The sequence below is a fragment of the Perognathus longimembris genome, chromosome 17 (assembly GCF_023159225.1).
Source record: "Perognathus longimembris pacificus isolate PPM17 chromosome 17, ASM2315922v1, whole genome shotgun sequence".
In the NCBI taxonomy this organism is placed as follows: Eukaryota; Metazoa; Chordata; class Mammalia; order Rodentia; family Heteromyidae; genus Perognathus; species Perognathus longimembris.
The window spans coordinates 15,504,473-15,574,134 of NC_063177.1; the positions used below are offsets into that span (position 1 = coordinate 15,504,473).

Consider the following 69,662-nt stretch of genomic DNA (forward strand, 5'->3'; position numbering starts at 1 on the left):
AAATAGCAAAGCAAGAACTAGGAGCCTTGAATTTAAGCTCAAGTGTCAGAACACACACACACACACACACACACACACACACACAGACAAAATGTAAGTGTACTGCTCAGTGATTATCAGAGCCTTAATAATAATAAAACTAAGAAGTAAGATAAATATTTGACTTTAGAGATCGGATTTAAGAGCTTGCAAACTAAACACATTCATAGATACAGAAAGCATACTGTGGCTTTTTGGAGCTGGGCCTTCTGTATATATGGCATGAAATGGGGAATGATCACCAATGGGAAGAGGTTTCTTTTTGGAATTATTAAAATATTCTAAAATTTGGTTGTGGTGATGGCTAAAAAGACAGAGGAATTAGCACTTCTGCTTTCTGCCCCAAACGCAAGGAATGCATCCCAGATACTTTGGCATGCATCAGAATCACCTAGGATGCTCTTTTAACCAAAACATGGCAAGTTCTGGTGGCTCACACCTGTAATCTGAGCTACTTGGGCTTCTGAGAGCTGATCCTGGTTTGAAGTCAGCCTGGGCAGACAAAGCTATGAGATTCTATCTCCAGTTAGCCAGCAGAAAGCTAGAAATGGAGCTGTGGCTCAAGTGTACAGCACTAGCATTGAGCAAAACAATTTAAAGATAAATTAAATAAAATAATAAAGAAAAAAACAATAAAATAGGATGCTCAAGCCCTCTTCCTTGTGATGTAGTTAACAGCTGACTTCTCAAAATCCAAGCACCTGGAGCTTCAGATGCTATGCTGAGTCTGTAACATCTGCATGGTCAGAAAGCCTGCAAGATGCAAACCCCTCAGCTGTGGGGTCCACAGAGAACAAAGAAAATGTGGGGATGATATGGAAAAGTGCTGTGGGCTAAGGGCTAAGGGGCTTTGTAGAAAGAGGAAATTTGATCAGGGGACATTGTGCACACATATGGAAATAGCACAATGAAACTTTTGAGCAAATAATATACACATAAGAAAAGAATCAAACTGGGATTTGTACCTCTCCAATGCTGCCTGATTATTCAAACTTGAGGGGAGGACAGAGGACACACTCCCCCTGGAATGTCTTACAGTGTTCCATGGTGCTTTCTCTTTTCAATATTTTATTAGCATATATTAATTGTACCCAGGGGGTTCTTTATGGTATTTTCTTGGATCAAATTCACTCCATTACTCTTTCTTATTCCCACTCTCCCAATTTTTAAAATAACACAAACAGGCTTCATTATTCTAGTTTCATAAATATATCTGAAGTGCTTCAATCTTATTGCACCTTCTCCATTATGTGCTCCTTTCACTCACCCCCGCAGCCGGTTCCCACCCCACATAGTCCCCATGTCACACTGCTATCAGTCATGTTTTTTAAAGGTAACCCTATATATAGCAGAGAGAACAAGTGATGTTTGTCTTTCTTTTCTTTTTAAATTTTATTGTCAAGGTGATCTACAGAGGGGTTAAAGCTACATAAGGGAGTGAGTGCATTTCTTGTCATATTTGTTATACATGCTCCCTCATTTTTCTTTCCCTTTCCTAGTCCAGATAAACATATGTACAATACCCAGTATACCCAAATCAGATACAGTGACTACAGGGAGTACACCATAGGAAATTTACCTGGTACATTAAACATAATGACAACAATAAAATCCTCCTGTCTCCATCCCTTGGAGTTCATTTTGCTTAGCCTCACCTTATATAATCATATGTATATAGTTGTTAAGCTATTGTGATCCTCTGCTAGGACTATCCTAGATATTTTTATGTTTATTAGTAATTGTTTGGTTTTAGAGACATGATGTAAAGTCACTGACCAAAGCATGTAGAAATACCATTTGAAAAGAAGTTTGTTATTTTACAGACATGATCTCTGCTTTCTCCCCACCCCTGCCTAACATCTACATATCAGAGAGACTATGTGCCTTTGTTCTCTGTATTCTAGGCTTGTTTCTCTCAACATTATTTGTTCAGTTTCTGACCATTTCCCTGCGAATACCAATATTTTATCATTTCTAATCACTATGTAGTAGTCCATTGTGTACAGGTACCACATTTTTTGGATCCATTCATCTGTAGTGGGGCATCTGGGTTGTTTCCATCTTTTGGCTATTGTGAATTGTGCATGAATGTTCAGGTGTCTTTGTGGTATCCTGGTTCCTGTTGTTCTGGATGGATGCCTAGTAGTGATATGGCTGGGTCATAGGGTATGTCTATGCTGAGTTTTTTGAGGAACCTCCATACTGTTCTCCAGAGTAGGTGTACTAGTTTACACTTCCACCAGCAGTGAAGAAGGGTTCCTCTTTCTCCGCATCCCCTCCAGCATTTGTTGTTGCCTGAGTTCAGAGTATAGGCCATTCTAACTGGAGTGAGGGGGTATCTCAGTGTTGTTTTTATTTGCATTTCCTTTACTGCCAGGGATATTGAACACTTCCTCATATGTTTCTTTGCCATTTTTATTTCTTCTCCTGTGAAGTCTCTCTTTAGTTCTCTTGCCCATTTAATAATTGGTCTACTGGATTTGGAAGGGATTAGTTTCTTGAGTTCTCTGTAGATGATGGATATTAGGCCTTTGTTGCTTTGCTGGTGAAATCTTTTCCCATATGGTTGGCTGTCTTTCTAGTTTAGTGGCTATGTCTTCAGCTGTGCAGAAACTTCTTATTTTGCAGTAATCCCATTTGTCGAGTCTCTCCCCTATCTGTTGTGCCCCTGGGACTCTATTCAGGAAATTCCTGCCTATGCCTATAAGTTCTAGTGTCTTTCCTACTCTGTCCTTCAGTAGTTTCAGGGTTTCAGGTCTGATGTTGAGGTCTTTAATCCATTTTGAGTGTGATGTTTGTCTTTCTTACAAGCTGGAGAATCACAAGCAACAAGGCAAGTACTTTGAAAATGAGGATTAAAATGGTGGGAAGGATTATTATGTTATCTTTAAATGCTAAGTCAGGTTATAAGGGTTTTCAAAGTGTGTATCTATGAGAGAAATGATAGCGACAAGAGAAGATAAGAAAAGGAAGAGAGAGAAAGGGCATAGCCTGGGACATCCAGATCTTGCCCAAGTCTCTGTGCTGTTCTCAGAGTCCCCTGCTTCTGCCACACCCACCTTCCTCTTTTATCCCTTGCAGATTCACAGACCTGACAGAGAAGGCCCAGATCCAGACTGTATAGGGCTTAGGACTCAGCAGATAGGGCAAAGATGGAAAACAGGGGATTGGTATTCAGCTCTTTGATCTCTGTAAAAGAGTGGGCACTGCAGCAAGGTTCAGGAACTTGAAAGCTGATTGATTCCTGAGCCTTCTTTTGGAAAGAAAGGGGCTGAGCCAGAACTGTGCCAGTCCTATTTATCAGCTTGAGGGAGGCCTCAGGGAAGCAATCCCAAGATGGTATCTTCAGAGGGACATGAATAATTGCACCAAGGTTAGTATCTATGAGCAGGGGCCTTAGGAGATGAGCCCTGTTTACAGGAGTACTCCAGACTCTCTCTCCTTCCCACACCTAGTCTCCTCCTGGTCTTCTCTCCTCTCCCCTCCATTCCCCCATGTCTGTGAGTGGATCTTCCAAACCATAGATCTCTCAGCAAACATGCTCACTGCCCAAATTCTTAGCACCACCATGTCAGAGCTAAAAGGCTTTAGATTCAAAGCACCCAACTCCACATGCTGTAAAGTACATCCCTGTCCAGGTAGCAGGATGTCTAGATGGCAACTCAACTTGTGTTTGCATGGAACTGCTGTGGTGGGGAATTCCCTGCATTCACACAGCCTCCAGTTTCATGCTTCACAGATGTCAAGCACCCTGTTTGAAGACCTCACATGGGCCAGACAGCACATGAAGGAGAGCTGGCATGGTTTCAGGTGTGTTCTATTGCTGTATTAGTTATAGTTGTTGTTTTAGTTTGCCCCCACTTTTCAAATCAAAAAGCAACAAACTTTTCTCTTGCTGAGTTATGAGGTAGAAACCCTTCACTTAGGGTTCTTGACTTTGATGGTAGAATAAGAATTTCTGGACAAGTAACAATGGTAAGAAAACTTGGCAGAGCTTTATTGAGTAAGTAAACAATCAGGCAAGCAGACAGACAAGAAGAAGGGCAAGGACACACTAACAGAATTTGGGTGCTCTCACCAGGTGATAGAGAGAGACACACATAGCTCCTTGGCCGTTGGGATATTTATGTGGTAAGGCAGAGGGTCTGGCTCAAAGTTATGCAAAGATGTTTTGTCTTTGCTTTAATCACACCTGGTGTTACTTTCTGAGTTTCCAAGTAAGAATGCATCCTACCATAAAACAGATCCTATACCTGAGATTAGGGGATGACTTGCTATCTGCATTTGGGGGCAGGAGGTAGCTTAAGCATTTTTCTCAGGAAGGTATTCATCCTGTCAGACAAGTGTTAATTCTTGGGGTGAGGAATGCATCCCTCAGGAAAGAATGCACTGTGTTGTCTCTCTTTAAGGCAAAGATGGCCCTTCTATGTTTCTAAATACTCTTATTCCCAAGTTGCCTTCACTAGGCCTCAGCTTCCTTAAGTTATCCTACTTCATTTTCCCCTAAATGACTTTGGTCCCTTAATCTTAAGGGAAGCACATGAAGAAATATCTCCTGTATTTTCTGTAAACAGACTGTACCTCACTTCCCCTTTGTCTATCTTGCTTCAGGCAGAGTTCTATTGGTACCACTAATGGAGTCATTGTACACAGTAGCCCCCCATTATCCAGGGTGGATGCATTCTAAGAGCCCCAATGGATGTCTAACATCACAATCCCCATAGAGACTAAGACTTTTTTCCCTACCCATACATACCTGTGACAAAATCTGTAAGTCAAGCACAATAAAAGATGAACAATAACAGTATGATAGAATAAGTGTGAGGATTATTGGAATAAAACTTACTTAAAACTTCTATTTCTGGTGTTTTCCATGTTTTGTATCACAGTTGACTGTGGGTGGGCAATGGAAGGTGAAAGGGAAGGTGAAAACATGGGTCAGGTAGACTGCTGTCCTTGCCTCCCTGGCTACTAAGACTAGCATTTGGCCTTCCCCACCAGCACTCTTTCCTGAGAGAAGCCCAGATTGCCCACACCTGTCACTAAGGCAACCCCTTCCTGCCCGAGAATGTTTTCTTGCCCTCAGTCCTCATCTTGCATTAGCATCATTCTTGCATTGATTTTTTTGTCAATGGCAGTCATTGGGCTGGGCACTGGGTACACCATCCTGATCAAGGTGGCCATAGCCACTTGCCTTCACAGAGCTTCAAACCCAAGCAGAAGAGGCCTACTAAACACATAAAGAAGTGAAATAATTACAAGCCGACAAGGGCCCCAAGAAAACGAATCTAAAAGTAGAGAATGGAAGAGAGGAAAGGAGCAAGCCCCTTATTAGACTGGGTGGGCAGGAAGAGCTCCAAGAGAGGACCAGCATGCTGCTTAGTGATAGAACTCAGCATAAGAAAGCCCTGGGCTCCAGCTCCAGTAGCAAAACGACCACCACCAGCAACAACCATAGATCTCTGAGAAAGAGACATTTAAGCTGAGAGAAGACTGAGATGGGAAGGCACCTACTCGAATAAAGCATCAGGAAAGACAAAAGTGAGGAATGACCTTTGAACATTCTAGGGCTGAGTGGAAGCAGATGCTGGTGCTTTCTAAACTAGGTTGTGAATAGCAGGGCATGAGACTGGAAGGTAGGGACAGAGAAAGCTGGAAAGCTACTTTTTTTGGCGGGGGTGGGGTGGGGTGGAGTGGGCGTGGGGTTCATCATGGGGCTTGAACTCTGGGCCTGGGCACTGTCCCTGAGCTCTTCAGTTCAAGGCTAGCACTCTACCACTTTAGCCACAACACTACTTCCAGTTTTCTGGTGGAGATGAAGAGTCTCACAGACTTTCCTGCCCAGGGTGGCTTTGAACTGCAATCTTCAGATCTCAGCCTCTTGAGTTGCTAGAATTGCAGGCGTGAGCCACCAGCACTCACTCTGAAATGTACTTTAGATAAAGCCAAGACCTAGCACTTTGGGCAGGAATCTAGAGAACAGTGGAGATTTTTTTTTTTTTTTTTTTTTTTGGCCAGTCCTTGGGCTTGGACTCAGGGCCTGAACACTGTCCCTGGCTTCTTTTTGCTCAAGGCTAGCACTCTGCCACTTGAGCCACAGCGCCACTTCTGGCCATTTTCTGTATATGTGGTGCTGGGGAATTGAACCCATGGCCTCATGTATACAAGGCAAGCACTCTTGCCACTAGGCCATATCCCCAGCCCAACAGTGGAGATTTTTATCTGCACAGTATCAAAGCTCTTCTGCTGGTTGTGTTTTTATTTTGTTTTGGCATTTCACATCCCTTGATTTCTTTGACCTTTCCTAATTTTGTATACAACTTGGTAACGCTACTATTTTTATCATCTTTCTTTTGACAAATGAAAATGGAAGATGGAATTAGAATATCACCACTTTGCCACCCTAGTGAATGACTGCAGCTTCACAATAAGCATCAGCTGTGTAAACATCACAAAGAGAACTGATCATGTCATTCGTCTTATGACGGAACAAAGCACATCCCCACCTACAGCCTTGAGCAGAAAGAAGCCAAGGACAGTGCTCAGGCACTGAGTTCAAGCCCCAGGACTGGCAAAAATAAAAACGAAGATATTATGAAATATCATTATGCACATATTTGTCTCTATAACTATACTCCTAAAGAGACATGTCCTAATAAGTCATCAGAAATGTGGAATTTTCACAAAGATATCCAACACAGCAATCATTATCACTTTAAAAGATAAAAGTAGGCTGGGGATATGGCCTAGTGGCAAGAGTGCTTGCCTCGTATACATGAGGCCCTGGGTTCAATTCCCCAGCACCACATATACAGAAAATGGCCAGAAGTGGCGCTGTGGCTCAAGTGGCAGAGTGCTAGCCTTGAGCGGGAAGAAGCCAGGGACAGTGCTCAGGCCCTGAGTTCAAGCCCAGGACTGGCCAAAAAAAAAAAAAAAAAAAAAAGTAAAATGAGGGCATGCCTGAGGTTATTGGTGGTGTTCATAAAGGGTGAAAACATGCATAGGATATTTCTTATTAGTTAATGACGAGAACTATTCTTGTCATTTCCTCCCCACCCACAAAAAAAATATTAGAAGTGCACCTAGAAAGATGCTGTATGCACTGACCTAGAGTGGGATAGTCGATGTGGTTGTTGTCTATGTCTGTTCTCCACTGAGCCAAGATCTAGGGCTTCTCCTGAGCAAGATTCAATGACGTCTGCCAGTGTCCGCAGGTCTTCAAGGCAAGTGTTTGCCTACCAAAGATTCCACTTCTCTATGTTGTTTGGCTCATGTGAGAAGCACAGGGAAATTATAACCCAAGGAAATTTGCTCAGTAAAGTAAGTTTGGGTTTCTAGAGAGTCTGTGAAATGACCCTGGAGCCTGTCAGAGCACTGTGTTTTCACCTCAAGATCACATCCTTTCTTCCCCTCTCACTCTCAAGAATTGATCGATGTACCAAAAAGTTGCTCGCATACCCATGTATGTTGCAGTTCTGCTCGCAACAGCCATTGCAGATTCAGCCAAGGTATCCAATGACTGATGAATGGATAAAGGAAACCGATTGCTTATACCCCAGAATATTACTCAGCCCTAAAGAAAAATGAAATTAAGTCATTTGCAGGAAAATAGGTAGAACTGGAGATTATCACATAGAGCAAGATGAGCCAAGGTCAAAAAATCAAATATTCTATGTTCTCACTTATTTGTGAAACCTAGACCAGAAAACAGGAGGAGGAGGAGGAGGAGGAGGAGGAGGAGGAGGAGGAGGAAGGGGGGGAGGAGGAGGAGGAAGAGGAGGAGGAGGAGGAGGAGGAGGAGGAGGAGGAGGAGGAGGAGGAGGAGGAGGAGGAGGAGGAGGAGGAGACGACATAACTGTAAAAACAGGACCATGTAGGGAGCATGGGTAGGATGGGGGAGAGAAATCATGCTGAAAGGTAGAAAGAATCAAAATAAGTACTTTGCCCATCTGCTTATAAATAAATGATAGATAGATAGACAGACAGACTATAGAAAGTGGGAGAAAAAAGGGGGTGAGATTGTTAAAAGTGCACATCTATACACACAGAAGTATCTCAGTGAAAATCTCTCATGTTATTAATGTATTCCAACTCAAAATAAAAAGTTAAAAAGACTAGACAAACGAGCAAGCCACCCCAAACTCTGAACATCCATGGCAAATACATTTTCAATTTGCCATATGTTCCTGCAGACATTTAAAGGAAAAAGTTAGAAAATTTCAGTTCTTGACCTTAATCAAACAACTGATTCCAAGCAATTGATTTCTAACTATAGACTGTGTGTGTGTGTGTGTGTGTGTGTGTGTGTGTGTGTGTGTGTGTGTAGGAGAGAGGGAGAGTATATGTATGTGTGACAGTACTAGCACTTAAACTCAGGGCCTGCATGTTGTCCCTTTGCTTTTTGGCTCAAAGCTGGGTACTGTACTACTTGAACCACAGCTCCATTTCTGGCTATTTGATGCTTAATTGCAGATACAAATATGACATATTTTCCTGCCCAAGCAGGCTTCAGAGAATGATCTTCAGTTCTCAAGCCCCCTCAGCCATGAGGCTTACAGGCATAAGCCATCAGGGCCCAACGTCACCCATAGACTTTTACTGAAATGGGATGAAAATCTGTTCCCGCACACAGCCCTGGGGCATAGATCTCTGTCAGACATAATAAGAACTCAATTTCCCATCTAGTGGGACCAGGCTATAAACATGCACAAAGAGGACATACTAAGATCTCTCAGGCTGAATTTTCTTGGAGCCAGAGACAGGATCTGATTCCATAGAACTACCCAGGGAAATAGGTACTCGTGCTGAGAAGTTGTACTAGGACCATCCTACAGCTGTATGGCTTGTCTGTTTTCCCACTAATGAGACTCCAGGGAGGCTCTGCTTCCTCCACTCCTAGGCTCCTTAACTCAGATGCTGAATTAATCCCTAGAGAAAGTCTTGGCAACCCAGTTGTGCCCATTTACTAAATAAAGCTTTGGATTATTATTCTAATTATTTTAAGTTTGTTGGTAGAAACTATTTTAAATTTGATGGTAGAAACTATTTTAAATTTGATGGTAGATTCGATCTTGAATTATGTTAGGTAAACCCTGGGAGGGGGATCAAAAATGTTTGTTCTGCTATTATTGAAGAAAGCCATCTACAAATGTCAACCCCTTTGAGTTGCTGCTGTTGAAACATTCTATATCCTTACTGATTTCCCATCAAGTGGTTCCATCAATTGTTGAAGGAGGGGTTTTGAATTCTCCTGTGATAAGTATGGTTTTGTCTGTGACCTTTCTTTTTTACCAGTTTTTCCTCACATGTTTTTTTCATATCAATTTTGTGACAGACACAACTAAGGATGACAATATTTGTTTGGTAGACTGACCCCTTGATCAATACACAGTGATATATCTTCAATATTGCTCTCTGCCTCCAGTAATTTTCTTTGCTCTGAAACCTACTTTATATGAAATTAATGTACCCACATCTCTTTATTCTTATTCACATCTTCGTATTTTCCCATCATTTTACTTTCAAATGGTTTGATTATTTGAAGAGGGCTTCTTGTGGAGATCATACAGTTGGATAATGTTTATTTTTAACTCACTCAGCTAGTCCTATCTTTTACTTAGTTTATTTAGACTATTTATATTTAGTTACTAAGTTGTTTTAATGGAATGGTAAGTGAGGAAGGGGGTGAGTTTGGCATGAGTACATTGTATGCATGTATGGAAATATCACAATGAAACCCCCTTACAGAAATAATATATGCTAATTAAAAATGCAAAAATAAGAAATTCATTGAAATAGAAACTATAATTTACCCTGTGACTATTTTTTACTCCTTATACAATAGATTAACAAGGAAAGATCGGGGCTGGGGATATAGCCTAGTGGCAAAAGTGCCTGCCTCGGATACACGAGGCCCTAGGTTCGATTCCCCAGCACCACTTATACAGAAAATGGCCAGAAGCGGCACTGTGGCTCAAGTGGCAGAGTGCTAGCCTTGAGCAAAAAGAAGCCAGGGACAGTGCTCAGGCCCTGAGTCCAAGCCCCAGGACTGGCCAAAAAAAAAAAAAAAAAAAAAAAAAAAAAAAAAAAAAAAACAAGGAAAGATCGGCAGTCTTTCCTAACTCAGATGACGGATTACCATTGCTGCTACATAATTGAAAAGGAAACCCTATGTCTTTTACCTGCAGCTTTCATGTAGCTATCTCCTAGCACTTCCTTCAGAGACGCAATAACTGTTAATGAGCAAAATGAATCCTTACAACACACACACAAAAAATGAAATAGCTATAAACACAGGTGCAGCATAGGTGAAGGAAGAAGTCATTCTCCCAGAACTGCCCAAGTGATCACCTCAGTGAACAAAATCTAGATAGATGATAGCCTTCAGTTACATCCAAAATATGCTTGCATCTTTTCTCAACATACGTATACTTAAATCTTTCTACCTTTTTTTTTTTGCCAGTCCGGGGGGGCGGGGTGTGCTTTTTTTCTGTTTATGTGGTGCTGGGTAATCGAACCCAGGGCTTCATTCATGTGAGGCAAGCACTCTACCACCTGGCCATATTCCTAGCCCCCAATCTTTCCATCTTGTAACAGGCCACAAACTCAAAGGAAAATCTTAATTATGAGATATATTTCCACTCTACTCAGAAAGGAGTGGGGCCAGGTACACTTGAGTAGCAATAACAAATAGAACTCCCATGTTATAGAATGGGATCTGGGTAAAATGGGAAGCTACCAATGGTTTTGAGTGACAGAAGGCACTGATTATCAAACACCAGCCCTAGGCAGCTCTTCATTCTCTCTTCACTGTCTTCTTTCTGGAAAAAAGCAACTTTTCCAAGTCCATGGCACTGATACTGACTCCCTCGTTATTACTATAGGAAGCAAAAGTGTGTGCCTGCAGCAAACTCTCCACTGTGGCTGGAAACCCACCTGAAGCTCAGAGGGCATGGACTGTTGGCAGCATGCCCCCGACAATCACAACACACTGTGACTTGCACAGACAAGGAAGAAGGTAAGAGAATAGCTTCACACTAGTTCCCACAATGTTTAACTGAAATTTATCGGATCTTCTCATTAGAAGTTGCACATTCATCTTTTTTTTTATTTTTATTTTGTCAAATTGATGTACAGAGAGGTTACAGTTTCATATGTTAGGCCTTGGGTAAGTACCTAGATCATGCCTATTGTCAAGAGGTTTTTTTAAGTTGGTGAAAATATTTTGATGGTTCATAACCTTCAGGCATATTTTGCATGATTACTTATTTTCACAGGAAAAATATGGCTGTTCCTTTAATGTTGTAAATACTTAAACATGCAATATTGACCATACTCATTCATGATCAATTACATTTTGATTTGCATATACTTATCATACAAAGTAATGGATTTCATATATTTTCATGCATGCATTTAATGTACATTGACAACATTCCTCCATTTATCACTCTTATCCCCCTCTCCTTTTTCCCCTTCCATATACTGAATTGTTACCTTTTTACTTTCATGCCCTTTTCCCACTTTATATTCCACATGTGAGAAAAATAAAGCAACAAGTGATAGTTGTCTTTATAAGACTGTCTTCTTTTACTTAACATGATCATCTCTACATCTATCCATTTTCCTCAAATAAAAAAATCTTCTTCCTGGCTGAGCAAAAGTCCACTACTTATGCTTAACATACTTTCTTTATCCATTTGTCAGTTGATGGTCCCTTAGGCTTATTACATAACTGGTTTGCATTTCCTTTATGGCTTAAAATTTTTGAAGGTTGATGCATTTATTATTTGTACTTCTTTCAAGAGCTACATGTTCCTTTGTTCATTATTTTCTTCAGTAATTAATTTTTGATTACTGTATATATTCTGCATATTATTTATGATGAATAGCTTGCAAAGATTTTCTCCCATTCTGTAGATTGTTTGTTCAACTTGGAAATTGTTTCTCTTGATGTACAAAATCATTTTAATCTGATTCAGTCGTATTTTTCAGTTGTTGCTCTGATTTCCTGAGAAGATGAAGTCCTAGTCAGAAAGTTGTGTCTATGCATATATCTTTACAGGTCTCCCCTGTATATTCCTGTAGTGATTTCAAAGTTTCAGGTAAAGTCTTTCATCTATATCAGAATGATTTTTTTAAAGGATGAAAGATATTATCTAGTTTCAGTCTTCTATATATGGATATTCAATTTTCCCAGCACTATTTGTTAAACAGCTACTTTTTTCTCTGAAGTATGTTTTTGTAGCTTTGTCAAAGACAAATTGGCTTTTGGGTGAACTGCTAATCCATTCTATCACTCAATGGACAAAAAGTAAGCATCAGATCAGACAGCTAAATGTCGTTTAAATGGTTGAAAATGATAGCAAAACTGCAAAAGTGATAAAAAATGAATGAGCTAGAATATGTATCATCGATTAGAAATTTTAAAATTCAAAAGTGAAAGTATTAATAAGCAATGCAAACAAGGAAATGGGCAAATGAATAAAGAGAAAAGATATAAAATAAGAAAGAGACAATATACATTGAAGGTATAAGAAATAATAGTGCTGGGCACCAATAACTCACACTTGTAAGCCTGGCTACTCTGGAGCCTAAGAGCTGGAAGACCATGGTTTGGCACCATTGTAGGTTAAGAAAAAAGTATTAGGTCCCATCTCCAATATAACCAGCGAAAATGCAGAGTTGGAGATGTGGCTCAAGCAGTAGAGTACCGGCCTAGCAAGTGTGAGATTTTGAGTTCAAATTCCAGTACTACCAGAAAGAGAGAGAGAGAGAGAGAGAGAGAGAGAGAGAGAGAGAGAGAGAGAGAGAGAGAGAGAGAGAATAATAAGGACAAACACCAAAATAAGCCAAAAAAATCAAAACAAACATTTGACCTCTTTCCTGAAAAGACAGAGGACAGAGATGATTTGCTTTGGTTTGCTTTTTAGACTAGGCTTGATTTGTCATTCTGAAGTGTACTTGTACTGCTGAGCCCCTCTGCCAGTATTGAGCCATGTTCTTTCTGAAAATCAGCAAGGTTAGACCCCCTAAAAGGTTGTTTGCACCTTTCTTGCAAGGTGGTGGTGTCCTGACTAGGGGACTCTCCTCCCCAGCACTAGTCCCTGGTGCCAGTGCCCTCTGACACTTCACTTGGTATTCACACATATGCTCCATTTCCCAGAGGTCAAGCCACACTGCCCAGTAGTGAGGACCTCAATTTCCCTCAGCAATGAGTCTCACACACCCCACCTAGTGTACCAGTGACTGTGCATCTGTTCAAGTAACAACCAGTTTCAAGGGCCCATTCTGATGCTCAGGTTAGTCACTCTCTTTGCCAGTGATGGAGATTTGGAGCTATGACGCTTGGAGTTACCAAAATGGTAGAGTTCTGTTTTGCCAAGTTGAAAGGTTTGACTAAGATCTCTCAAGATGATTCCCAGACAGGGACTGGTGGCTTGTAATCCCTAGATACTCAGAAGGCTAAGATCTGAGGATCAGTTCAAATCCAGCTCAGGCAGGAAAGTCCATGAGACTCTCACCTCCAATTAAACACCAAAAAAGTCAGAAGTGATGCTGTTGCTCAAGTGACAGAGCACTATCTCTGAGAAGAAAAAAAAAACACCAAGAAACAAAAAACAACTCATGGACAGAGCTCAGGCCCTGAGTTCAAGTCCTGGGACCAGTGCACACACAAAAAAAATCTCCAATCTCTCCAGATCTCCCTCATTAAACTCTATCTTTGCAGAGTGCAAGAATGTGCACCTATGGATCTTGACAAGGATTTTCTTTTCTGTTTTGCTCAAAGCCCCAGTTGAATGGGGGACTCTCCTCTTTCCCCACTGTGAAGCCTGGCACCCAATATTTGGGTTCATCATATCTTTTAAAAATCTGAAGTTTGATATTTCTGGATTTTACATGCTGTGCCCAACTCCTTATGTGTACTACACATTTATGCCTTCCTTGCTGCCTGAGCTGGATTTGAACTGATCCTCAGATCTTAGCCTTCTGAGTATCTAGGGATTACAAGCCACCAGTCCCTGTCTGGGAATCATCTTGAGAGATCTTAGTCAAACCTTGCTGCCTCTGAGCTTTTTTGCTCAAAGCTAGTGCTCTACCACGTGAGCCACAGCTTCACTTTGGGTTTTTTTGGTGACTTTCCTGCCCAGGCTGGATTTGCACCATGATCTTCCGGCCTCAGCCTCCTGAGTAGCTAGGAATGCAGGTATGATCCACCTGTGCCTGGCTGATGAGTCTCTTCTATCTCCTTCATTCAGGTTCTTTGGAGATAGATCAGACCTTATTTACATCCCCCCTCCCCGGATTTTGGATGTACTAGTTTTGAAGTGATGAACAGGAGCCCTCTATGGTTGCGTCCCACCCCCATGGCGACACTTACCATGCTAGCCACATCCATCTCAGCCACCATCACAATGACCCGTGCCACTGGCTCACTGGAACTTGGTGTGGAAAGGCTGCCTGTGTACTCTGAGCTTGTCCCTTTCAGGTACAGTCTGGTAACAAGCTCATGGCTTCCTCCTCTGGTGGCCCAGGGCTGTTCCACAGGCTGTCTGCAGCACGGCCGGGTTCTGTTCATTAACATCGGGAACTCTGTAACAGCCCCAGGGTCCCAGGCCTGGGCTCTAAGAAGAGTCACCTTTAGACTTTATTTCCCACATAGTAGCAGTGTGAGCTTCCACGTGTCCTGTGGGAGGCTGGAGCTCAATAATTGTCCTAAGCCCTACACATTCCCACAGGAGCAATTTCTTGGGAGGAAGAAGGATATAGTCCAGTGATATTGGCCTACCTCCAGGAAACATTACTAATTGACTCTTTCTTAGACTGAGCTATCCACCAAAAAGCACCCCTCCTTTTCTCCTAGACATCTGGAATATCACCCTTTAATTTAATTATGGTAGGCCACTGCTAAAGCTATTCATTGGGTGGACTTCTTATGTAAAGAGAATAACTCCTTAAGACAGGCATGTATGAAGTCCTTGTCATTTTCATTGCAGCATAATTTTTCTTATAGTCTTCAATCATGGAAACATGTCAAACGACAGAGAAACCAACTTTAAAGGTCCTTATTGGCCACCTGTGAGACATTAGCATAACAAAATTATGATAGTAAAGAATTATTACTCCAAGGCTGGTGCTGGTGGCTTATGCCTGTAATCCTAGCTACTCAGGATGCTGAAATCTGAGGATTACATTTTGAAGCCAGTCCAGGCAGGAAAAAATCTGTGAGGCTCCCATCTCTAATTAATCACCAAAAGCCAGAAGTGGAGCTGAGCCTTAAGTGATAGAGCACCAGCCTTAAGTAAAAATGCCAAGTGAAAGTGGGAGGTCCTGAGTTCAAGCTCCAGTACTGGTACACACGCATAAAACCTAACTCCAAGAAGAAAATAAAAATAAATACATCATGCTGATATAAATGAAAGGCATGATAGAATTTTAAAAAAATACTGCATTTGTTTAGACTCAAAGATGACAGATTGAAACTGCTCACATTTCTAGACCTCCATGAACTAGATGCAAAACCTCATCTATGTGCTACAAGGAGAGTCAGGCAAGTTAGTAAGCCAGGGGAGATCACTAGCAAAAGAACAATTAGTGCTAGAGAAAACAAATTAAAATGTTGATCTTTAGATCTATAAAACAGAGAAAAGTTTGCTGCAGTGGAGCCGAGTGGCTCTGTGGAAACAAGACCTGATCTGCGTCATGCCTAGACTCACTGCATGTTGTGGTAAGAGCCACCCCCGTGCCACCTTGCAAACCAAACACCAGCCTGGGGCACAAAGCGCAAGCCAGCAAGCCTTCTCTTGGCCTGATGGCTGGCAGCCAGTGACGGTATGATGGATGGCAGCCCAGGGCACAAGAGTCCTTTCAAACTGTGGTCCTTATGCAGGGAAAACATTGGTAAACATTTGCTGGTTAAATATTTTTTCTCACATTAAAAAAATTAGTATCCATTAGCTGAACATGAGAGTTGTGTCTCTATGTGTACAATGTACCTTGATCAGATTCACCTCTCCAGTCCCCTGCCACCCCCCACGCCTCTGCCCCTGCCCCACTCTCTACTTCCCAAACCAGCCTTCCACCAGTCCCCACATCAGAACCTGCTTATATGCCTGTCTTTCATCTGTAAGTGTATGCTAATTGTTCAAAGGGTTTTTGCCATGCTATTTCACCCACACATGTAAGATATTTTAATCAGGTTGTCTCATTCATTCATAGTAGCCCCTTTATCACTGTACAATTCCTCTGTCTCATGGTGCACTCAATAAATACAACATAGAATTCAATAGATTCTGAGGTGGACACATAGATTCTTATATGCATACTTAGGGGACTTCATTAAATCCATGTCCTGAGCAGAGACATTATCTGGACATAGACAATTCATAACAGAACCATCAGGATGATGTGATCTGAGACTTATCTAGAGGAGAATATACTTCAGCAAACATTTAACCATCTACTGTAGACAGAGATTGGTGGATATGGAGAGGTGCTGCATGACTTGTAGTGAGACAGGAAGTGGATAGGCAGTCGGGAAGAGGTGCAGAGACAGTCAACAGGAGCAAAACAAATGACAACAGTTACTAAGTGCGAAGCTCATGCAGGTATTGTTGAATAATTTCTCAGCTGGAATTCACTCAGCTCCCAACTTTGTGAGGCTGTTGTTGCTGCCATAGCCACTATCATGCTTATTTCAGTGAGTTTCATAATGGCCCAAGGTCAATTACAGTCAGGAAGTGAGGTGCCTGCCAGGGCTCACCATACAGGTGACACATGCATAAAGAGGGATAAGGAGCACCTAGGTGCTCTAAATCACTAGAAAATTGGGGAGCCTACTACTATCAGCCTGTAGGATTAAAGCAAGAGTGCTCATGCATGAATTTTCCCAAAGTCAAATGCTAGGGAAAAGATGGCAGGTAATGTTTTAATTTACCCCACTAAACAGAAAAAACCCTCAAGCATGGGCTGGTAAAATGGCCAAGAGCTCAACCATACTGTTAACCTATGCAGGTTCCTGGAGGGGAACCCAGGTAATGCTGAAGAGCAGAGGAGAACAGCAACGCCTGAACAAAGTGATGGGCAAGGTCAGCCCTGAGCTTGGGCCCTGGAGACACAAGTGCCAGGAAACCCTGGGTTACTCTTGGGACATATTGTGTCCCCCTAGGAAACAGCCACATGAGTTTCTAGGACTCTCAGCAATTACTCTGACTTTGACCTGAGTGAAGATCTGGGAGCCACAGGTTCAGAAGACTTTATAACCTTAGGTTGCTCCATGATGTATGTCTGGGCTGCATCCATCACTGATGAGTGGAGAGTGACTCTCTGCTCAGACTTGCCCAGCCCCCTTAAGGAGATGCTAGCCTCCATCCAGACAACTCCTTCCATCCCTTCTTCCCATGGGGAAGAAACCAGGCACTCCTCTTTCCAGTCCATCCCACTGTGTCTTCTCCACCTCAGCCTCATGGCGGTGAAATGCCACCATTTGAAATACCCATAGCCCTAATGTAATGTGTGCACTTCCAGCCTGGCTGCCTTCACTTCCCTCGTGAGGTAGATGTGAAGGCCACAGGGCCAGGAGCCTTTATGACAAGGTCTGTGCTGACTCCTCAGGTGTTTGTGGGTGGATGCTGGAGAGATTATGACATCAGCACGAAGTAACTGAGCACCAGGACCTGCACCCAGCCAGCTGCTCCCTTGACCACTCAAGTCCCAACAAGGTGAGTAGAATTATTGTATTATTTCATTGGATATTTCTTATCAAGTGAAGTAGACTGACAGAAGTCCCACAGAGAGATATCAGTAAAACTTGGATACAGTTGTCTGTCTGAGTCCAGCACCCAAGTCCTTAAGATGCAATGGACAGATGGCAAAGTGAGAGAATCTCATCCTGACCAGGTTCCCTAGGGGTTCCTGTCTGAGAGCACTGTCCTAAACAGGTTGTTGTGACTGGGTTCCTTCCTCCTAAGCTCTACCATCATCCTGGAACTCCACTGTGTGTCATGTGCTGTGAATGCTCACACCCGCGGGCAAAGCATGGTCTTAGAGAGAGCTCCACTCTCACACTCCATGGAGCCTGGCCCTGGGCCCTTCCCAGAGGTATGGTATCTCACCAGAGCGCCAAGTTCTCACTTATCAGAGAAGTCTGAAAACCCTCCTAAGATGCATTTTTACCTTATCTGTTTCCCCTCAGATGACAAGGAGAAAAACCTGCAAAATTGTCCACAGCATCATCATACTCATGTCACTGATATCTCGGAACATAGACTCTTTCTAGGGAGGTGGATATTAGTGGTAAGTCTGACCTGATTGCTATAAGCTAAGGACTTTGTTCTTGTACTTTGAGGATCCTCTCCCTGAGCTATGAGTCTTTTGCTTCTTCCCTGGCTTGCCAAATTGATGATCTCTCCCTATGGCAATGATCTAATGTTGAACATTGTGTCTCCATCCTGGAGTCCTTGTGCTCAGAAACCTTTCTGCTCAGGTTCTTTGGTTCTTTTGGTCCTACATTTGGGCATACTTAATTTTTTTTCTTTAAAATTGTGATTTGAGCACAAGGCTTTGTACTGGACCAGTTGAGCCATGACTAATCCGGCATTTTTCTGGTTAATTGGAGATTTGGTCTCACTGACTCTTGTGCCTTGATCCTCCATGTCTCAACCTCCTTAGGAGCTGGGATTAGATATGAGCCACTGTTGCCTATCTCCTTTATTCTTGAGCTCTATTATTTAAATGACTGTAGTTATCCTTATAAACTAACCTTAGTGAAAATATGGCACCATGCATTGGTCACACAGTGAAGAGGCTGAAATGTCTGTATTCACACTAAATAAAAGACGAATACCTCTATTGCCACAAGGAGTTAGTGGAACTCACATTACTAATCATTACTAAAGACCTTGCCTTGGATCAAAATCTTCTACAATAGAAAACCCAAACTTCTTTTTCAGGTAGATTTTTTTCTTTTTCCTTGTCCTAACCAATATTCTCTGCTCTGATAATGATGTATCACAACACATTTTTGCCTGAATATTCTCTTTACTGTTTCAGTGACTTATCCTTGAGGTTCTGTCATGGTATGTGACTTGGACTTCATCTATAATTAATGGGGAGAAAGTGAATGATTTTCAAGAAGCAGACACATTGACAACCACATGTTAAAGTATGTTCTCAGGGTGGTAAACAGACATCTCTACAAACAAGCCAGCTTCAGAAAAAGAACACAGAGATTAAAAAAATGGTTGTTAGACAGAATGAAAGGGTTGGAAGTTTAGTTGAATGACTAAGAAGTGCTGGTATGGTCTGGGGATATGGCCTAGTGGCAAGAGAGCTTGCCTCGTATACATGAGGCCCTGGGTTCAATTCCCCAGCACCACTTATACAGAAAACAGCCAGAAGTGGCACTGTGGCTCAAGTGGCAGAGTGCTAGCCTTGAGCAAAAAGGAAGCCAGGGACAGTGCTCAGGCCCTGAGTCCAAGGCCCAGGACTGGCCAAAAGAAAAAAAGAAGTGCTGGTATTAAGGCACAAATTTAAAAGAACATACAACTGAAGAACCTGATAGGGCAAAATGTCTGAGAAAAACAATGAGAGTAGACTTGACAGATGTTTGTTGTTTTTTTTCTAGGTCTTGGAAGGATGGCGATAAGGTTGGGGGTGAATGCATGGACATAGCATCCTCTGGACTACAGTGAGGAAACACTCCCTCACACGTTGAATTGTACCAGAGATGAGAAAAGTGACCCCCAGGCTTCTGGAAAAGTGCTCAGATAGGTGCCATGGGGAAGGGGAGGAGGGTCACAAAGGTTTGTATGACCTGCATTTATAATTGAAGGGTGCCAAGTGTCCAGATGGATTTGAGATTCATGAATTCTAGTCCCAGACTTCCGTGGTTTGTCTACTCTTCCTGAAGATGCTGCACGAGCTGGGTGGAAGAATGAACAAATGGTTTGGGGTTGCATATTGGCAGGATTATCCAGGTTTGGGGAAAGTGGGTTGAAAAGGGCCGTGTTACCCACACTATAACAGAGAGGGTGGCTCTCTGAGGAGAGCTCATCATGAGTGAAAGAAGAGATTACACAAAATGAATAGTCTGAGAGATAAAGAACACTGGGTGATTAAATAGCGTAATTACAGAATAGTAAAAAACATCCTTGATCACATACAATTTTATTTCCTCTAACCTGTATCCTCCTTGTAGGGAACTTGTCTTATGTGATTCTTTCCATTATGGAGCACCCACACACCTCCCCCCTCTCCCAGCTCCTCTGGGCTCTTGAATTGCACTGAGCTGGGTCCATGAAACAATTACTAGTTTGTAGATGAGTCCTTCCATTGACAAAAGAAGGACTTGAAAAGGCCTTACACTTTGTCAAAGTCTCCCAAAAATAATATCTTTGCCTAATGTCTAATAACATAAGCATATGGTTCTTCTCCATTAAATTGTAATGCTCTTGGGAAGAAAGAAATATGTTCTAGATCTTGAATGAACAGATAATAACTGTATTTCTCCTATGCTTCTGCTTTCTCTGTTAGCAGGCCTAAGAATAAGAATGTAAATTAGGAAATGGTTAGGTGCTGGTAGGGCATGTGAATCACCTCTGATTGGTAGATTGCTCATTCTAAATAGCAATGTCCAGAGGTAAAAATGTTAATTCCCAAGGAGAACAAGGAGTTCTCTCCAAATGGTGAAGAACTCTTAGATTTCATAAAATCTCAGATAGAGACAGTTAACTTCTTCAGTAAAGTATATTAGCTTTGGAACACAGCACCCAATAATTGCACTAATAATTCTGAATTCCTTTCCCCTTTCATGCTGAAGAAGCCATGAGGTAAGAAAACCAACCTTCTGGCACAGATTTTATCCTCCTAGGAATGACAAGGAAACAGGAACAGGAAGACAGCTTCTTCATCCTCTTCCTCTTCATTTACCCCACCACACGGTTGGAAACGTGCTCATCATCCTGGCCATTGTCTCTGATGTTCATCTCCACAACCCCATGTACTTCTTCCTAGCCAATTTCTCTCTTGTTGACATCTTTTTTGTTTGTTTGTTTGTTTGTTTTGGCCAATCCTGGGGCTTGGACTCATGGCCTGAGCACTGTCCCTGGCTTCTTTTTGCTCAAGGCTAGCACTCTGCCACTTGAGCCACAGCGCCACTCCTGGCCGTTTTCTGTCTATATGGTGCTGGGGAATTGAACCCAGGGCTTCATGTATAGGAGGCAAGCACCCTTGCCACTAGGCCATATCCCCAGTCCCTCTTGTTGACATCTTCTTCTCATCTGTCACCATTCCCAAGATGTTGGCCAACCATCTCTTGGGTAGCAGAGCCATTTCCTTTGCTGGGTGTCTGACACAGATGGGTTTCATGATTTTCTTGCCTGAAACAGACAGCTATATCTTGGTTGTGATGGCAATAGATCGAGCTGTGGCTATCAACCGTCCTCTTCATTATACAACAATTATGAGACCCTGTTCTTATATCCCACTAGTTGTTGGGTCTTGGATGGTTGGAAGCATCAATTCCATTATTTACACTATACTCACAGCTAGTTTGAATATCTGTGGCAACAAGAAAGTGACCAACTTCTACTGTGACATTACCTCTTTGCTCAAGCTGTCCTGCTCTGACATCCACTTTACTGTGAACATGATGTACCTTGGGGTTGGCCTTTTCTCCTTGCCATTTCTGTGTCATTGTTTCCTATACTCATGTTTTTGCCACTGTCTTGCAGGTTCCATCCACTAAGGGCATACTCAAAGCCTTCTCCACCTGTGGCTCCCACCTCACTGTGGTTTCTTTGTATTATAGGACAGTCATGGGCATGTATTTCCAACCTCTGACCAGTTACAGCCTGAAGGATGCAGTGCTTACTGTGATGTACACAGCAATGACCCCAATGTTAAATCCATTCATCTACAGTCTGAGAAACTGGGACATGAAGGCGCCTCTGGGGACTCTTCCTCCGCAGAAGTTCTTCATAGCCACTGTGAGGTCACGCACTTGGTGCTGGGATCCACATTGGGGAAGGACTTAGAGATCCAGGTCCAATGACATCTGCTACAAAGAGTGGCTTCTCGTCTTTCCACAATTCAACAACTTGTCTCATAAGATTTTCAAGAGAAGGAAGTTGTTGAATTGTTAATGTTCAACTCATGTTTATTCCCTTTGTCAGAGTGGCAGCACAGTTGGTTCTTGTACCATCTATGCTGATGCCTAGCAGAGAGTAAAGTTGGGGAAGCCTCAGCCTCAGCTTCTATTTCCATATTAGGAATGACCAGATTTTCCCTGATTGTACTGCAAAATATAACTGCAGTAGCTCATGCTTTGAAGAACATCAATCAGTCTTTACCTGTCAAATTTGACTATCATATTTAATCCCTCTGACTAAACCTTCAATCCTCAGAAGCCAAGGTCTATGCTAACACATGTTTATATATACCATCCTGACCATGTAAAGAGTCTCCCAAATATATTAATCAAGGTGAAATTAACAAATAAAAATGCTAGTCTCTAAAATTTAACCTAAAAATGATTACAAATAACTCAACTGTATAATATTTACCTACATTAAAATCTCTGAGAATTTGATTTCTTATTCTTACTGAATTATAGTGTCCTTAATGGTCATAAGCAACCCATTCCTAAAGTCTTACTGAAATGACATTTGTCAGATTTATTTTCATTTAAATAATATTCAGTTCTAATTAATATAATAAAGTTCTAGTTTAACTAACTACAACATTAAATAAAAGCACAGTGACCAAGGAAATGAAGATCATATAAGAGGTTGGATATAGTGACAGACACTAGTATCCCAGCTTAAGAGGTTAAGGTAGGAGATGTTCAAGTTCAAGTCAGCCTAGGCTCAGGTCAGCTTCAGTAAATAAATAAAACACATCCCCCAACACCCCCACTGAAATCTGGAAGATTTAGTCCTTGACTCTGAGGTTGCCAGCTATATAAGAGTTTCTGTTTAACTTATTTCATTCATTAAAATGCTTATAAATGTGGTTATACATTTTTACTTTCAGAAAATTTGGAATTGGTCAGAAAACATTTTTGCAAGATCCAGTACCTAATGTGGCATTTTCTGATGTAATGTAAGGTTGTCTGACAGAAAAATAAACAAATAAACATTAATAAATGCATAAATAAATATGGATTTTAAAATGAAGAATATAGAGAAAACATCTAGGAGAGTGCAAACACCTAAAACTAGAAGCAGGAATATTTCTGCACATCAGACCTGAAAGGTTATAGATGGAGCCCATTATCAACACACACAGAGAGAAAAAGAGAAACAGACACCAAGAGAGGGAGACATGCCAATCCAACTGACTGACCAAATCTGTGAGTTCACCTAAAGATGAAGAAACCTGTAGTTTGCAACTCAGGAATAAATGCACTTCACTATCTTCTCTCCCTCCGATCTCTGTGGCAGCTCTATATTGACTAAGCCCAACCATATACTAGAGGATGAGGCAGCCAACTATGGATCTAGGATCAGCTTGTTTATCCAACAGTATCACAAATCATGAAATTCAGGCAGAACATTAAAAAAAAAATCACAGAGAAACAGAGGCAGTTGAAAAACAGCAGTTAACAGTCCCAAGCCCCTGCCTGGATCCTTAGGGAGATGGGAAAACAGAAGGAAAATTACAAATAAGTCAAATGTCCCTGGTGCCAGGCTAACAACTCTAGTTGGAGGGTAAGCACATACCTCCTACAGCTCTTAAACCCTACATGGGGATCTGGGGAAGCAGTCACTGCTCTGGTGCAGAAGGTTAGTTTGTCTCGGTGAAGAAATGCATTCTGTCACTCCCCAGAGCACAGAGATCTATAGCAAGACTCCACTTTGATGGCTACACAGGATAATTATGCCTTAGGGAAGCTTGGGATACCCTGTCTAAAGTGTCTTTTGGAGAATTGCCATGTGTAGCGGTTGTGGAGAGAAAGGCCTTTAAGCAGTGAGTAGTTTCACAAGTAAAGGTCTCAGTGGTCAGAGTCCCAGTTCCCTGGTGAGGAGTGAGTCCTATCATCTGAGGGTCATGGCAGGAATAGAGGCTAAGGCTGTTGTGGTCTTCAGCCCCTGCCTCCTGGCTTCCAGGAGAGTGTGAGGGCATCCAGTTCACCACTCTGCATCATATGATGTCCATAGCTGCCTCCTTGCCATGGGGAGAATCTGAAAGCAATGCGAGCCACCTCTGGGAAACTGTAATTTGGTGTGTGTTGACAGCTGGGACTGAGGACCTTGAGTTCAGAACCTCCAAATCATATGATTTCCACAAACTTCTCCCCACTTCCCCATAGCAAGTTCAACTGCTGGGCAAGATCTGAAAAGACTGAGATTTACAGCCAGGAATTGCATTTTGGTGTGGTATTCGCTATAGGCCAGACTGAAGGCTCTAAGAAAAACCCTTCCAAGTTACATTCTTTATACATACTTCTCCCCCTACATGGAGGTAAACCTCTGGGCAGAGTCTGATAGCACCTAGACCAGCATGTAGCATGCTTAGGTTCCTCAGTTCTCCCCCACCAATACAAAAAGTTAATACTCTGTTTTTCCCACTCCCCAATGTATTCAGAGGTCAGCTGCCCTTTGGGGCACAGACTAGGGTGCTTGTGGATATTCTTTCCAGCCAATGGGCTGTAAAGCTCCCTGCATCAGCTCCCAGCACACTTCTCTCATGAAGGTAGCCTATCAATTGTTCTACAGGAGACTCCTGCCAGTTTTCCACCACCTGAATAGATCTAAGTATATGGATGAATGCTTAGTGACTGAGCCATATCCCCAGTCCAATAGTAACAAATGTTAATGCAGGCCTGCCACTGAAGGTCCTGACTGAACATTAAGAATATTTCTATTGAAATACTACAGACAAGTAAAAATTCTACCAAAGATATGGCCTTGTATGTGTAAATCCCAGTAAAGTATCACAAGACATGTGAAAGAACAAGGCAACATGACTTCTCTAATGCTCAACAATTCCACAGAAGCAAACACTAATGACAGTGAAGTGGATGAAATTTGAGATAAAGAATTCAAGAAATCATATAGAAAAGATAGATGAAAGAGGACACAAACAAATGCCTAAATGAATTCCAAGAAAACTTAATGAAGAGCTAAATGAAATTAAAAGCACAATGTAGGATATGAAAGAGGAGTTCATTAAAGATTCAAAAATTTTGAAAAAAATATTATTTGAAACTGAAAATGGAAAACTCAAGAAGCCAAGTTAAGAAATAATAATCAGTTGAAAACCTCTCCACCAGTCCAGATCAATTTTTAGAAAGAATATCATGGCTTAAAGATAGGCAAATGTAGTAAAATATTCAGATAAAAATGAAAAGAAAACTAAATAGAAGAAAATGCAAGACTTTTGAAACAGTGTTAGCAAAACCTATGAATTCAGGCATAGAAAAATGGAAGGAGATATAAACTAAAAGCATTTTAAAATATAATCAATAAAATAATAGCAGAAAACTCTCCAAATCTTGAAAAGGAGATGGCCACCAGATGCAAGAAACTTTTAGGATTCCAAATAGACAAGACCAGCAAGGGGGGAACACTAATGATCAGGGCAAGAAATAACAAAATAAAATGAAAAATATAAAGAATGAATGAAACCAAAATTTTGTTCTTTGAAAATATGAACCATCATCAAATCCTTAGCCATACTAACCAACAGAAAGAGGAAGAACATTACAATGCTAAATAAGAAGTGGAAAAAGGATATCAAAAACTAATACCAATGAATCTCAAACGATGGTTAGAGAATACTTAGAAAATTTCTATCCTAATAACATAGGATTTAGAAATCAATAAAGTAGTATAGTCACTATGCAAGTAAGTATATCAGTTCTCCAGGAAAACTAAAAATAGAACTACTGTATGACCCTGCCATATCACTCATAATACCTCAGCGATCAATAGTGATCACTTGTAACTCCTCCTTATTATTTTTTGATTGTCACAACAGGTAAGTTATAGAATCAACCTAGATGTTCACTGATAGATGAATGGGTACAGAAAATGTCACTAATACACATAATGGACTATTAGCCTTAAGAAAAAGGAAAATATGTTGTTTGCATTAAAAATGTATGGAACTTGACATCATCCTATTAGCAAAATAGGCCAGATTCAGGGAAACAAATATCACAGGTTGTCTCTCACATTCATAATCTAGATCAATAAATACAAATGAACCAAAAATTTATCTCAATGGCAGTCTAATTAGGGGGTGAGTTGAGGAACAGCGAGGTGGGGGATAGGAACAGAGACCTAAATATGCTCACAAGTGTCATTTCAGGCCAATAACTGACTCTCTACTAACAATCCTGCCTTTAGTTGTACAAGTTCCCTATTGTCCTGTCTCTTACTCCCACGACCCCATATGAAGAAAGTCAAACGCATCTTTACTGGTCTAGGCAAGACCATCATGCTTCTCTCCTTGTCTTACCATGCAGATGTCATATCCACCTGCGGCACATCAGGAAATAAGCAGCCCCAGGGCAACCACCCAGCTCACAGCCATGCACAGCATCTATGTCCAGAACCAGGGCTATGGGGCTTTCCTTTAAAGCTCATCCTTTCCCCCTATCTGTAGGAATGGGGCTTTTAAAAGAGCAGCTCATCCTGTTCTTACTTCACCTGGGGGAAAAAATCACTAAAACTTTACTTTCTTTTCTCCAAAAATCCCTGCTGTCATTATTTAACTGACATTAATTCAGGGGCCAAATTTCTAGAATCAGAAAACTTTGAGGTCCATTTCATTTAGGGTACAATTTTACTCCAATAATTTCTTGGGTTTTTTTTGTTTTTGTTTTTGTTTTTGGTCTCTGAATGGTCTATTGCTGGAAGTGTCACATTAAAATATACAATTATTGGTCTTAGAATTGCCTTTCTCCTTAGGTCTTTTAATATTTTATTTGTCTAATTGAGTGCTCTGATATTAGTTGCATGCATATTTTAAAATGACATTTCCTCTGGTTGACTTGATCCCTTTATCATCATATGATGATCTGTCTTGTCTCTGTAAGTGACTTCTTATTTAAAATACCTTTTGTCTGATATTAATGTGTCTACTTCTGCCTTCTTTTGGCTCCCATTCACATGGAATATCTTATTTCGTCTCATTGCTTCCAGTCCACATGTGTCCTTAGAAATGAAATGAGTTTCTTGCAAGCAGCAAACAGTTGGGATTTTGATTTTTGTTAGACAATTTACTAAAATATGAAATGTTAATATTTAAAGCATTTTCTTTTTATACGTCATTTTAAAACATAAAAAGTTTTAATTGATTATGGAAAGTATCACAGGCTGTCATTGAGTTCTATGTAGTGAACACATAGAAACAAGACAATAACAGGCAGCATAATATAATATGAGATGTAGCTACAGTAAAATGCCAGTCAACAACTATATCTATCATGTGCAGGCTGATAGATGTGAAAAATCATTATATGACCAGTGGTATAATAGGAAGGGATACAGTAGTAAGGATACTAATATAATTAGTAAATAACAGTTTACATTCACTAAATACCAGCTGTATGTCCAACACTATTTTAAGAAAATTTTAAATACTATCATCTAATCTTTATAACATTATGAGAGTGATATCATCATTATCATTACTTTTCTATTTTAATGGTGTATAAATAAATGAAATCCTGATCCTGGGCCAATAGTTGGCAGACATAAGTGCTGAGCACAGTTCACAATTCAATCCTCTCCATTGCTTTCTGCAAAAACAATCATTTTACCACAGGAATCACTAAGTTATCATAAGGTGTGACCATTATTCCAAGGTACTATAATGGTCACCTGTATAAAATAAGGTAAATAGCATCTAGACCCTTTCTATGCCTAAGAATTTGTAAAGTTTATAGATCTGCTATCAGCATGATGGATTAAAAAAAGCATAGCTCCCACAGGACACTCCTAAAATCAATGCCTAGAGGAAAGATGAAATGCAGTCCTTTCCCACTGCCACACTGAGCAGCAGGAAGGCTTAAGCATGGGCTTAAGAGAGGCATCAGTTCAATTGTAACATCATCTTTAAAACTCATTGGTGCTACAGAGTATTGCTGAGAAGCAAGGGAGAGGAGACCACATCCAAACAAGGAGGTTGGGACAGGTCAGCCCAGTGCTTGGACCCTGGAGACACACTCTCCAGAAAAACCTCAGGTTACACTTGAGAGCCACTGTGTCCCTCAGGGCAAATCCAGAGGAGTTGCCATAAATCTCAGTAATTACTCTGACTCTGACCTTGGATGAGGACTAAGGAAACTCATATTTCAGAGGGCCTTATAACTTGTTGACTAATTCCCAGCTGTCTCTACTAAGACTCATCCAGCTTCCTTAAGGAGGAACTAGACTTTTCCCCCTCAGGTTCCTTCCAGGAAAACTCCCTCCTTCCTGCCTCAGAGCTTGAGGCCTCCTGTTTCCAAATCACGCCATTCCTGCCTTCTCCACCACAGTCACAGAGCTCCAGGATGCTTCCTCCTGGCCTGTCTGGTCCCCAGAAAGAATGCTAGCAGGTGCTAGACCACTGCCTGCCATCTCACATGTGGACAAAGATTGAAAGTCACAGAATCCAGGAAGATTTTTGACACCATGTGAACTGACTCCTCAAGTGGGGCTGTAGATGTTGGAAACAGTTTTATGACCCTGCCATTCCCTCCCTTGACCACTGGAAGCTTCATGAGGTGAGTAGAATTGCTTTGTCGTGTTAGCAGATGTTGTTTCTCCAGTGAAATGAACTGATAGTCATACAGAGAGATGGCAGTAAAGCTAGGATACAGATGTCTACTTGATTCCAGATCCTAAGTCGTCAAGACACAATGAATAGGAGGAAGGGTGAGATACTACCACCTTGTGCACACTCCTCCTGGGGTTCTTGTCCACAACACAGGCAGGGAAGGCAGCTGGGACTAGTTCACCTCAGTCCTCAGATGTATCGGTCCCCTGAGGTAAACTCTGAGTGTGTTGTAGGCATGGACATTCACTAACACACACGGCCTTAGGAGAGGGCTACAGAGTATGGACAGAGTAGTGATGGGTTACCTGTTCACAAATTGTGATGGGAAAGTTGTTCACTCAAAAAAAAAAGTGTGTGTGTGTGTGTGTGTGCGTGCGTATGCCAGTCCTGTTGCTTGAGCTCAAGGCCTGGGCACTGTCCCTGAGCTTATTTAGCTCAAGGTTATCACTACTACTTGAGCCACAGCTTCATTTCTGGCTTTTTTAGGGAGTAATTTATTGAAGATAAGAGTCTCACAGACTTTCCTGCCTGGGCTGGATTTACAGCCTCCTTAGTAGCTAGGATTACAGCATAAGCCAAAGGCACCCAGGTAAAAGTAACAAGTTTTTTTTGCCCTTCCTTCTGTGTTTTGGCTCCTTTGTTTTTAATGTCCATTTATTTTAATAATTCTTATGAATGCTGATAACTAATCCCTTCTTATATCCTTTTCATAAAATGTTTTACAGTAGTTAAATTTTAGCATATTTTTCTTCAGTCATGTGCTTTGTGCCTTGATTTAAGTCAATTTCCACCTGATACCACATACACATAGTCTTTTTTTTTTTTAAGATTTACATGCTACAATTAATTCTTTGGGAATTATTTTCTATATTTTTTTATTGATGTTCCCTTGGTCATTAGTAAGGTTCAACATATTTTCATATGTACATTTTTATGTCCTTAACAAATTTCTCCTTTCTTTTTATAATTTCTTCTTTCTTTGCTAGAGGGACTTTTTCTTCATATTGATTTGCCAATACTCCTTTTAGCACTTTCATTGGCATATATTACTTGAGCAACATTTTTTTTTGTGATATCTCCATATATACGATGTTCCCTGGCTAGATACACCCCCTCTGTAACTGTCCTGTAAGTATCAACAGGTTTCATTGTTCTCTTTTCATATATGTACATAAAATACTTTGACCATATTTACCTTCCTCCAACCCCTTTGTTCACCTTCCCTTCTCCTGTTGAGATCTACTCCCTCACAGAGCCCTTTTACATTCCTAACGTTCATTTTTGTGAATACTAATTGTACAAAGTGATCTTACCATAATATTCCATACATATTATATTTTAATTTGATTTTCAGTATTATTTTTATATACAGGTCTCCATCTCTTTCCATGATTATTTGCTATAGTCAGTCCATCCTTTTACCTAGCCATTTCTAAACCAGCCCCCATCATATACTACCTTCTAATAAATGCTTCACCTGATCTGTTTTATAGACTTATTTGTTCTTCTCCCTACCCAAACTCAGTCAACAGTTCATATCTATAATATTTTTATATCTGTTGGAGCAACAGATATCTTTGTTCCTCTTGACTTCTTAGTGACCCACAAGATTTTTTAAATCAGTTTACTAAATTCTAAAAAAAAAAACAAAACTGTGGTGTTTGGATTAGTGTTTCATTAAATGCAGAGATTTATTGGAAGAGAAAAGTTGTTTTTATATTAAAGCTTTCCATTCATATTATTTGTCTCCTCATTTTCTCTTTTGTCCATCAAGGTGTATATAATTTCAACCCAATTTTGGGCTTGTTTTGATAGAATTATTTCTAGAGTTCTCAAATTTTTCAATTGCTATTTTGAATAAGAGTCCTTTTTGTAATTTTTTCTAATTTCATTTTACCTAAGTACAAGAATAGTACTGACTTTTTTTTTTTTTTTTTTTTTTTTGGCCAGTCCTGGGGCTTGGACTCAGGGCCTGAGCACTGTCCCTGGCTTCCTTTTGCTCAAGGCTAGCACTGTGCCACATGAGCCACAGTGCCACTTCTGGCCATTTTCTGTATATGTGGTGCTGGGGAATCGAACCCAGGGCCTCATGTATATGAGGCAGGCACTCTTGCCACTAGGCCATATCCCCAGCCCCCTGACTTTTTTTTGTTGCCATTTGTGGGGTGAACTCAGGGCCTGGGAAATCTCCCTTAGCTTTTTTGCTCAAGGCTAACGCTCTACCACTTTAAGCCACAGCTCTACTTCCTGTTTTTAGATGTTTAATTGGAGATAAGACTTTGCTGCCTGGACTGGCTTTGATTTCAGCCTCCTGAGTAGCCAGGATTACAGGTGTGAGCCACTGGTTCCTGGCTAGTATTGACTTTTTATGTATTGATTTTACCAAACAACCATACTGAAATCTCTTCACTTATGTAGAGCCCCTTGGGTATCTGTACTCTCTTTCCTTTCCTTTCTAATTACTACATAGCAAAATTCTTCATAGTACTCTGTTCACATAGGAGGATTATTCTAGTGTTGTATACACACCATTAATCTCTGAGCCTTGTGTAGATCTTTGGCCTCCCTGTTCCAATTCTCAACACCTAACAAATCCCTAACTGTAAATTTGATTGCAAATCCCATGGGGTTATATAGCATCTACTGTGGCTTACAATTCTTGCTCCGAGCTTTTCCTTGTGTTTTATACCAAATTAGTCTATATCTCTTTTAAGGTTCATTATGTGTGTTGAGTGGGATTTTTTTACTATCATATTCACCTATAACTTTTATGTTCCTAATAGGAATCAAACTCATCAACATTAGATTTAGTCTGGCATGTAGCCAAGCTGATCTCTGAAATCTTTCTCTTCTCCATTATAGGAACTAGCCCTGCCTGCCAAACCAGGTTACTAACCACCTTAAAACCTAAGCTATTATGGTGCTGAATAAAGAGGGACACCTTAAGAGAATAGACCAAACTGCTTTAGGCTAGAGACAGGGATACTCATTATTAGAGGTGTTAAAAAATTATATCTATGTCCCCAACACCTAGCATATAATTCACATAGGTATTTGGGAAACAATGAAAAGCTGGTGATTGAAATAATCACAGAATTACTTAACTTTTAAGTAGAAAGTACTTTGGAGAAATTAGTGAATTACAAATTCTACCTCAGACCGCTGTAACAAATTGATGACAGAGCATAAAATGACTTAAACATTAAGTTACATTTTTCTCTCCTGTGTAACAGGGCAGCTCTCTTAGATGCAAAAAACTAGGGATTCAGACCCATCCACCATGTCACTCAATCAACCCATTCAGCTTCCTGAATATTTGAGCATAGTGAAAAAAGCCCAGAACAGGAATGTGTAAGAGGATGGGCTAGAACTCAGTCATGTGACCACAGCTCCCTGAAAGGACATCTAGGAAGTGTGCTCTAATTGAGTGTCCGAGAAATAGAAGAAAACATGGAGTTCAGCAAACAGCTAGTCGTGTCTGCCATATTTAGTACATTTTAAAGCACAGCATGGATCCAGGAACTGAGAATTCTGGTGACCCACTTACGCAAACATTATAACTGTTCGTCATTGAAGGTATGTGAGTTAAATGTGAGCAGTATGATAGTAAACAGAAACTTATTGTTCTAAAGGAAGAAGCAACAAGAATTAATGTGCCAGCAAGACACAAATTAAGTGATTATGCTTGCAAGCATTCCACAGATGGGAAATCAACGAGAATTCCACTCAAGAAATATTGAGCACAAACTGATTGGCTCATGAAATGAGCCACTACAGTAATCATTATTCAGGAGTTGAAAAGAAACCATCTATCACTTCTCTCTCCGCAAATCTTACAGTCTGGAGCTGGATGTGCAGTGTGTGGAATTTGCCAGGCCATGTTGGCAGGATGCCTAGATATGAAGTTATGGGGAAAAGAGATCAAGCCTCCAGAAACAGACCTTCCATGAGCAAGTGTAGCAACTGTGAAGTTATACAAGTCCCCTAAAGAATTCACTAAGAACAGGAAGAGAAGACTGAGAGAAAGACCTATGGTTATGTGTATCTGAGATTTTGTCAAAAGGATAAAGCCTATCAGTAATATTAATATTTCACAAAAAGGAGACTAAGGAGAAAATTCAGCAGGATGATTATAGTAGTCCCTAAATCCAATGTTCTTATAAATAAATTACACTATCCCAGTGCTGTTGGAAACACCTAGCTTCACTGTCGTGTGCTACTTTCTGGGATCACTCCATGTTGGGTCAATGAAACAATTCAAATTTCTAAATTGATCTTTCAACCAAGATGTTCTGTACTCAAAGACTTTGTCAATGACCCCAAAATGATGTCTTTTTCTTTACATGCACACTAAAAATAGTGTGTGAGGAATGATCACCTAGGAAATTGTAAGATCCTTGAAGGCAGAGAATGACTTCTATGTAGAATGAATGGGTGAAACTATATTAATGACATGGTTGTGATTTCTCCACAAGGCTCAGAAAAGGTGTCAGCAAATGGAGCATGAGCTTTCTTACAAAGGATTGATCTGAGTTGTTTAATGGTGTTGGTGATTGGGGAGGTTGAACATCATTCACTGGCATGACCTCCTACTCTTAGATGTGACCCTTCATGTGTGAATGAGAAATTCCCTCCAAATGATGGCATACCAATGAATTTTATGAACTAGGTTAAAAATGCAGATGCTGATAACCTGAGCCAACCATAGTGGACATGGAAGGTTATAATACTTAGTAACTGAACTAATAATTCTAGCTTCCTTTCCCCTTTCATGCTGAAGAAGCCATGAGAGAAGAAAACCAGTCTGCTACCACAGATTTCATCCTCCTGGGAGTGACAGGACAGCAGGAACAGGAAGACATCTTCTTCATCCTCTTCCTCTTCATTTACCCCATCACACTGGTTGGAAACATGCTCATCATCCTGGCCATTGTCTCTGATGTTCATCTCCATAACCCCATGTACTTTTTCCTAGCCAACCTCTCTCTTGTTGACATCTTCTTCTCATCTGTCACCATCCCCAAGACGCTGGCCAACCATTTCTTGGGGAGTAAAGAAATTTCTTTTGGGGGATGCTTGACACAGATGTATTTTATGATCGCCTTGGGTAACACAGACAGCTATATCCTAGCTGCAATGGCAATAGATCGAGCTGTGGCTATAAGCCGCCCTCTTCATTACACAATGATTATGAGACCCCATTCTTGTGTCCTGATGGTTGTTGGGTCTTGGATAGTTGGAAATGCAAATGCTCTTCCCCACACTCTACTCACATCTGGTTTATCATTCTGTGGCAACAAGGAAGTGGCCAACTTCTACTGTGACATTACCCCTTTGCTCAAGCTGTCCTGCTCTGACATCCACTTTAATGTGAAGATGATGTACCTTGGGGTTGGCATTTTCTCTGTGCCATTGCTGTGCATCATTATCTCCTATGTCCGGGTCTTTGCCACTGTCTTGCGGGTTCCATCCACTAAGGGCATACTCAAAGCCTTCTCCACCTGTGGCTCCCACCTCACTGTGGTTTCTTTGTATTATGGGACAGTCATGGGCATGTATTTCCGACCTCTGACCAGTTACAGCTTGAAGGATGCAATAATTACTGTGATGTACATGGCTGTGACCCCAATGTTAAATCCTTTCATCTACAGTCTGAGAAACCGGGACATGAAGGCAGCTCTGGGGAAACTCTTCAACAGAAGTTCTTCATCCCCACAGTGAGATCTACTACAAGAAACTGCCTCTCATCTCTGCTGCGTAAAATTTCTTTTTTAGGAAATCTGTTGGTCTGATACAACAACTTATTGGAATTATCCCTTCAGACACACTTCTGCTCTGTCAGCAAGATTGCAAGGTGTTAGGTTCATGTCCTACCTATGTTCACAACTTGTGAAGATAGGAAAGTCAGAGGCTCAGGTTCCACATGTGTGTATGAGGGAGGACAATGTCTGCCCCACTTGTGACAGGTTGTGGCCATACTTCCAATAGGAAAAATTAGTGTGCATGTCAATTTTTTTAACTCAGTGCCTCACACTTGAAAAGGAAGTGTTTGTTACTTGAACCAAGACCCCGGCCCATTTTATTTGAGTTTTCAATAGGGTCTTGCTCTTTTCCCCTGGGATATGTCTTGGACCACAATCCTCTTGCCTTCTCCCATATATCGTGTGTCACAACTAAGAACCATTGTGACCTGATTCTTCTCTGTGACAGGATCTTGCTAATATCTAGCTCAACTGGCCTTTAGCCATACACATTTTATCTCTATCTCCCACATAGCTGCTATTTTAGAAAAATGCAGCCACATACATCTATATGTCAATTTTTATTTGAAATGATGGATAATGTTCCCTACTGGGCTGATAAGCTTCAGAGGGAAAGAAATGGCTAAACACATGACTACACTCACAACATTCATCATGTAAAACACACCCTTTAAAAATGTTGAGAGAGGGGGGCTGGGGATATGGCCTAGTGGCAAGAATGCCTGCCTCGTATACATGAGGCCCTGGGTTCAGTTCCCCAGCACCACATATACAGAAAACGGCCAGAAGTGGTGCTGTTGCTCAAGTGGCAGAGTGCTAGCCTTGAGCAAAAAGAAGCCAGGGACAGTGCTCAGGCCCTGAGTCCAAGACCCTGGCCAAAAAAAAAAAAAAAAAAAAAAAATGTTGAGGGAGATGAATAAATGAATGAAAGTATTAGACTGTAAAATATAGTAGAAAATAATCACATACAATCTGAGTAGTCATTGTGCTTTTTCCATAAATAACCAAATTTTAAGACCTCATTGCAGCTTTGAGTTTTCAACTGCCTTTTCTTTCCTTTGGCTTGAGCCAGAGGTCATTCCTAAATGCCTGTACATGGTTGGACCTGATTAAGGTACGATAACCATTTTTTTCAAAGTAGAAAATTTTATATAATAAAACTGACAGGCCAGATGCCAGTGGCTCACACTTAAAATCCTAGCTACTCTGGAGGCTGAGATCTGAGGATTGTGGTTCTAAGCCAGCTCAGGCAGAAAAGTTCCTGTGAGGCTCTTATGTTCAATAACCACCCCCCCTCCCAAAACAAAAGCCTTGAGCACAAAGAGGCTTGGGGACAGCACCCGGGCCCTGAGTTCAAGCTTTAGGACTGGCAAACAAGAACAAAAACTGACAGGACATTTACACACACATGCAATTAAGTTTTACTTTAGAAATGTAAAACGTGCATACAAATTGAGCTCAAAAATGAAAACTGGCCATTATTCATTTAAAATACTCTCTAATAGGAGAGACAAACAAATAAAATTGTGTAGACTTTCATGGACCCCCATCTTGAAAAATTACCTAGATAAAATGTCTTTATTCTCCCCATCATTTGATGAGTCCCTCACTCAGTTTGTATTCATTTGTAATCAAACCGTCTTTAAATGAAGATCATTGTGATGTTTCCTACTCTAGGTGATTTATGATCCCTGAAGTTAGTAAAACGTGAACCCACTTTTTAGGAGGGCAAAAGGAGGGGCACAGAAAGGGAAGTAGGGAGGAAGGGTGAATAAGTGCAATCATGGTATTCAGTACACAGTGTGTGGAAAATAAACCATGTAACTTGTGGGCAGGGATGGGAGGGGGAAACTGAGTTAAATGAAGGAAGAGTGACATTGTCCGGAAGAAGAAATGTGCTCATTACCTGACTTACAAAGTGGCAATCCCTCTGTATAACACTTTAATAATAATAATGAAATTATATATTTTTTAAATGTAAGCCCATTCATCCTCCAACATCCATGGACAAATTCCTGATCATGAGAATTAACTACAGAAGATTTAAATAATACATTTTCCTGGTAAAAAGAAAAAAATTAGAACAATTTGTACACTGTCAAAATATATACTCAATCTTTAAATGTTAACCTGATTGCAAATATAAGGTTGTTGACAATTGTCAATGTTATGAATACTTTGAAATTTTTCAATAATTTTCTAAGTGGAATGAAGTCATAGACAGTCAGGTTTCTCGGTGGGAATTTAATGACCTGCTGTAGTCGAAGTCAGGAGCCATGTAATCACAGCCTCTTTCTCACAGAATCATGCTGCAGAAACAGGGCCACAGTATTTCAAGTGCTCTTTTATTTCCTTCATGGATCGCTGTTTGAACGTGTTGCTTTGTTTCAGATGATAATTAAATAATTGGATTTATTAAAATCTTTATCACCTTACAATGTAGCGAACCTTGGTTACTGTCATTTTAGTAAGAATATGGGAAGTCTTCACATCTTTAGAAGCAAAATATTTTCACCGGGCATGGGTAGTAATTGTTGGTAATCACAGCCAATTGGGAGATGTAGATCAGGAAGATTGACACCAGAGCCCAATCCATAAAAAAGTTACAAGGGGAACTAAACAGACAAGACAGGCATGATAGGACACACCTGGAATCCTAGCTACATTAGAGGCGTTCATAGGAAGAACACTGTCCGTGGTCATCCCAGATAAAAGCCTGAAACATCTGAAAAATAAATACAGCAACCCATGCATCGCATAGCTCACACCCAGAATCTTAGTCACTGAGGAGTGGTAGTGGTTTACTTTGAGGCCGAAAAACCTTCACAAGGCTTCATTTCAACAAGAGTCTTGGCATGATGACATATGCATGACATCCCACCTATGGGGGAAGAATAAATAGGATCAAGGCCCAGGCCATGGTCAGGCATAAATGCAAGATACTATTTTTAAAAATTGTTTTAATATCACAAAGGGCTGATGATGTAGCTCCAGTACAAGAGCAATCGATCCACCAGCCCAAGCACATGATTTTAAATACATGTAATACTGAGAGAGAGAGAGAGAGAGAGAGAGAGAGAGAGAGAGAAAGAAAGAGAGGAGGAGAGGGGAAGAGGGAGAAGGAGGGAGGGAGGGAGGGAGGAGAGTTTAATCAACTAAAATAAGCACAAAAATGCAGGTTTTTTTTAAATTCAGTGTTTTGAAGCATGGGTAAATTGTATATAATTATCCCTAATCATCAGATTACATTTCTGAGACTAATATTTTCTTTCATTTATTTATCTTCCATTAATATTTTTAAGATTCACTTCACAGGTGTGACAGTGTGAATGTACAACCATGTATAAAAACAGCTCCAGCCCACTGAAGATTACAGAAGAGTCAAATAAAACTTGACCTGAAATGTTATAGACCTGAAAGCACGAGCAACTGCAGGCACACGTGAAGACATTGGCAGGACAAATAAAATCATTTCCAGTATGAGGGTGAAGGAGACATAACCCTTACTTTCCATCTTTATTCTGAAGGACAGAAACATAAACATGAATTCAATGCTGTCACTATCACAAAAGAGCAAAAATGAGTTGGAAGGGATAATTTAAACAAACTGGCTGATCTGAATATTATACTATTTCTGAACACAATGAATTTCAGACTGGAAAGATAAAGGCAACACCTGAAAGAAGGTAACATTGGACATGAATCTGTAAGTGCTTCTAGCATCCAGGGTGTGACCTCACAACAGAGATAAGAACTTCTGTTCAAGAGTTTCCCCAGGGCAGCCTTCATGTCCTGGTTTCTCAGACTGTAGATAAAAGGATTTAACATTGGGGTCACAGCCATGTACATCACAGTAATTATTGCATCCTTCAAGCTGTAACTGGTCAGAGGTCGGAAATACATGCCCATGACTATCCCATAATACAAAGAAACCACAGTGAGGTGGGAGCCACAGGTGGAGAAGGCTTTGAGTATGCCCTTAGTGGATGGAACCCGCAAGACAGTGGCAAAGACCCGGGCATAGGAGATAATGATGCACAGCAATGGCACAGAGAAAATGCCAACCCCAAGGTACATCATCTTCACATTAAAGTGGATGTCAGAGCAAGATAACTTGAGCAAAGGGGCAATGTCACAGTAGAATTTGGCCACTTTCTTGTTGCCACAGAATGATAAACTAGCTGTGAGTAGGGTGTGAGGAAATGAATTGATTGCAACAGCCCAAGACCCAACAACCATCAGGACACAAGAACTGGGTCTCATAATTGTGGTGTAATGAAGAGGGCGGCTGATAGCCATTGCAGCCAAGATATAGCTGTCAGTGTTGCCAAAAGATAACATGAAATCCATCTGCATGAAGCACCCCACATAGGAAATGGCTTTATTCCCCAAGAGATGGTTGGTCAACATCTTGGGGATGGTGGCAGATGAGAAGAAAATGTCAACAAGAGAGAGGTTGGCTAGGAAGAAGTACATGGGGTTGTGGAGATGAACGTCAGAGACAATGGCCAGGATGATGAGCATGTTTCCAACCAGTGTGATGGGGTAAATGAAGAGGAAGAGGATGAAGAAAATGTCTTCCTGTTCCTGCTGTCCTGTCACTCCCAGGAGGATGAAATCTGTGGTAGCAGACTGGTTTACTTCTCTCATGGCTCCTTCAGCATGAAAGGGGAAAGGAACCCAGAATTAGTAGTTACTTCCTGTCCTTTCATATCCACCACTGGTAGCTCAAATGATCAGGTGCCTGATTAATTGAGTTCATGAAATCCCAATGGAACCCACTGCTTGGAGGACCCACCTTGGTTAATGGGATTAACCATCATTCACACCTGGACATTCATGTCTAACAGGAGCAACTTGGAAATTGTATATTCTTTTGTTTATCCTCCCCATGGATACTACCGTGCAAATACCTGTGATTTGATCATGTTGTAATTAAGGCTCATATTCTTTGCAGAAAACTCATAAATATGTGAATGCCTCTCACATCCATTCATTCTGATATAAGAGAGTGCCCCTCTCTCAGAGACCTTATGACCTCTTATAACAGCCAAGTGTCCCACAATAGTGCCCCCACACTAGTGCCCCACACTACTGTGTACATACATGAAAATGGAGAGAGAGCATTATGGAGTCTTTGACAATCTATTGAAGTGCAAGGGTCCTTTAGTAGGAAGTTTAATTTGGGAATTAGGAATATTCCCCTTGGTCTGACACAGGACTTCCACAACCCAGGATAGAATAGGTATCTACACGGACACTGGAAGATTCTCAGTCACTGTTGGTCATTGCACTTAGGTTCTACCAAAATAGGCCCAGGGAATTTCCTTCAAAGCTGTCCCATTTGCCAAGTAGATTTTCTCTACCACCTTTACTAGGCTTTCTCCTTTGGAGAATCCTTAGATAGTCATAATCACAATGGTTTCTTCTTCAGTCTTCTCTTCCTGTTCTTATTCTTTAGATGAGTTATTGAATTGCACTTGGCTGTAACTACTGTGAGGTGAATGCCAGCTCTCTTTTCCCTGTGTGTTTAGTCATCCTGACTACCAGCTTGTTCACATTCGGCCATAATTGCAAGATTTTAGAGGAGAAGAAATGTATATATTGTTTATTTTTAATTTTATATGACTATTAGGAAGCAATGCTCATTCTGTGAACCAATTTGTTCTCGCTCATTCTTCCTTGAGTTGAATCCTGGTTTATCTCCTCCAGTCCCTACATGAGGAAGGCATATAAGCACAATCACTTTCCTTGACCCCTGCCTGTACCTTTGATCTTCTTGATTTCTTGTTTTCCTAATAATTATTCTGTATTCTATTTTCACTGTCTCAGTGCTCTATTCTGGGCCATGTAGTTGCAGTGTTTTCATAACTGCTTCACCCCAGTTGCCCCCTTCTTTACTGATGCTGTACTCTATCTAAGACATGCTAAATCCAGCAGAAAGGACTAGCTAGCTTGCCCAGACCCACACTCTTCTCTTTTTCTTGGCCATTCAAAAAGACTACATTTCTCAGGCCCTCTTTCAGTGAATGTGATCATGTGACTGTGTTCTAGTCCATCCACTTATATATTCTAGTTCTGTAATTCCCCCACTGTGTGCAAATATTCAGGAGCCTTGATGGGAGGATGGAGCAACATGGACAGATGAACCTGCTTCCCTGTGTTGTCCTTGCTACAGGAGAACTTCCCACATCAAAAAAAAAACCCACTCACTTGGACTGTTATATAAGAGAAAAGTGATTTTTCAGTCATTACAGTATTACCAACTTATAGTGCTCTGAAATATTGTTAGGTAATTCGGTAAGTGTTCTAAGATTATCACTACTCAAACATAATTCAGGCTATGATTAATTTACTCACCAGTTCTCACTGTTTCTGTAACACCTATGAATTAACACAATAAACACAAGAGGTTTTCAATCAAATTACCTTTATCATATCTCATTATGATGTACTCTCCTATCACTGAATCTAAATCAGTATGGCTAAATCTTTACTATGTCCTCCTCCTTCATACAGAACCATAATATCCCAGATATTAAAACATTCAATAAATCTAGATGGCCTAGAGACTATGTTAGCTCATATGACACAAAAGGGAAATATTTCAGAGCTGGAGCTCTGAAGTCAGAGCCAATGTTGAAAAGTCTCATTACTATGAAAACACATAGGAACTACAGATAAACATAAGTTTTAAAAGACATGAAAACATAATTGCTCTTTAAAAAAAAAAGTGGGTGCTGATAGTTTCTGACTCTAATCCTAGCTACTCAGGAGGCTGAGAGCTGAAGATCATGGTTTGAAGCCATTATTGGCAGGAAAGCATATAACATTCTCATCTCCAATTACCCACCTATAAATCTCTGAGTGGAGCTATGGCTCAGGTGGTAGAGTGCTGACTTTGAGCAAAAAAAGATCAGGGACAGAATCTAGGCTTTGAGTTCAAGTACCATCTCTCTTTCTCTCTCTCCCTCTCTCTCTCACTTCTCTCTCTCTCCCCCTCTCTCTCCCCCTCTCCCTCTCTCTCTCCCAAACACACACACACACACACACACACACACACACACACACACACACACACACATATTTATTGATATACAAGAAAGTGCAAGTACTGGATGGGAATATCCTCTCAATCACTGAACATTGCTATCTGGTGAGTAAGAGGGAGAAAAATAAGATTTGAGGTAGAAACAAAAAATGTAATGTACTTTTTAAAACTAGAACTAAGAATAACTGCTACACTATTATATCCAGAAGGTTGGTTGCGGGAACTTTGACTAATCTTCTAATAATATTATTTAATGGTTCAGTGCTTCTCCTCCAGGTTATTCATTTTTCATTAACCTTTTCTTCTACTCCTGGCAACTCTAGCTGGCTAAGCCCTTTGTTACATCTTGGATAACAGTCCAGTTATGGCACTTTCACACTCCCAGCCAAAAAACAGGGATGACCATGCACTCTTCTCCGTAATGGACAGCCTGTTCATTTTCTCTTCCAGGGTAACTGAGGGAGAGTGGAGAGACCATGCAGCCCGGGTCTGTAATTCACAATACCCAGTTTCTACTGGACTCTTCACATTCCTCAGTCCTTGTCCCCATTATCCATGGAAGATCAACCAAAACTTTGCCATTCTATGCCACTCACCAGGACACCTACAAAAGCACTGCTCCCAATACCCAAATGTCATGTCTCTCTCCTGTGAGAAACTTAACCCATAGAAGAATGTTTCCTCCACACTTTCCAATACACTTAATATACACACACATTACATCTTACACGCTTTCTGCTATGTCTCAAGGAACAAAGTCTGTATGTGCAGTCTGCTCTTGTCTTCAAACTTCTTTTCTCAGATATTTTCCCTATTAATTCTTTCAGTTTTAATGCTTTCCCTTTTCAATATCCATGTCAACACTAGCTCTTTTACATGAAGTGGGCAGAGTGCCTAACCTCTGTTCATTCAGTGTATCATCCTCTGCCTTGTAGTGTCCTAACTTTTCTTTCTTCCTGACCTAGGATTGTTTGTAGGGATGACTGAAATACACACACACACTCACACACACACACACACTCTCACACACACACAATTTGTTGTACCAATCATGATGCTTACACTCAAGACCTGGCCACTGTAACTGAGGTTTTTTTCTTTCTTTTTGTTTAAGGGACTAGTGTTCTAAGACTTGAGCAGTGCTCCACTTCCAACTTTTGGGGTGCTTAATTGGAAATAAGAGTTTCTTGAACTTTCCTACCCAGGTTGGCTTACCTACCCAGGTTGTCTCACCCACCTGAGTAGCTAGGAATAAAGAAGTAAGTCACCAGCACCACACAAGAAATAGATTTTTAATATGCAGATGTGATTATTCTACTATAGTCAAAACCCAATTTGCACATTATAAAGAAAACTTCCCAATCTCCCTCATAGGGAATAATTAGCACAGGTTTAGGCTAGTCACAGCAGAGGATCACAAGAGCCCAATAGCTATACCCTTATGAACACAAAAGATGATAAGTGAAATGAACTCCATGTTATGGAAACAACTGTTATATCACTGTTGTAATTACTTTCAACATGCCATGTGAAACCGTAGCTTCTATTGTTGATGATCCTCTTGTATCCCCTTTCTGTGGTTGTACCTACACTATCTCTGTATCTTATCTGAGTACATTGGAAACCGTGTATACAGGTATTAGAACTAGGAAACTGAAAGGGAATACCAAAATCGAGAGACACAGGGAAAAAAAGACAAATGATTACAAGAGCAATACTTGCAAAACTGTTTAGTGTAAATCTACTGAACAACTCATGGGAGGAAAGGGAAAGGGGGAGTGAGGAGGAGGGAACAAACAGTACAAGAAATGTATCCAAAGCCTAACTATGAAATTGTAACTGCTCTGTATATCAGTTTGACAATAAAATAAATAAATAAATAAATAAATAAATAAGAAAGAAAGAAAACTTCCAGGAACAAAAGTTCAGACAGTGGAGTGGAAAGTAAGGCAAAATTATGTTACTCATATTTTTCAGGGGCTTAGGATAGAAAGCAGGACGGAGAATAGGAAAACATCTGGAAAAGAATTTTGGATTTTGTTTTCTAGAAAGTTTAGACCCAAGTCAAGGATTTCACACTGGAATATTAAGTGACGACTATAACTATAGCATAAGTGAGGTGCACTAACTCCCTGATAGCAGAGGTATTTGTCACTTTGAGGTAAATGCAGGTGTTTGAGCACAATCACTATATGACTAATGAGCAAGGCAACATTTTGACTGCCAGTATCTCCCAATGCTTACCCGAGATCGGTCATGAAAACTAGAGTGCAAAAATGAAAGGAAAAACTGCACCAGAAAAGGGGGAATAGTTGATAAGGCCAATGCAGGAACAAAAGAACCAGGGAAGCAAAAAGAGAGGATTCTGAGCAGAGGGACTTCAAGATGGAGACACACAGTGCCAGACATTACATGTAGCCACTGGGGCATCCAGCACTCATGGGAAAAGACAGAGAGACCCTCATAGCCCAAGGAGAGGAGACAGAGGTGCATGAATGTGAATGCAGGTGGCATAGTGGGTGTCCTGCATGCACGGGATGTCACTGACTCTGTTGGGGTTGACCATTAATATACAACTTCCTAGAAAGAATGTGTGATCTGAGCACCAATGAAATGAAGGTAATAATGCTGTACACAACTTTTCAGAGATCAATAAAGCCAACTGCTTTAATCTTGTTATCCTAGGTCAACAGAAGCAGGGAAAACCTATCTTTTCAGGGCATTCATATTCGTCTGCTGGATCCACAGCTAGTCCCTGACAATGAAATGCTATAGTTCTGTGAAGGACCCACTGCCAGACTCCATGGAATATTAGTGTGTGCAATGCCTTTATAGCTCTGCCTAAGACCATGACTTTCCTTCCCCTCGTGTGTGTGGGTGTGCGCGGCGTGCGCACGTGCGCTCACATCACAGAGCACAGTATTGCTTCAGGATGAAGATGAGCTGAAGATGGGAGGAACCGAGTCACCACCTTCCTCCTCCACTCTGTGTTCATGGACAAGAGCCCTAGGAGGAGCAGGTCAGGGTGGGAGCCTCTCACTCTGCCTTCTGTACACTGCACCTTGAGGACTCTGATGCTGGGATCAGGGAGACCTTTGTGTCCTAGTTTTACTGCCACCTCTCTATGTGACTTTTATCCATTCAGTTTATGAGATAAACCACATCTGATCAAAGACACAATCATTCTACTCACCTCATAGAACATAGTGATGGTCAAGGGAAGGAGCTGCTGAGTGTCACCACTGATGTCTGTTGCCTTCATGAAAACTGTTTCCAACATCTACAGCCCTAGCTGGGGAGTCAGCTCCGTTGTTGCTCACTTTTTTGCTGCTGTGGTCCTCACTCCTCTCCCACATGTGGAAAGACTGCAGACAGCTAAGTCTAGCACTGGCTAGCATTCATTTTGGGGGGACAGACAGGCTGAGAGGCCACATCTTGGTGCTCTCTGGCTAATGTGGAGAAGGCAGGAAAGTCACTCGATTTCAACCATCACAAGAGGGGCAGAAGCCATTTTCCTGAAGGAAACCTAATGGCAAAGAGTGTAGGCTCCATCTTAGGGAAGCAGTTGTGTCTTAGTATTGAGAAGAGTAGGAATTTGTTAGGTCTTAAAGTCTCTGGAACCCTGAGTTTCTCTCTTAGGATTTCATTCAGGTCAAAGACAAACTAATTGTTGAGTCATGGAAATGAATCCTGCTGTGCTCTGAGCAAACACAGTGGCTCTGCAGAGGAGCCTGTGTTACCTGGAGTGTGTCTCCAGGGTCCAAGTTCTGTGCTGACCTATTCCATCCATGTGGTTGGGATGCGATCTCCTATTCCATGTTGCTCAGCACTGAGCACTGTGTGTGGAATTGCAAGGATCATAGTACAATTACTTTGGTTTGTGCTATTTCTTCCTGCCCATGCCTGAGTGTTTATCTCCCTTAGTGTGTGTTGTAAACTAGGATTAGACTTTGGGAGGTCTCAAGTGTGTACTTAATCCTACATGCTGACAGTAAGCTTCCACATTTTGCAAATTCTAAGAGTAGGATGGCAGCCAAGAACTAGTGGTTCATAGCTGTAATCCTTGTCACTCAATGGAATTTTACTCATCCACTAGAAGAAAACATGATATTGCACCATCTGTAAAGAAATGGAAAAACCTAGAAGGGGGCTGAGGATATGACTTAGTGGTAGAGTGCTTGCCTAGCATGCATGAAGCCCTGGGTTTGATTCCTCAGTACCACATAAACAGAAAATGCCGATAGTGACACTGTGGGTCAAGTGGTAGAGTGATATCCTTGAACAACAGAAGCTCAAGGAACGTGCACAGGCACTGAGTTCAAGCCCTAGGATTGACAAAAAAAAATGGAAAAGATAATGTTAAGTAAGTTAGAAAAGGGTGCTCTGGAATCAAAGGGAAATGGGAGATGAATGAAGGGAAGAGAGGGCGATTGCATTCAAGAATTCAGAAATGAGAGTGAGTCAGAATGTTGAAAGGAGTGACGAAGAAAATTTATTTTATGGATTACTGTGTTGCTAAATAACAACACCGTTGTTCAACCATTTAAGATAATAATTGAATGAATAAAAATAAATCAATCATTTTGAGGCTGGTAGGGTGAGAGTCAGCATCCTGTAGAAGGTAGCATTGGACCTGGATTTCCAAGTCCCAACCTGGACCTGAGCACCTAGGCTGTGATCTCACAGCAGGGATGAAGAACTTCTGCCAAACAGTTTCCCCAGAGCCGCTTTCATGTCCCGGTTTCTCAGACTGTAGATGAATGGATTTAACATTGGGGTCACAGCCGTGTACATCACAGTAATTATTGCATCCTTCAGGCTGTAACTGGTCAGAGGTTGAGAGTACATGCCCATGATTGTCCCATAATACAAAGAAACTACAGTGAGGTGGGAGCCACAGGTGGAGAAAGCTTTGAGTATGCCCTTAGTGGATGGAACCCGCAAGACAGTGGCAAAGACCCGAACATAGGAGATAATGATGCAAAACAATGGCACAGAGAAAATGCCAACCCCAAGGTACATTATCTTTACATTAAAGTGGATGACAGAGCAGGATAGCTTGAGCAAAGGCAAAATGTCACAGTAGAAGTTGGCCACTTCCTTGCTGCCACAGAAAGAAAGCCTTGCTGTAAGTAGGGCATGAGGAAGTGAATTGGCATTTCCAACCACCCAGGACCCAACAACCATCACTACACACAGTCTTGGGCTCATAATTGTAGTGTAATGAAGAGGGCGGCTGATAGCCACAGCTCGATCTATTGCCATTGCAGCCAAGATATAGCTGTCAGTGTTGCCAAAAGATAACATGAAATCCATCTGCATGAAGCACCCCACATAGGAAATGGTTTTACTCCCCAAGAGATGGTTGGTCAACATCTTGGGGATGGTGGCAGATGAGAAGAAGATGTCAACAAGAGAGAGGTTGGCTAGGAAGAAGTACATGGGGTTATGGAGATGAATATCAGAGACAATGGCCAGGATGATGAGCATGTTTCCAACCAGTGTGATGGGGTAAATGAAAAGGAAGAGGATGAAGAAGATGTCTTCCTGTTCCTGCTGTCCTGTCACTCCCAGGAGGATGAAATCTGTGGTAGCAGACTGATTTTCTTCTCTCATGGCTCCTTCAGCATGAAAAGGGAAAGGAACCCAGAATTAGTAGTTACTTCCTGACCTTTCATATTCACCGCTGGTGGCTCAAGTGACCAGGTGCCTGAATAACTGAGTTCATGAAATCCCAATGGAACCCACTGCTTGGGGGACCCTCCTTGGTTAATGGGATTAACCATCATTCACACCTGGACATTCATGTCTAACAGGAGCAACTTGGAAATTGTATATTCTTTTGTTTATCCTCCCCATGGATACTACCATGCAAATATCTGTGATTTGATCATGTTGTAATTAAAGCTCATATTCTTTGCAGCAAACTCATAAATATGTGAATGCCTCTCACATCCATTCATTCTGATGTAAGAGAGTGCCCCTCTCTCAGAGACCTTACGACCTCCTATAACAGCTAAGTGTCCCACACTAGTGCCCCACACTACTGTGTACATTCATGAAAATGGAGAGAGCGCATTTTGGAGTCTTTGACAATCTATTGCAGTGCTGAGGGTCCTTTAGTAGGAAGATTAATTTGAGAATTAGGAATATTCCCCTTGGTCTGACACAGGATTTCCACAACCCAGACATCTACACTATCTCTGAAAGATTCTCGGCCACCCGAATCACTGCATTTAAGTCCTACCAAAATAGGCCCAGGGAATTTCCTTCACAGCTGTCCCATTTGCCAAGTATATTTAGTAGGCTTTAGTAGATTTAGCTTTAGTAGGCTTTATCCATTGGAAAATCTAAACATTTTCTCTTCCTGTTCTATTCTTCAGATGACTTATTGAATTGTACTTGGCTACAACTACTGTGAGATAACCAGGGCCCTATTTAAACAGCATGATCTTTTTTTTTTTGTATGTTTAGTTGTCCTGACAATCCAGCCTATTCACATTCACTCAAGATTGCAGCATTTTAGAGGAGAAGAAAGATATATATTGCTTATTTTTAATTTTGTCATATGATTATTACGGAGCATGCATGAACCAAATCATTCACACTCGTTATTCCTTGAGTTGAATCCTGGTGTATTTCCTGCAGGCCCTTCTTGGAGGATGCACACAAGTACAATTATTTGTCCCCTTGCTGTACATCTGCTCTTCTTGCTTTTTTGTTTGTTTGGTTCTTTGTTTTTGCCAATCTGGGAGCTTAAACTCAGGGCCTGGGCACTGTCCCCAAGCCTTTTTGTGTTCAAGGCTAGTGCTCTACCACCTGAGCCACACTACCACTTCTAACTTTATCTCTCAGTGGTTTATTGGAGCTAAGAATGTTGTGGACTTTTCTGCCTGAGCTGGCTTTGAACCACAATCCTCAGATCTCAGCTTCCTGAGTAGTTAGGATTGTAGGCATGAGGTTCCAACACCCAGTTTCCCCTTTCTTCAAAAAAATTATTATTATTACCTGACTCATGGTCTCTATTTTCACTGTCTCAGTGCTCTATTTCAGGCAATGCTTGTGGCAATGCTCCCCTAACTGCTATACCCCAGTTGCCCCCTTCTTGACCCATGCTGTACTCTAAGGCATGCTAAATGCAGCAGAAACTACCAGCTGGCCTGCCCAGGCCCATGCTCTTCTCCTTTTCTTCAACACTCAAAAAAACTACATTTCCAAGATGCTCTTTCGGTGAATGTGACCATGTGACTGTGTTCAAGTCCATCCACTTATGTATTCCAGTTCTGTGATTCCTCCACTGCGAGAAAATATTCAGGAGCCTTGGTGGGAGGATGGAGCAACATGGAGGGATGAACCTGCTTCCCTGCCTACAGGAGAACTTCTCACCATCAAAAAACACTAGTTTTTTTCATGCTAAGTTATTTTAAGTAATTTTCAGTCTAAGTCATTTTTACAGTCTATCATCAACTTACTACAGTGATCTAAAATATGATTAGGTAATTGAATAATTTTTCTAAGATTACTTATTACTACTCAAAATAATTCATTCTATGGTTAATTCAATCAGCAGTTCTCAATTTTTCTGCAACACCTGTCAATTAGCACAATAAGCATGAGAGGATATAAATCTAATTACTTTTATCAAATCTCATTATGATGTACTTTCCTATTACAGAATCTAAATCAATATGGTTAAACCCTTCCTGTGTCCTTCCCCTTTGTACAGAATCACAATACCTCAGATATTACAGTGTTCATTAAATCTGGATGGCCTAGAGACTATGCGTAGCTCATATGACACAGAGGAGAAAGATTTCAGGCCTGGAGCTTTGAAGTCCAAGGTAATGTTGATAGCAATGTTCATAGCATAATGTTTCCAGCAATGTCCCATTGCTATAAAAACCATAGGACCTACAGATGAACATAAAAGTTTTAAAAGACATGAAAATTGGTCTTTTGAAAAACCATAGAAGCTGATAGGTTATGACTGTAATCCTAGCTGCTCGGGAGGCTTGAAGCCATCATAGGCAGGAAAGCATGTGGCACTCTCGGCCCTGATTAACCACCCAAAAATCTGCGAGAGAAGCTATGCCTCAGGATGTAGAGCACTAACCTTGAGCAAAACTGCTCAGGATCAGTGTCCATACATTTAGTTCAAACACCAGGACACACACACACACACACACACACACACACACACACACACACGAATTTATTGGTATATAAGAAAGTGCAAGTACTAGATGGGAATATCCTCCTCTTTCGGAGTATAAGGGAGAAAAATAAGATTTAGAGGAGAAACTAAAAGAATCTCAAATATAACTGCAATGTTTTTATAATTAGAACTAAGAAGAATGGCTACTGTGTTTATTAAATCCACAAGGTTGTATTCTTCGCTGCACTCGCCTGATAGTTAAACAACATCATAATAAAGGTGATTTAAGATAAAGATGTCATATATTTGGTAACAACAACATGGTTCCTAGAGTCGCCATAAAACTGGGAGCTCAGCCTATGTTTCACTAAGAGGGTAAGAGAGGCAGGGACAGAGAAGGAGTTCCCGGTGAGGAGATTGCAAGTCACTGGGTTTATTTACCCTGGTCAACTTCCAAGATCCAAGAGTCATTTCTCATGCTCAGAGATGGGTGCAATATGGGAAAGACTCAAGTAGGAGAAACAATATGTCAGTGCTTCAGCTGGGGGAGTTTTCACTAATCTTCTAATACTCTTTAATGGCCCAGTGCTTCTGCCCCAGGTTACTCATTTGGTATAAGCCTTTCCTTCCACTCATGGCATCTCCAACTGGCTAAGCTCTTTGTTACATGATGGATAACAGTCTAGTTATGGCACTTTCACACTCCTTGCCGGAAAATGGGGTGACCATGCACTCTTCTCCACATTACAAAGTCCTCATAAAATCTGTTTCTTTTCTCTTCCAGTGTAAATGAGGAAGAATGGAGAGACCACGTAGTCTGGGTCTGTAACTCACAATGACCGGTTCCAAATGGACTCTTCACTCTCCTCAGTCCTTGTCCCCATTATCCATGGAAGTCTATCCAAACTTCTACCACTCTCTGCCACTCACCATGACACCTACAAAAGCAAGCTCCTGATGCCTGAATATCACTTGCCTCTTCTCTGAGAAACTTAACCCATACAGGACTGTCTCCTCCACATTTCCTAATACGTATAATTTGCACACAAGGAAAAAGATGTTTCTATGTGCAGTCTACTCCTCTTTTCATTCCTTTGTTTGTCAGTCATTTTCCTATCCAATCCTTAAGTTGTACTATTTTCCCTTTTCGATACCCACATCAACACCAGCTCTTTCCCATGGAGTAGGTACAGCATCTATTCTCTCTAAACATTCAATATATCATGTTCTGTCGTATAACCCTTGTAACTTTTCTTTCTTCTTGAACCCAGCTTGTTCAGATAGAGCTGTTCCTTTTTTTTGTACTGACACTGGGGTTTGAACTTAGGACCTGGGTACTGTCCTGAGCTTTTTTTTGTTACTACTCAAGCCACAGTTACACTTTCCAACTTTTTTTGTGCTTAATTGGAAATAAGAACTTTCCTACCCAGGTTTGCTTTCAATGAAAATCCACAGAAGTCTACATTCCCACCAACAATGAAGTAGGGTTCCCTTTTGGCCACGTCCCCTCCAACATTTGTTATTGTTAGTTTTCTTGATAAAGGACATTCTTACTGGGGTGAGGTGGAATCTCAATGTTGTTTTTACATTTCTTTTATGGCCAGTGACGTAGAGCACTTCTTCATGTGTCTCTTGGCCATTCTCATTTCCTCATCACAGAAGTCTCTTTTTAAGTCTTTAGCCCACTTGTTGAGGGGGCTGTTGGTTCTTTGCAGTTTTGTTTTGGAGGAATTTAATTTTTTTGGGTCTGCAGATATTTTAGATATGAGGCCTTTGTCTGTTGTATGGCCGGTAAAGATCTTTTCCCAATCTGTGGGCTTTCTGTTTATCTTGTTTGCCCTGCAGAAGCTCTGCAGTTTGATGCAGTCCCATTTTCCCAACCTTTCTTTGATTTGTAGCATTTCTGGGCCTTTACTGAGGAAGTTTCATCCTATGCTAAGGAGCCCAAGTGTTTCTACTACTCCTTTTTATAGTGTTTTCTGGCTATCTTTTTTATTTTGAGGTCTTTGATCCATTTGGAATTGATTTTGGTGCAGGGTGATATATAAGGATCTAGTTTTAGTTTGTTGCAGGTGTTGAACCAGTTTTGCCAGCACCATTTGTTAAAGAGGCTATCTTTCTTCCATCCTTTTTTTTTTTTTTTTTTTTTTGGCCAGTCGTGGGCCTTGGACTCAGGGCCTGAGCACTGTCCCTGGCTTCTTCCAGCTCAAGGCTAGCACTCTGCCACTTGAGCCACAGCGCCGCTTCTGGCCGTTTTCTGTATATGTGGTGCTGGGGAATCGAACCTAGGGCCTCGTGTATCCGAGGCAGGCACTCTTGCCACTAGGCTATATCCCTAGCCCTCTTCCATCCTATTTTTTAGCTCCTTTATCAAAGATTAAGTAGGCATAGTTCTGCAGGTTCATTTCTGGGTCTTCAGTTCTGTTCCATTGATCTTCAGGCCTGTTCCTGTGCCAATACCAAGCTGTTTTTATTACTATAGCTTTATAATACAGCTTGAAGTTTGGTATTGTAATTCCTCCAGCACTGTTCTTTCTGCTTAGGATTGTTTTTTGCTATTCACAGTCTTTTATTGTTCCATATGAATTTCTGGATTGCTTCCTCTATTTCATTAAAAACAATGGTGCTGGGATATTAATGGGTATTGCATTGAACTTGTTCAGACACTCTGGAAAGCAGTGTGGAGATGCCTCGGAAGGCTAAACATAGAGCTCCCCAATGACCCAGCAGCCCCACTTTTGGGTCTCTACCCAAAAGACCAAAAACAAGAACACACTAAAGCCACCAGCACAACAATGTTCATTGCAGCACAATTTGTCATAGCTAAAATATGGAACCAGCCCAGATGTCCCTCAGTAGACAAATGGATCAGGAAAATGTGGTACCTATACACAATGGAATTTTATGCCTCTATCAGAAAGAATGACATTGCCCCATTTGTAAGGAAGTGGAAGAACTTGGAAAAAAGTGAGCCAGACCCAAAGAAACATGGATTCTGTGGTTTCACTCATAGGGAATAATTAGCAAAGGTTTAGGCTAGTCACAGCAGAGGATCACAAGAGCCTAATAGCTATGCCCCTATGAATGCATAAGATAATGCTAAGTGGAATGAACTCCATGTTATGGAAACGAGTGTTATATCACTGTTATATTTACTTTCAACATGCCATGTGAAACTGTAGCTTCTTTTGTTGATGATCCTCTTGTATCCCTTCCTGTGTTTGTACCCATGCTATCACTGTATCTTATCTGAATACACTGGATACTGTATATACTGGTATTAGAACTAGGGAAGTGAAAGGGAATACCAAAATCAAGAGACAAAGGATAAAAAGACAAACGACTCCAAAAGAAATACTTGCAAAACCATTTGGTGTAAACCAACTGAACAACTCATGGTGGCAGAGAGAAAGGGGAAAGGGGGAGAGGGGAATGAAGGAGGAGGTAACAAACAGTACAAGAAATGCACCCAAGGCCTAACGTATGAAACTGTAAACCCTCTGTACATCACTTTGACAATAAAAATAAGAGAAAGAGAGAGAGAGAGAAGCTAGGGATCAAGAGCAAATAGATAACTAAAAATCTCAACACTTGAAAATTAAGAAATGTATTTCTGAATGTTCTTAGGTTAAAAGTTATAAGAAGTATTAGAAAATAATTTTAAAGTTGAATTACCTATAAAATTGTGTGGACAAAGTATGCTAGAAGTCATCTGAGTGGAACTGTACAAGCATTGAGTATGCATAGTTAGTGTTAAGACCACATGAAACACCAACGATCAACCAAGAAGCAGGGGAAGCCCTTCATTCTGCTTAGGTATATGTAAGTCTTTGGATAAAGAATCTAGTGGAAACATTTTCTCTATATTTAATCTGCTTTCCATCTCAATTTATAAATGCCTCCTCCTCTCTCATTTTTAAATATTGAGACTGACTCAGCCTAAGAAATCACAAATTTGGTGTTTTTTAAAGGTTAAATTGCAAAAGTTAATGCTCATTTTATTCTGTTGAACCTCTCTTATCTCTATTTCATATGAAAAACATTGTTTGTGAAAGTACACCAATTGGTACATACATTAAACAGAAACAAGTAAAAAAAAATGCACAGAAGTCAACCTCCTGAGTAGCCAGGAATAAAGGCATGAGCCATCAGCACTAAGCAAGAAATACATTTTTAATGCTTTACTTTAAAATCACTCACTCTCCTATCAATTATAGACAAATCCCAATTTGCATACTATACTAGGAAGAAAGCTTCCAGGACCAAAAGTTCAAACCAGTAGGCTGTGAGCTCAGGCAAAGTTATGTTACTCATACTTATCAGAAGCTGAGGAAGGAAACAAGAAGAGGAAAACATCTGGAAAACAATTTTGGTATTCGGGGTCTTTTATTGTTCAATATCAATTTCTGGATTGTTTTCTCTATTTCATTGAATGGTGTTGGGATTTTAATGGGTATTTGAATTTGTAGATAGCCTTTGGTAATATTGTCATTTTCATAATGTTAATCCTTCCAATCCAGGAGCATGGAAGGTTTTTCCATTTCCTTAGTTCTGCTTTAATGTCCTTTTTCGGGTGTTTAAAGTTCTCATCATAGAGGTCTTTCACTTCTTTGGTTAAGGTTATTCCTAAGTATTTTATGTTTTTGGAGGCTATTGCAAAAGGACTTTCTTTCCTGATTTCAGCCTCGCTCTTCGGGTCATTGGCATATAGAAATGCCATTGATTTTTTTTTTTTGAGTGGACTAAGGATTTTTATTCTTTTTTTTTCTTATTTATTGTCAAAGTGATGTACAGAGAGGTTACAGTTTCTTTTTTAATTTTTTTGTTTATTTATTGTCAAAGTGATGTACAGAGGGGTTACAGTTTCATATGTTAGGCCTTGGGTACATTTCTTGTACTGTTTGTTATCTCCTCCGACATTCCCCTCCCCCTTCCCTTTCCCTTCTTCCCCCATGAGTTGTTCAGTTGGTTTACACCAAATGGTTTTGCAAGTATTGCTTTTGGAGTCATTTGTCTTTTGTCGTTTGTCTTTGTCTCTCGATTTTGATATTCCCTTTCACTTCCCTAGTTCTAATTCCAGTATACATGAAGCCATTGATTTCTGAGAATTTATTTTATATCCTGCTACTTTGCCAAAGTTTTAGATCAGCTCAAGTAACTTGGGAGGAGACTCTATGGGGTTCTTTAAATACAGGATAATGTCCAACTAGTTGGCCAACTATTTGAATAGCTGAATTCAAGGAAACTTTAAATTGCTAATCACGTATCAATAACCTTAAATATCATTATTCTTAGACTTCTCCAGTCTGCCTTTTTGTATCAGAAGTATCTGCAGAAACAGTGTTTTAATGTCACATTACAAATTCCTAAGCTCTGAGTGAATTCTTGAAATTATTTTTATTTGTTCCCTAAATGATATTTTCCTTTTGTTTCTTGATAAAAATAAATAAAATGCTTCTCAGTAAAATGTTATTTTACTTTTTAAATTAAATTATATATAAAACACCAAAAAATAATTTTGGGTTTTGCTTTGTGGAAGATTTGATACAAGCCAAGGATTTCAGACTAGATTATTAAGTGACAACTATAGGTAAGGTAGATGTGGGGTGCACTAACTCCCTGATAGCAAAGGTGTTTGGCACTTTGAGGAAAATGCAGGTATTTGAGCACAATCATTATATGACTAATGAGCAAGGTAACATTTGATTGCCAGTATCTCCCAATGCTTACCAGAGATGGGTCATGAAAACTAGAGTGCAAGAATGAACGGAAAAGTTGCACCAGAAAAGAGGGAATAGTTGATATGACCAAATCAGGAACAAAAGAACAGGAACCCAAGGAGAGACGATTCTGAGCAGAGGTACTCTAAGATGGAGACACACAGAGGCAGACATTACAGTGTGACCACCAGGGAGGAGGATGTGCCCAGTGCCCATGGGAAAAGACAGAGAGACCCTCATAGCCCAAAGAAAGGAGACAGAGGTGAATGAATGTGAATGCAGGTGGCATAGTCGGTGTCCTGCACACACTGTAATGAGGTCAATGTCTCACATGGTGCTGAACACTAATATCCCACTCCCTGGAAAGAAGGTGTGATCTGAGTACCAATGCTGTGGACAACTTCTAGAGATCAATAAAGCCAACTGCTTTAATCTTGTTATCCTAGGTCAACAGAAGCAGGGAAAACCTATCTTTTCAGGGCATTCATATTCGTCTGCTGGCTCCACAGCTAGTCCCTGACAATGAAATGCTATAGTTCTGTGAAGGACCCACTGCCAGGCTCCATGGAAGATGAGTGTGTGCAATGCCTTTATAGCTCTGCCTAAGACCATGACTTTCCTTCCCCTCATGTGTGTGCGCGGGCATGCGCTCACAGCACAGAGCACAGTATTGCTTCAGGATGAAGATGAGCTGATGATGGGAGGAACCAAGTCACCACCTTCCTCCTCCACTCTGTGTTCATGGACAAGAGCCCCAGGAAGAGTAGGCCAAGGTGGGAGCCTCTCACTCTGCCTTCTGTCCACTGCACCTTGAGGACTCTGGTGCTGGGATCAGGGAGACCTTTGTGTCCTAGTTTTACTGCCACCTCTCTATGTGACTTTTATCCATTCAGTTTATGAGATAAACCACATCTGATCAAAGACACAATCATTCTACTCACCTCATAGAACATAGTGATGGTCAAGGGAAGGAGCTGCTGAGTGTCACCACTGATGTCTGTTGCCCTCATGAAAACTGTTTCCAACATCTACAGCCCTACCTGGGGAGTCAGCTCCGTTGTTGCTACACTTTTTTGCTGCTCCTCTTCCACATGTGGAAAGACTGCAGACAGCTAAGTCTAGCACTGGCTAGCATTCATTTTGGGGGGACAGACAGGCTGAGAGGCCACATCTTGGTGCTCTCTGGCTAATGTGGAGAAGGCAGGAAAGTCACTCGATTTCAACCATCACAAGAGGGGCAGAAGCCATTTTCCTGAAGGAAACCTAATGGCAAAGAGTGTAGGCTCCATCTTAGGGAAGCAGTTGTGTCTTAGTATTGAGAAGAGTAGGAATTTGTTAGGTCTTAAAGTCTCTGGAACCCTGAGTTTCTCTCTTAGGATTTCATTCAGGTCAAAGACAAACTAATTGTTGAGTCATGGAAATGAATCCTGCTGTGCTCTGAGCAAACACAGTGGCTCTCCAGAGGAGCCTGTGTTACCTGGAGTGTGTCTCCAGGGTCCAAGTTCTGTGCTGACCTGTTCCATTCATGTGGTTGGGATCCAATCTCTTCCATATTGCTCAGAACTAAATGAGCACCATGCCTGGGGAGTTGCAAAGATCATAGTATAGTTACTTTAATTCATTTAGTTCTCTTCCTGTCCATGCCTGAGTCCTCATCTCAGTGTGTGTTATATGCTAGGATTTGACTTTAGGAGGGCTCAAGTGTAGACCTCATTTATTCCAACATGTTTAGAGCAAGCTTCCTACTTTTGCAGTCTGAAATAGAATGTCAGCGGGGCACTGGTGGCTCATGCTTGTTAACCTTGTTACTCAGGTGGCTGAAATCTGAGAATCATGGTTTAAAACCAGCCCAGGCAGAAAAATCTATGAGACTCTTAACTCCAAGTTACCACCCATAAGCTGGCAGTAGAGCCTGTGACTCAAGTGGTAGAGTGTTCATCTTGAGCAAAAAGCCCAGGAACAGCGCCTTGGCCCTAAGTTTAAGTCCCAGGACCAACACACACACAATAAAGAAAAGAAAAGAGCCTGTATGTCATCCTGTCCATTTTATGTATTGTCACCTTTATGGTAGCCCTGAGTTAATGGTCATTGTCCTACAATTTAGCACTTCCTGTGGCAGAGAGCACATTGTCACCTGCACAAAGAAAACCCTGGTGAAGACTATGACCCCTGGCTTGCACCTCACTTACTGACTTTAATTGACCTTGGACCATTGCTTGACTTACTTATCCATCACTGAAATTGGAAGAATAATGACAATGACAACATCTTTATAAAGGTGTAAGGGCTGAATGAATTACATTAAATATTTTTTATGAGGTTGGGAATGTGGCCTAGTGGTAGAGTGCTTGCCTCACATACATGAAGCCTTGGGTTCGATTCCTCAGCACCACGCATATAGAAAAAGCCAGAAGTGGTGCTGTGGCTCATGTGGTACAGTGCTAGCCTTGAGCAAAAAGAAGCCAGGACAGTATGCAGGCCCTGAGTTCAAGCCCCAAGACTGGCAAAAAAAAAAAAAATTAACCTCCCTCAAAAAATCCTCAAAGAAACAACTACCCCATTAAAAAATGGGCTAAAGAATTAAAGAAAGACTTATCTGAAGAGGAAATAAGAATGGCCAATAGACACATGAAGAAATGTTTAACATCTCTGGCCATAAAAGAAATGCAAGTTAAAACAACGATGAGATTCCACCTCATACCAGTTAGAATGGCCATTATCAAGAAACCTAATAACAGGGCTGGGGATATAGCCTAGTGGCAAGAGTGCCTACCTCGGATACACGAGGCCCTAGGTTGGATTCCCCAGTACCACATATACAGAAAACGGCCAGAAGCGGCGCTGTGGCTCAAGTGGCAGAGTGCTAGCCTTGAGCGGGAAGAAGCCAGGGACAGTGCTCAGGCCCTGAGTCCAAGGCCCAGGACTGGCCAAAAAAAAAAAAAAAAAAAAAAAAAGAAACCTAATAACAGATGCTGTCAGGGATGTGGCCAAAAGGAAATTCTACTACACTGTTGGTGGGAGTGTAAACTTGTCCAACTACTCTGGAAAGCAGTGTGGAAGTTCCTCAAAAGACTAACACAGGGCTCCCCCATGACCCAGCAATCCCACTTCTGAGCATTTACCCAAATGACCACAAACAAGGACATACTAAATCCACCAGCACCAGCCATTTTCATTGCAGCATTACTTACCATAGCTAGGATATGGAACCAATCCAGATGCCCCTCAGTAGGATGAATAGATCAATAAAATATGGTGTGTGTGTGTATATATATATACACACACACACAGTGGAACTCTATGTTTCCATCAAAAAGAATGGTAACACCCCATTTGTAAGGAAATGGAAAGACGTTGGAAAACATCATATTAAGTGAAGTAATCTAGACACCCCGCCCCCAATAAACATAGGTTCCATGGTTTCCCTCATTTGTAATAATTAGTATATGTCTAGGATAGTCCTAGAAGATCACAAAAGCTCAATAGCTATGCACATATGACCGTGAAAGAAAGAGGATGCTAAGCAAAATAAACTCCTAGATATGGAAACAAGAGGTTTTTCTTTGATGTTGTTTATAAAGTACTGTGTGAAATTATTTATTTTTTCTTTCATTTTTTCCTTTGGTTTATCCCCTGTTGTCACTGTATTTGATTTTGGTACCTTGTGTCTTGTATATACATTTACCTGAATGGAGGAAGGGAAGAGGAACAACAAAATGGTGAGACAAAGGACAACGGGAGAACCAAAGCAACAGCAATACTCACAAGACACTATGTTGGGGGAGTGGGAGGAAGAAGGAAAGTAGAAAAAAATGAGGGAGGAGGTAACATTGTTTGATAAATGTCATTACCTTACATATAAAATTGTAACCCCTCTGTACATTACCTTGACAATAAAATTAAATTTAAACACATATATTATTTTTAACAAGGAGAAATTTAGATGATAATGAAATTAATCTGTAAACAGAAAGCAGATTTATTTTTCTTCTTTATTGTCAAAATGAAGAACAGAGGGCTGGGGATATGGCCTAGTGGCAAGAGTGCCTGCCTCGGATACACGAGGCCCTAGGTTCGATTCCCCAGCACCACATATGCAGAAAACGGCCAGAAGCGGCGCTGTGGCTCAAGCGGCGGAGTGCTAGCCTTGAGCGGGAAGAAGCCAGGGACAGTGCTCAGGCCCTGAGTCCAAGGCCCAGGACTGGCAAAAAAAAAAAAAAAATGAAGAACAGAGGGGTTACAGATTCATATATAAGGCAAGTACATTACCTAACCAACCTGTTACCTCCTCCCTCATTTTTTCCTCCATCTCTCCCCTCCCGAGTTGCCTCCTCCCCCATGAGTGGTACAATTGGTTTACACCAATTGGTTTTGTAAGTATCACTTTCGCAATGGTTTGTCTTTTTATCCTTTGTCTCTCATTTTTGGTATTTCCTTTCCCTTCCCTAGTTCCAATACAAGTCTATAGGGGGCTGGGAATATGGCCTAGTGGCAAGAGTGCTTGCCTTGTATACATGAAGCCCTGGGTTTGATTCCCCAGCACCACATATATAGAAAACAGCCAGAAGTGGCGCTGTGGCTCAAATGGCAGAGTGCTAGCCTTGAGCAAAAAGAAACCAGGGACAGTGCTCAGGCCCTGAGTCCAAGGCCCAGGACTGGCAAAAAAAGAAAAAGTACTTTACCAATACAAGTCTATACATTATCTGGAGTACTAAGATCAGTTACAGTAATAGAAGGAGTAAAACCACAGGAAGGGAATACGAGAGAATAAAAGGTACAGTTTCACATGGTATGTTGAAAACAACTACAGCAATGATATACCACTTATTTCCATAACATGGCGTTCATTTCACTTAGCATTATCTTATGCACTCATATGGGCATAGCTATGAAGCAGATGTTTTTAAGAAACAACAGTCAGAGATGAACTGGAAAAATATGAATAACTTTTCCTATCTAAAACATTTGAAATATTTTATTGCATGTGATTTTATTGGGTTTACTCACAGGAGTGAAATTAATTTATATTTGTTAGTTAAGTGTAATATTTCCAGGTTCACTGGTTCATTCAACACACATTTATTGGAACTGAGCTGTTCTAAGTATTACATACAGGTGTAGCCAGGAACAAGACAGATCTTTGCACTCTGATAGAAGAGACAGAAGATAAAATTATGTAGAATGTCTCCTACATAAAAGGCCTTGCTTGTCTTCATCACTTTGTCAATCATACAGCTTTATATTCGTAATCAACTCCTCTTTGGTCAAATGGAAGATAGTTGTGATATTTCTCGTTCTAAGTAATTTTTGGCCCAAAGATATTTGAATGTGAAGATATTCATCGTCCAACATCCATGGGCAAATTATTGATAATGTGATCTGGCTACAGAAGATAAAAATTCAAGGTTTTTCCTGGCAATTAAGAAGGAAAATATTTTTTTAAAAACTTGTACACTTTTGTAATGTATACTTGACCCATGTCTCTAAACTCAGAGCCTCATGCTTGCCAGGCAAGTGCTCTGCCTCTTGAGCCACCTTTTCATTTTGTTTTTCAGATAATGTCTCATCTTAACTTTTCCCTGATCTGACCTTGAACTGTGATCTTCCTACCTCTACCTCCTGCATATCTTGGATTGCAAACATGTTCACCATGTCCACCTGACTACAAAAGGAAGTTTGATGAACAATTATTAATGGCATAATGCTTTGAGAAAGTTTAAAATTTTTTTCTCATTATGTAGAATCAAACCATGAACAATGGGATTCCTCAGAGAAAATTTTATGATCTACTGGATTAACTCTATCTGATTTGAGAAGATCACCTACATAACAAGTAGTCACCAGAATCAAAGCCAATATTCTCCCTGGGCCATAGTGGAGAAATATGACCACAGCATTTCCAGTGCTGTCTTTATTTCCTTATGGTCCAAATGGCTTATCACTGTATTTTATGCTATAATTAGTTGAATAAACACTTTACTGTGCAATTTAATAATAATCTATTGCTTTAAGTTGTGATGAATCTACTGGTAACTCTTTAGTATGATTTCATGGAGAATTGTGATCTTTATGGACAGAATGGTTTAGTCAAATATGAAGTAAATTCAGAAGGTCATTTTGTCATAGATTTGTTTGGGGTGGTAGTCCTGGGAATTTAACTCAGGGCCTGGGCAAAGTCCAAAAGCTGGGGGGTTGTTTTGTTTGTTTGTTTGTTTAAGGCTAGCAGTCTGCCACTTGCACCATGGCTCCACTTCGGGATTTTTAATTTTTGAGTAATTTATTGGGATAAGAATTTCATACACTTTGCTTCCTGAGCTGGCCTCAAACTGTGATCCTCAAATCTCAGCCTCCTGAGTAGCTAGGATTACAGACGTGAGCCATGGGTGAAGAAATGGAAATATCTGGAAAAACATGTTAAGTAAATCAAGCTTTGGTGGGTTGAGGTCAAAGGTAAATAAGTAGATGAATGAAGAGGAGAAGAAGGGGAGAGTGCAATCAAGAATTCAGTTATACAAAATTAAGAAGAAAGAAGGAAGTGACATAAGAGGGATGCATGAAAATGTCAAAAAGGGTGACATTGAGGAAGATCTATTGTATTTATAACTGCTTTGTTAAATGGCAATCCCTTTGTACAACTACTTAAAGGTAATAATAAAAGGAACATAAATAGAGATAAATCAATTAATTTGAGGCTGGGAAGGTGAGAGTCCGCATCTTGTAGAAGGTAGCATTGGACTTGGATCTCCAAGTTCTTCCCAACACGGACCCCAGCACCCAGGGTGTGATATCACAGCAGGGATGAAGAACTTCTACTGAAGAGTTTCCCCAGAGCAGCCTTCATGTCCCGGTTTCTCAGACTGTAGATGAATGGATTTAACATTGGGGTCACAGCCGTGTACATCACAGTAATTATTGCATCCTTCAGGCTGTAATGGGTCAGAGGTCGGAAATACATGCCCATGACTGTCCCATAATACAAAGAAACCACAGTGAGGTGGGAGCCACAGGTGGAGAAGGCTTTGAGTATGCCCTTAGTGGATGGAACCCGCAAGACAGTGGCAAAGACCCGGACATAGGAGATAATGATGCACAGCAATGGCAATGAGAAAATGCCAACCCCAAGGTACATCATCTTCACATTCAAGTGGATGTTGGAGCAGGACAGCTTGAGCAAAGAAGCCATGTCACAGTAGAAATTGGCCACTTCCTTATTGCCGCAGAAAGACAAACTAGCTGTAAACACTGTGTGGGGAAAGGAATTGATTATTGCAACCACACAAGACCCAACAACCATCAGGACACAAGAACGCGGTCTCATAATCATTGTATAATGAAGAGGGCGGCTGATAGCCACAGCTCGATCAATTGCCATCATGGCCAAGATATAGCTGTCTGTGTTAGCCGAACCTATCATGAAATCCATCTGTGTGAGACACCCAGCAAAGGAGATGGCTCTGCTACCCAAGAGATGGTTGGCCAACATCTTGGGAATGGTGACAGATGAGAAGAAGATGTCAACAAGAGAGAGATTGACAAGGAAAAAGTACATCGGGTTATGGAGGTGAATATCAGAGAGAATGGCCAAGATGATGAGCATGTTTCCAACCAGTGTGATGGGGTAAATGAAGAGGAAGAGGATGAAGAAGATGTCTTCCTGTTCTTGCTTTCCTGTCACTCCCAAGAGGATGAAATCTGTGGTAGCAGACTGGTTTTCTTCCCTCATGGCTTCTTCAGCATGGAAGGAGAAAGAAATTCAGAATCATTCATGTAGTTAATGAGTATTATAATCCTTCATTGCCAAGATATTTTACTCAAAAAGTCAGCCTTCTCTACCCTTGAGTTTATGAACTCCCCACAGTTTGGAGAGAACTTTCTGTTTAACACCAGGAGTAAATGTTTTTGCATTCCTACCCAGAATGAGCAATCTATAAATCAGAGGTAGATAACCTTTCCCATGAGAACCTAGCCATCTCTAATTTTCATTCATATTCTAGGACCTAGAGTATTCTTACAGCTCATAGGGAAATCATGAGCATGGGAGAAATAAAGTACATTATCTATCCATTCCATACCTAAGACACATTCTCAGCTCTCAAGAATCTTAGAATATCTTAGTGAAGCTGGAATCATACACTTGACTTATTATTCATGATCAGGTGAAGATAGCATTTTGGAATCTTTGACAACATTTTCTAGTGCAAAGAATGCTATGAGTTGTTCCTTCAACCAGTCTTTAGTAACTCCAGACCCCAGGAAATACTAGGGGTCTACTCTGGTAGGTGGTAAGACACAAGATTACTAGATTTTGGCACTATCAAAATGACCCTGCTGAAGTTTCTCCCCAGGTGCTTCATTTAGAAGGCTGATTATTACACCTCCGTTAATGGACACTCTGTTTGGAAAAGACTCAAATATGCATAACCACAATCACAATGTTGTTCTCTCCTTTCCTGTTTTGTTTTGCTTTTTGCATGGTTCACACATCTCCATAATGGCTCTAAATGCTTAGTACACTCCCATGTGTATTTCTGGAGGCTTGAGAGCTCTCTCTTCACCACATTTCCATGTCCAGGCACCCTGCCAACATGACTGACCCAACCACACACTCTGCAACACACAGCCTAAATCTACAAGATTTGGCAGAGGGAAGAGCATATATTGCTCCTCTCCTCCAGAATGACTATTGTGGAGTATTGGTCACTTCTTCCCAAGGTCAGTTTGTGCTCAATATTATTTGAGTCCAATGCTTGCTTATTCTTTGCATTCCCCACATCTCATATGCACACAAGCATAATTACCAGATTTATCTCTTTCTGGAACATCTACCTGCTCTTATTCTTTCATTGAAATTAATGATTGGATTACTCTGTGCTCCACTTGCTGCCCAAGTGCTTTACCGTAGACCAGCATGCATTTCTTCCTGAATATTGGAATGCTCTTGCAACTGCTCTACCACAGGTTCCTTCTTCTTTGACCCATTTTGCCCTCTCCGGCATAAGAATTACAGAGCAGAGTCTAGTATAACTGCTTTGCTAGATTTATGGTGTCCTTCTCTTGCTTGAACACTGAGTTAACTACATTTCCCAGGCTCCCTTTCAGTGAGTTGCACCCACAAAGGCATTCCAGAGGTGGGCCTCCCTCACACTCTCTCCTATGTCCATGGTTTAGTGGGATGAGTGTGTACCCCTGGTTCTCCACATCAGGAAAGCTATCCACCACTAACATTACCTGCTTGGACTGTTTCATGGAAGGAATATATTGTCTTTTTCTATTTAAGCACCTCTATATTTTGTGATGAGTTTGCAATCATAATGGTGGGTACATAGGTAATTCAGTATTTTTTCTATCTACTAAAAAATTGATTAAATTTATGCTGAATTCAACCAAAAATAAATCTTAGTGTTTCTCCTAGTAGAGATGCAAATTACACACTAAGCATTTGGAGAGTAGATCCAATTATTTTTGTCACGACTAATTATGATATGCTTTCTTATCTATGTACCTAAGGTAGTTTGGTTTTGTTTCTTAAGACTCTCCCTTCTTCACAAAAATCACAGTATCCCAGGTTGAAGGGTTCGGCAGACCTGGAGGGCTCAAAGACTATGGTTATCTCTACAACAAGGAGGCAGGTTTCAGAGCTGGACTCTTGTTACATATCATACTAAGCTGATGTGGATTAGTCTCATTTCTATTAAAGTCCATAGAAGTTATAAACAAACATAAAGTTAAAAATCTATTCAGAGAGAGAGAGAGAGCAAAAGAAAAGTAAGAGCTTTGTACTGTGTGGTCCCTTGTGGCCTGCAATGTGGATTGGGTAGGCATTGAGGGTGGGAATGGGGTGAATTTCTTCTTTAGTACAAGAGATATAGCCCCAGATCCACATGAATAATGAGGATTAATAGTCTCTATGAGGTGATATTGACCAAGATGCATTGTACCTATAAAAATGATTTGTGGAATTGAAGCCCCTTTATAGGACTACTCAAAGATAACTTCTTTTAAAAAAAAAAAACAGAAGTGATTAAAAAATAATCTGTAAATTGGATGAGAAATGTACTTACTACCTAACATATGTAACTGTAACCACTCTGTACTTCACCTTGACAATAAAAATTTTTACAATTCCAAAAGTAATACTTACAAAACCATTTTGAGTAAACAACTGTACAACTTATGGGGGGGGGATAGAAAGGGGGAGTGGGGAGCAAGGGGGAAAATGAGGGAGAATATAACAAGTTGGATAAGAAATGTACTCACTGCCTTACATATAAAACTGTAACCCACCCCTCTGTACTTCACGTTGACAATAAAAAAGACAAAAAAAAAAAAAGAGAAATATCAAACAATAGTCTCTGTAAGAAACATCTGAAGGATTTCCCTCTATGTTAAAAGACTAGAAGAACAAGTTTTGCCATGTAAGAATTGGAATGAAGACCCTTGAGCAGCCTGGCGGGCTGGGCGGGAAGCAGAGCTCCGGGCTGGTCTCCCTGGTCTCCCCGTCCGTCCCTCCCGCGGCAGCTGGGATCTCCAGACGCCCGAGGCCCTGCGGTCTGGGGGCGCCCAGCCTCGCCCGGCCGGCCCGGGCGGGAGGATCACTGGAGCCCTCCGCCCTCCGCCCTCCGCGCGGCCGCGCACACCGCGCGGTGCTGGGTGCTGGGTGCCGGGCGGGCGCGGCGTGGAGAATGAGGACCCGCGCGTCCCCCGCACGTTGCGGGACCCGGTGACGGCAGCGCTCGCTCCCCGGCGGGAGGCGAGGCCCCGCGCTGCGCCCCCTCCGGAGGCTCGGGAGGAGGCGTCTTCAGGGGAGGGGGCGCCCGCCCAGCGAGCCGGCGGACTGTGCCCGCAGCCACACCATGGTGCAGAAGGTGATCTTGGTGTTTTTCCGCAGACGGCTGAGCCAGAGACCCGCCCTGGAGGAGCTGGAGAGGAGGAACATCCTGAAACAAAGGAACGATCAGACAGAGAAGGAAGAGAGACGAGAAATCAAGCAAAGACTAACAAGAAAGCTTAACCAGAGGCCCACTGTTGATGAGTTAAGAGACAGAAAAATCCTGATACGTTTCAGTGATTATGTGGAAGTAGCAAAAGCCCAGGACTATGACCGGAGGGCGGACAAGCCCTGGACACGGCTGTCAGCGGCAGATAAGGCAGCAATTCGTAAAGAATTAAATGAATACAAAAGTAATGAAATGGAGGTACATGCATCAAGCAAGCATTTGACAAGATTCCACAGGCCATAGAGATTTTCTTCTGAGAATTTGTGTTTAACTTTTGATACCAACACTGAACCTTCATCAGGGAACTTTCCTGACGTTCTCAGCTCAAGACTACCTGCTGTGCCTGTGTGCCCAGCAGACTCACGCGCACGGGTGTCATCTGGGCCACACTTACCTACAGAGGACTAACCCAGAGGATTGCTTCCTCCATTGGTGTCTGAGAGTGCAAACTGCTGCACCAGAAAGCTGTCATTTGCCTTTCAGCAATGCTCCCTGGTCCTGCGCTGGAGGGGGACCGGCCCGAGGCGCGCAGCCCGCCCGACTCCCGCTGGGATGCCACACCTGTCATTCCGTATTTTGTTGAAAAGACATTTTTATCCAGATCATGATTAATTTGAAAACTCTAAGTTCATGTTATATAAAATGATTTACTGTGTTATACTTTGTCTTTTTTTATATGTCTAACAAAAAATACAGCTCCAACATTTTGATTCCTGTTCAAAAAAAAAGAATTGGAATGAAAAGAAAATGAAGAATCCACAGGGGCTGGGAATGTGGTTTAGCAATAGAGTCCTGGCTGCCTGACATGCATGAAGTCCTGGGTTTGACTCCTCAGCCCCACATACACAGAAAAAGCCAGAAGTGGCGCTATAGCTCAAGAGGTAGAGTGCTAGCCTTGAGCAAAAAGAAGCCAGGACCGGTGCTCAGGCCCTGGGTCCAAAAAAGAAAGAAAGAGGGGCTGGGGATATAGCCTAGTGGCAAGAGTGCCTGCCTCGGATACACGAGGCCCTAGGTTCGATTCCCCAGCACCACATATACAGAAAACGGCCAGAAGCGGCGCTGTGGCTCAAGTGGCAGAGTGCTAGCCTTGAGCGGGAAGAAGCCAGGGACAGTGCTCAGGCCCTGAGTCCAAGGCCCACGACTGGCCAAAAAAAAAAAAAGAAAGAAAGAAAGAAAGAAAGAAAAGAAAAGAATTCCCAGAAAATATGAATAATTTCAAAGAAGACCAAGAGAAATCTAGGCAGAGACTTCAGCAAGTCTGTGTTCTAAAACAAATACATAAAAAAAAAAAAAATACTGCTCTTAGACATGGGTAGCCACTCAGAAGGCTGGGATCAGAGGATCACAATTTGAAGCCAGGCTAGGTAGGAAAGTCCATGAGACTGTTATCTCCAATAAGACTAACCAAGGACTGGGGATATGGCCTAATGGCAAGAGAGCTTGCCTCGTATACATGAGGCCCTGGGTTCAATTCCCCAGCACCACATATACAGAAAATGGCCAGAAGTGGTGCTGTGGCTCAAGTGGCAGAGTGCTAGCCTTGAGCAAAAGGAAGCCAGGGACAGTGCTCAGGCCCTGAGTTCAAGGCACAGGACTGGCCAAAAAAAAAAAAAGACTAACCAAAAAAAATTATATATATACACATAAATAATATATATACACAAACACACACACACACACACACACACACACACACACACACACACACACACACTGGGAGTGGATCTGAGGCCCAAGTAGCAGAGTGCTGGCCTTGAGCCAAAAACTAAAACAAAGCTTAGAAACCATCTGCAAGTCCTGAGTTCAAGCCCCAGGACTGGCACCAAAAAAATGGCATGGCATATTGTAATAATTCAAACTTCATAAAGTACAGGCTGAGACACACCATGAGACTACCCAATGGAACAGACTTGAGGAACCAAGCAGAGATGAAGTCTTTGCTAAATGTAATTTATGATATGGACAGGTTTAGAAATAGCCACAAAAAAATGATCGACTGACCATCAAAGAGTCATATGAAAATGGGCTCTGTAGCTATAGAAAATAACACATAAAAATAATTCTCCAAGGGTTGTAAAACAAAACTTCAAAATAAAATTATACAAAGCTATGTGCATGATAACAGGGTAGGATATGACTTCTTAAACCATTCACAAAATCCACAAGACCCATGAAGGAATGTTTCCTTGCTGCTTTCCAGCATGTCCGTAAGTCCCCTCCATCTTATTCCCATTCTCTCAAGACCCAGAACAAGCGTGTTTGTCCACTCCCATCCTTTTTAATCAGACATTTTTCCCTATCAGGCTCTTCAACTGCTGTATTTTCTTTTTTAGCTATTTTTTAAATGCAATTTTATTGTTCTTATTAAGGTGTTGTACAGAGGGATTACCATTTCATAAGGCAGGTAATTAGTACATTTCTTTTTGGACAACATTACCCCCTTTCTTCACTTTCCCCAGTTCCCCTTTCCATCTCTGCCCACAGGTTGCACAGTCCATTTTCCACATAGGTATTTTCTTTTTAATATTTGTCTCAACTCCAGTTCTTTTCTAATTCCAGGAAAATATATTGTAGGCTTTTAGGCATTCAGTAAGTCATCCAATCCTCAAACTCTAACTACTATTCTTTTATCTCTGTGCTCCCTTTCTGAAGCAGGCTTGCTTGTAAAGATGTCCATTTACCACACTGAAAATATATGTTTTAATATGCAGTTGTGAATGTGTCTGTTTCTTAAAAATCACTCACTTTCTATCCATGAGTTAAAGATGAACTCCAAGTCACATACCATGGAAAAAACACAAGGACAAAGTGTTCGAGTGGTAGAGGGAAAATATAGGCAAACGTGGTATACATCTTTATCAAAGCAGAGAATTTAGGGGCTGGGGATATAGCCTAGTGGCAAGAGTGCCTGCCTCGGATACACGAGGCCCTAGGTTCGATTCCCCAGCACCACATATACAGAAAACGGCCAGAAGCGGCGCTGTGGCTCAAGTGGCAGAGTGCTAGCCTTGAGCGGGAAGAAGCCAGGGACAGTGCTCAGGCCCTGAGAACAAGGCCCAGGACTGGCCAAAAAAAAAAAAAAAAAAAAGCAGAGAATTTAGATCAGGACAGGGAAAGGACAGCAATCAGACTGCAAAAGATGTTTGTGGTTTTATTGTAGAGGAGTTTATC

At 41.2% G+C, this 69,662-nt stretch overlaps 4 protein-coding genes and 1 pseudogene across 4 annotated transcripts; 2 read left to right on the forward strand and 3 right to left on the reverse strand.

Annotated features, from left to right (window-relative positions):
- The first annotated feature begins 20,862 nt into the window (after nucleotides 1-20,862).
- LOC125365823 lies at nucleotides 20,863-22,256 on the forward strand (annotated as a pseudogene).
- Nucleotides 22,257-33,591: 11,335 nt separating this feature from the next.
- LOC125365824 (olfactory receptor 1A1) lies at nucleotides 33,592-34,527 on the forward strand. Its single transcript, XM_048366073.1, has one exon. It carries the CDS (start codon nucleotides 33,592-33,594, stop codon nucleotides 34,525-34,527), a length of 936 nt encoding a protein of 311 aa, XP_048222030.1.
- A 2,706-nt stretch (nucleotides 34,528-37,233) lies between these two features.
- Nucleotides 37,234-39,218, reverse strand: LOC125365825 (olfactory receptor 1A1-like). Its single transcript, XM_048366075.1, has 3 exons — nucleotides 38,245-39,218; nucleotides 37,966-38,089; nucleotides 37,234-37,293 (listed from the first exon to the last, which is right to left on the reverse strand). Exons 1-3 carry the CDS (start codon nucleotides 39,216-39,218, stop codon nucleotides 37,234-37,236), a joined length of 1,158 nt encoding a protein of 385 aa, XP_048222032.1.
- Nucleotides 39,219-46,299: 7,081 nt separating this feature from the next.
- On the reverse strand, nucleotides 46,300-47,235 carry LOC125366017 (olfactory receptor 1A1-like). The gene has a single exon (XM_048366399.1). The coding sequence runs from the start codon at nucleotides 47,233-47,235 to the stop codon at nucleotides 46,300-46,302; it is 936 nt and encodes a 311-aa protein (XP_048222356.1).
- A 15,046-nt stretch (nucleotides 47,236-62,281) lies between these two features.
- Nucleotides 62,282-63,217, reverse strand: LOC125366015 (olfactory receptor 1A1-like). Its single transcript, XM_048366397.1, has one exon. The coding sequence runs from the start codon at nucleotides 63,215-63,217 to the stop codon at nucleotides 62,282-62,284; it is 936 nt and encodes a 311-aa protein (XP_048222354.1).
- Nucleotides 63,218-69,662: the final 6,445 nt, after the last annotated feature.

Coding starts and splice junctions, on each gene's coding strand:
- LOC125365824 (XM_048366073.1), top strand. CDS start 33,592: ATGAGAGAAGAAAACCAGTCTGCTACCACAGATTTCATCCTCCTGGGA.
- LOC125365825 (XM_048366075.1), bottom strand. CDS start 39,218: ATGAGAGAAGTAAACCAGTCTGCTACCACAGATTTCATCCTCCTGGGA. Junction 38,090..38,244: donor CCAATGTTACCTTCTTTCAG/GTGTTGCCTTTA, acceptor TCTGTCCTTCAG/AATAAAGATGGAAAGTAAGG. Junction 37,294..37,965: donor TCAGGTCTATAACATTTCAG/GTCAAGTTTTAT, acceptor TTTATTTTTCAG/ATGTTTCAGGCTTTTATCTG.
- LOC125366015 (XM_048366397.1), bottom strand. CDS start 63,217: ATGAGGGAAGAAAACCAGTCTGCTACCACAGATTTCATCCTCTTGGGA.
- LOC125366017 (XM_048366399.1), bottom strand. CDS start 47,235: ATGAGAGAAGAAAATCAGTCTGCTACCACAGATTTCATCCTCCTGGGA.